Raw genomic sequence first — 72,089 nt, 5'->3', positions numbered from 1 at the left:
CACACCCATTATAAAATCTGAAACTGTCTAAAAATGACACAAAACATAAACTATGATTTTGTGGAAACCATAATAGTTGTCAAAATACTGATTTGACCCAAAAGAGTCTGAAGTCTTGCGACCCGTTTAATGCTTCAACCATTTTTCTATGTCAAAATATGACGCAGCAGTAGAACTCCAAAGAGGGGTGGGTTTGGTCGTTTTCATGATGTCGCCCCATTCATTCTTATGGGAATTTGTTCGCCTTTTATCGCCATTTGCGTCGCCATGGTTACTTGAATCAATAAGAAAAGTCATAGCACACCATTCCCTACCGAGCCGCTCATATTGATATATATATATATATTGCCATGTAGTTCCTGAATAACTGTGAATCAAATATAGCACATAATGATAAGTTACTTGACATCATACTATCAGTCAGTGTAGTCCTCATTGAACCCAGTGAGATGCCCGGCCCTGCTGTGCTCCATGTACCCCCACACCACCAGCAGTCTGCGGGGGCCCCAATGCCCAGCCTACAGCTCTGCTGCCTGGGGCCCGTAGTGGCAGATGGCCAGGACAGGCTGTGCTGAGCGAGGCACTGCGGGTATGGAGAGAAGCCACAGGATGCTGAGCTGCACACACACTTCGCACATGTGCACTCACACACACCTGTGTTCATGCACGGGTTCAGCCGGTGACACTGATGCAGTTAGAATGAAGTGAGAAAATATCCACTACTGACTGTTTTTACGTTTGACTTTTACCTAAACTCAGAGAGTGTTGGGGAAGAGACCCATACATCCCTCACACATTTCTGCAGCACGTTTTGACCATTATGGGATATATGAAGGTCAATAATCGTATTTTTGGATCTTTAAATTCAACAATTATCACACCACAAATCACCATGATTCACTGATTTTACTCACTATTTATTTATATACGATAAAGTGGATTTTTGCAGGGTCGCCCACTCATGATATACTAGAAGAAACGAGGGTATTTTGTGTGAATGTGTGCATACGTACCTCCACCTTATTCACTTTTACCTTTTACCTAAGTGAATTTGGTGACTTCATTCCAAACTCATTCGTGGTCATGTTTGATTTAAATCAACTCCAATAAAACATATCTGTCTCTATTTGGTGCCGGGCAGGAAACAAACAGTTGGTCATTTTACTTTTTCATAAAAAAAACAAAAAACATGGGATAAACATGAGGCTAAAATGTAGAGCTAAGAGGAGCTGAAAATTTGTCATGGGAGCAATTGTTGAAATATAGAGTTTTGAAGCCTTAATACAAGGTCAGTATCTGCCTGATATAGCATCACAGCAACACATCGGTCTAACCACATCCCCTAAATGTAACCTTAACTTAACCTAAACCTAAACCTAAACCTAAATCTAACCTTAAAACATGTCTTCACCTGAAGATTTAATGATTTACATTATGGGGACTTGCTTTTGTCCCCATAATGTTGAGTGTATGTGAGTAAACAGATTTAGGTCCCCACAACACGAGTAATACATGGACCACACACACAAACACACACACACACACACACAAACACACACACACACACATACACACACACACAAACAATACCACCTGCAGGGGGGAATGGGAGATTATCCTCCTTGTGACAAAGTTGAGGCTAACACATTCGCTCAGACGCACATAGCCACACACAGTCTGAGCTCTGACAAACACAGGGAGGCTGGGGTGTTGATGCACACTGAGTGCCACCTGTGCCCGAGCACAGAGAGATCGAAGGGCAAAGTCCCGCGTCTCTACAGGGAGGACAGACTGGCACTGGTGAGCAGGTAGGCATGAAGGGAGCCGAGCCCACCCTGTCCTACTGTATCAGCTGGCATCTCACAGATTAACACTTGGATGGGCAGATAGGCTTGTTAACACATGCTCTCATCCACCCCCGCCTACCACACGCACACATACACACACACACACACACACACACACACACACACACATCTAAATCCTCCACCGCAGAGAGCAGATTTCAGGCTCATCGTCTCCATTCTGTCAGGGTGGAGACGTGAAGTGATGGCGGGTGTACCAGAGAGATTCCATTCAGGATTAGCAGCACTATCATGGGTGGGAATCGGTGGAGAATGGGGAGTCTGAGCTGTGGTGTGTGTTGCCAGTTTGGGTGGGGGAGGGGGGAGTAAAGGTGGGCTGGGGTGGGTGGGAGAGGTTGTGGAAACGGAGTGAGGCAAAGATTAAAATGTGTTAGCAGATAAAAACACTGATAAAGAGGATAAAGTGACGGCAAGTTATCATGACAGTTCTCTAAGTTACAGACTCACAAGGTACAAACTGAATTGTGTTACTTCATCAACAGTAAGAACATGTGGTCAGTTTGCCACTATATCCCTGCAGATATAGTGTAATACTATATATTTGACAGATTACTGATTCCACAGTAGATTGAGAGAGAACACAGGAGCACATGTGCTACGATATGATGCACAAGTGATTGAAATAATTGGGAGTCATCTGTCACAAATACAAGTAGAATATGAAAAATAAAACATGTTCTGTCAAGATAAAAAAATATTTAGCTGCGTCAGATCCGATCATGAAGGAGAATCATATCACTGTGCTGTATCGTGATTCGTACCATTCATTTCTTTTCAATATGTCAGTAGAGAGAGCCACAGTCGCATTGTTAACACCAGGGACCAGCTGATCGTGCTGAAGCCGGCCGACATGGCGCCAGAGTGACGGACGACCCTTCAGAAACCAGGAGGAGGACTCAAAGAGGATGCAGTGAGAGCTGGGTCCAGACACCAGAGACTGATAGAGAACAGGGGATCGCTGGACAATCAGATTGAGGGGCCCGCGGCGCCGGTGAGGAACCGGAGGGACTTCCTTGAGTGTAGCGTTGTGTTTTACAGAGACATGGCTACAGGAAGTGACTCCAGATCTCGTCTCTTCCATCGACGGCTTTGAGACGGCTCAGGAGGACAGGATGGAAACGTTTTTTGCAGCCCAGCCTTTGAACTGTCGGCTGTGGGACTACGTCGTCCATACTGAACTCCCAGGGAGCTCTCACACGCCATCTTGGTTGTTGTTCACACCTCCACTCTGTTACCGTGAGAACCCAGACACTTCATGATCTCCTGGGACTTCAACTGGACAAGACTCACTTTGACTCAGTTTGTGGCCTGAACTACCAGAGGACACATGGACGCAGGACCTGCTGTTTGCTAATGTTAAAGAACCCCGGTGATTCTACCTTGATTATTACTTTTTGTACATTTGCATTTGTAGATTATTTTTTTCTATCTATTTAATTATTATTATTACTATTTAATAGTAGTTTTAACTTTTTTTTTTACTTATGCCATGTGCTTTTGTAAACAAAGCAGTTTCCCTGCAGGGATCAATAAAGTTTTTCTGATTCTGTGTCTGTGTCTGTGTCAGAGCTTTTAACATAAAAACACAGAGAATTTCTTCGTCTGTCCCGGAGCATCTGCGATGAAAAGATGATAAATGTTCCTCATGTGAGTATGCAGGGTCCTAATCTTTCCACTGACCAACACGCAGCCTTCCCTGCCTCAGCGCAGTATATCATGCTGTCATCAGAGGAGCGCCTTGTCTCTCCATCTCTCTGCCCCTGTATGTTTGTGCTAACGCTTTCCAGTTGTGACAAGGGATAATGATTGGTGAGCCACAGATCTGGGATCCCATCAGTTAAAACTACTCACAGTGACAGCTCTTCTACAACAGCAACACACAGGAAAGAGCTGTTGTTCTCCCCTCTCTCTCTCTCTCTCGCTCTCTCTCTCTCTCTCGCTCTCTCTCTCTCTCTCTCTCCACCACCTCTTCATATAGTCTGATATCTCTTCACTTTTTCTCACCTTTTTTCACTCTATCACCTGTAACCCATCACTCCTGCTCCTCTCCTGCCCCGTTTCTGGAGTTTAACACCAACAAGAGATAATGATGAGTTTATTATTATCAGGTGAACACCAGCTCTCTAATTTACGTGGCTGTGTTTTCCTGGTCTACCATGTCAACCCCCCCCCCCCCAAAGAAATGGTGCTCTTGGCTTATATACGCCACTTTATCCCTGTTATTACATCACAATCACTTCTCATGGCTGAATACTGCAAATAATACCCACAATGCTTGGAGACAGAGAGGGACAGACTCTAAAAATCTCAAATATTCATGAAAGCAACACAACTGTTCCATTAAAAGCTTTATATTGATCCAAATATATCATGATATATAAACATCATGAAATGTATGGCTTGGTCTGGTGCTACACGGTTTGGTCTCATTCCAGCAGCTACAGTCAGTAGCCATTTATAATCAGCCATACCTGTTTTTCTTACGACCTACGCTCCTTAAAGGTAGCAGCAGCAGGAAGTGATGCTGGTCATACAGAGATGTAGCAGATGCTAATAATACACAAACTACTCCACCTCCTCCCCCGAAGGATGCGGCGCCTGAGTTGGGACACAGCTTGTAAGTGGAAAGCTTGAACATGGCTAACTGCATTAAGCTAACAACCAGAGCTATATCACAACAACAGAGCACACTATGAGGGGAACTGGGAGACGGCTAACACTGCAGAAGTCCTTAAACTCCATGTAGTGGAATGGGAGTGGGTCATTTTACAACATTGCTGTGAATATAATACAATATGGAAATATGAATGTTGCTGGTTGGACAGCTGATGACATGTTCAGTCTAGTTATTTTTCACTTTGCATCACTTTGCATGTTCAGTTGTAACTGCCAGTTATACTGTGTTATGATGAGTCCTCTGAGGAGCTTAAATGTGCTCAGACATTTCACAGCAATCTTCTAATTATTTAAGAAAAAACTTTAGGATAAAGGTGGTGCGGAGAATCACCCAGCATCCGTCCTCTCAGGAACTATGAATATCCACAGCGAGCGGCTTTGGACCAGGACGTCCTGTAACATGACCGTCACGTCATTTCACTCAGTTGCTGATTTTTTCCTGGACAAGTGTGAACTGTAACTGTGAAAGTCGCCTCAGTTCTTTAATCGCCAAAAATAAAAAGTAACCAGTTATAAACCTTGACCATAAAATGAGCAAAATCCTGCAAAAAAAAAAAAAAAAAATCAGTAGAGAAATAACAGAGAGAAAATGATTCATACAGACACGCAGGCACTCGGCTGTTTGACTCCAGCTGAAAGAAAACGGTTGTTGAAAAAGATTCAATCAGGTTGCAATGACATGAAAGAACAGATATGGAGGGATTATAACAAAGACGCAGCGTTGGACCATGTCACCCACCTAAACCAAGAGAGAGTGGAGACAGGACGAGTGAAGAGAGGACGAGTGGAGAGAGGACGAGTGGAGAGAGGAGAGCAGGAAAAATGGGGCGAAAACCCAAAAGTGAAGATGTGAACGAGATATAAAACAACTGCACAGCAGCTTCAAATGGAGAAGTATGAAAAGGAGCAGACAGTGAAAGAGAGGGCGAGATGAAAGCAGGTCAACCGAGAAATTTGAAGGACGTTTTCTGAGCTGCTTGACCACGACGAGAAGCTCAAACTGACAATTAGTAGATGAGTTAAATGATTCATTATACTGGTCTTCAGAAGAAAAAAAAAATCACACCAAGAATATGATGGCTCTGGAACTGAAGATGAAAAGGAGTTAATGACTTACACACACCGAAAAAAAAAAGAGAAGAAAAACTACACTTGAAGCAAACGTGAATAGACGAGGATGAGTAAAGAAATAGAAAGAGAAAATAGAGCTGAGAGACGTAACAAGGTTAAAGAAGGACAGCTCATATTCACCAGTAGGTACACTAAGACCGGCCCTCAGGATATAAGAGCGAGTCAGTGATCTTATGGTAAAACAAATGGGATTAGGAGCTGATGTAAAGCTGAGCTGTCATTGGACAGTAAAGAGGAAAGGGAGGTGGTGGGAGGCAGTGAGAGGAGATGCCTAGTGGCTGTACAGATGTCTAGCAGTGTTGATATATGAGGGATCTGGGAAAGCGGTGGTGTGAGCTGCCAGACAGTGGCTAAGTGATTAGGGACGTGTGGCGTAACCCTGCGCCATATTTAGCCGCGGCGGGGCGCCCGGTCCCCCGCCATCTCCCCGAGGCCCAGCGCCAGATGTCGAAAGCTGCTGCGGCACGCCTGGCAGAGCAGGTTGGCAGCAGGGTGGCACAGCAAGCCTGGGTACAGTGAGGATAACACCACCACCCCCTCCACCCCCCTGCCCCCACCATCATCACACCAACTGCTGTTCATTCACGCATAAGCAGAAATACACACTACAGTTTGAATGAGGGCAGGAATAACACTGGCTTTTTATTTACATAGAGAAAAGTCATGGGCAAGTCAGTGTGATCCACCTCTCATGAGCTTCTCTTCATATTTGTCAACTTACATTTTTGTGTTTGTGACAAACACTATGTTGATTATCTGTGGGAATCTTCTACTCAAACTGATTCTGATCAGATATTTACAAATTTATATCTGTTGTGAACATGGCGAGAGTCTCTGTTTTCACACAAACACACACATTCACCACATGTGTGCTGTAAGCTAGCTACAGCTGACATCTGTACAGTCAGAATATTGACAGTGTGTGGTGAATAAACAAACACTGGAAACAACAGTCTGGACTAATGAAGACTAGATTCTCATGATATTTGCTGAGCACATATGATTCCTACAGGATGAAGGAATTCATTTGAACGACACGGAGCTGCACTGATCATTGTTGGTTCCTCCTACTTTCACATTCTGAGTTTCCTTGCATAAAGTCATCACCTCAATTCCCTTAGATGTGTCACCTTAATTATTGGACACAAGTTTAACATATTAATTTGTGTCGTATATTAAGTGGTGCGATATTATTTTAGTTCTTATTTCATATTACTTCATTGCATTTATTATATAATGTCATTATCAGTTGCAGCACTTTATCATTTAAATTATAATTTGTAGGTGCAACATTTAAGTTGGTTATTTACCACCTCTTCAGTGTGGAGCACTTTTGGTTCCCACCTGCCATTGTTTCCAGGGGGACAGGTGTGAATGTGACAGTCTATTGGATGCACATTTCCTGCTAAGAGAGCAGAATAAAATTTGTCAGTGGTGATTATAGACGACAGGTAAAGAAAATTGTAGCCCGCTTGTCGCCCACAGCCCAGAGAGACTGGACAACGCTGCTGACAAGGAGGGTTACATATGTAAATACAATTTTTATTTAGTGTCATAACAAACAGCGTTTGTCAGTTTCCTTCCTTCTGGCTGGCTGCTTACCAGCACTTTGATGTAGAGCAAGACACTGCATACCAAGAATTGGGCATGAATATTCTTGATCCCCAGAGGATGAACTCCAATGTGTGACTGACCTTTATCTTAGCACCACAGCCGGGGCAGAATTTGCACTTACACACCTGTGGTCTTTTACAATATTTTTAACGCTTCATGGATCAGCTTCAAGCCAAAATATAAGATATAAGATTTATCCATACACTGGATAACGACCCCATGACCTTTCCTCACCTGCAACCATCAGGACAAACTTTACATTTTCCTCCCCACTGGTGCTAATGTTTTAACTACAGAAAAATCTTCCCATTAACATTTAAAATCCAGGTTGTTTTGAAGCTCATTAAATGACGATTTTGAGTCTTGATTATCTTGTGTTTGACAAAGTTTCAGTTCTCTTAAAGCTGCTGAAAAAGGATTTTATCAGCAATGAAATGGTAAAAAAAAAAAAAGAAAAAAAAAAAATCTGGCCAAGAAAATTTAAAAATCCTTATCAACAATGTTTAGGCAGAAATACACACACATGCAAAAACACTCAGTAACTCACTGATCTCCGTGCAGATGTTGCGCTAACAAGTGTTCCCCAATTAGTCATTCTCTCTCTCCGCCTGCTCCCCCTTTTTTTGTTCTTTCTTTCTCACTCCAGGACCCTCTGCTGGAGGCTGACCAAGATAAAGTTTTGACTGGCAGGACCATTTGTTTTAATCAGGTGTTTGCAGACGCTTCCTTGACCTCCATTAGTTGAAGTTTTAATTGAAATTAACCCCCAGTACTACCCCAATTAACCCACGTCCCCCCTGACTGGCGCCCGCCCTAGTCCCGAGCATCTGTTTCAGGACGGGGGGAATGGGAGACAGAGCAGGGAACCGGGAGAGGGGGGGGTTAGCACAACCGCCAAGGATGCAGTGTTGTCACCCGAGGACAGGCGGCATCACGTCAAGTGCATGCTGACTGCGCCTGACTCGCCGTGAAGCCCTGGGGGGCCTTCTGTCTCTCTGTCTACGACATCCCAGCAGCGAGGCTACACATGGCTTAGTCTTGGCCAGCGGGAGGTGGAGGAGGTAGGTAGAGGGAGCTCAAACACGGGAGAGGAGGATGAAGATGTCCCACAGGGGGGAGTGACAGAGAGGAAAGATGGGAAAGTTGGGAAGATGAGAGAGTGGAGAAGTAGTAGAGGATGGAGGGGGGAGGGGTGGGGGGGGATGGGGAGAGGGAAGGAGGTGGTAATTACTGTACAGCGTGTTTTCTATCTTAAGCCCTCCTGCCTGAGATAAGAGTGTGTGGTTGGAGTGTGGAGAGCGAGTGTATGTGTGTCGTCTGCAGCACCTGTTTCGTTGCCTGTGGAAGGTCTAGAGCGAGGAAGCTGTCAAAGTGGCCCCTCCAGCACAGAGCTGAGACTATTAAGTGTGTACACATGCTGAAGTATCTTTGTTTAGCCTTTCTTCATGTCTGAAGAGTGTTTGTATAATTGGAGTGGGCAGCAGCGATCTGAAGTAATACTCCATCAAGAAAATCGATATTTTGAGCAGAGGTCTTTAAAACTGATGCCTGTTGTGTAGATTTTAATCTAATAACCATTCACCAAACCTACTGTACCTCAGGTCATCACTTTTATTTATTTATTTTGGCTGATTTCATGTACTGTACAAACTTTTTTTTTTATTTGTAAAACCAGTTTTATCGCATCTTTAAAATCTATAGGAATCAAAATTTTTGATGGCATTTTCTTTGTGTTTACCTTTGTCTCAACAATAAATCAGGGTCATGTAAAAATTAGTAGTAGTAGTATAATGACTCATCTATCTGCTGGAGGAAGCATGAGAGTGCAAAAAAAAAAAAAACAGCTCTTAAAAACTAGATAGCAAAGTGAAACTTCTCGCTCAACATATGCCTGGGTCCAGCCCATATACTCACATATGGGTAGAGTCTGGCTGTTATCCTCCAGTATTGACTGACAGTTGTAAGATTTTCTGTATGAACTGGTGGAAATAGCATCTGACATTTATGTTGTATATGGGCCGGATTCCGGCTGTGGAACTGGGTGTATACTGGGCCAGAAGAAAACAAGCATTTACCCCAAGTATGGGCCAGATTTATTTTGCAATATGGATGAGTGGGCCTATTGGGCTATTGATTCATTTCAGATAACCATATGTACTTTATCATATTTACTGGAACTACACAAGAATAGCCTGACCGAGACAGGCCACATCATTTTCACCAGTGACGGTAGGCTAAATAATACACTTCTCTGTGTAATACTGTAACCTTTGGTCATATTGGTTATAAACCCGAGGATGTTTTCCACGTTTTTGTGTGTATGGCCAAATGATGTTTGAATGTTTGTTAAGTATTTACTTGGTGAATATTGTAATTTACCGATGACAGTGAATGCAACATCAAAAGTTTGTTTGAAAAGTAGTGGTATGGTGTTAAAACCTAACTTGCTAATTTGTTACGTATTACGTCTCATTAGGCAGTCAGGAAGCAACGTCAAAGTTTCCTGGCCACTGATTGGCTGGGGGGCGGGAGCACACAGTAGCGCGTGATCTAAAAGTGTGTGAGAGCAGTTTGTTCGATTTCGTCGTTGGCTTTTGCCGTTTCTCGGTGAGCGGACGGAGATAAGCTCCAGGAATTTTTGTTATAGATGTGTAATTGCTTCAATATGAGTGATAGTAAAGTCACGAGACACGTTGAATTGTTGCAGTCGCCGCTATTTTAAGTTAAATGCGGTGTTTTCAAACTGTCGACGCTCAGTGTGTGTTTACGGCTAAGCTAACAGCCACGCTACCGCCAAGCTAGCGCAAGTCGACATTGGACTTAATTAGCTTTGGCGCTAACTGTCAGCTAGCACCGCAGTGAGCCCCGACGAGGGAGGGACGACAGGAAAACCAGATAGCGCACTGGGCGACCAGGTAAAACTCAGGTGCACCTCTGGCGACGAGGGAGGAGAAACGTACTCCATCATTTGCCGAGGGACCGATGTGTGGAGCCTCCTTTTTCGAGGGAAAGGGACCGTTGTAAACCGGACTCCTGGAAGGAGAGTAAGCTGTTTCATCGACACATTCAGCGGACGTCATCTTATGAGGGCCAACGCACATCAGCCATTTATATCAGGTATTTATGGGCCCACCAGTAGTATAGGAGTTATGAGTATGTGAGTGAGTGTTTAGCGTGCTGTTATTGCACATTTTGAGTGTGAAATTGCTTTTATACAACAATTCTACAAGAATATTAGTTAAATAAGCAAACACATAATTTAATTCAAATGTTATTTCTGGAAATAATTTCATCTTCATTTGTTACAATCTAAGATAGATAACGACCAATAATGTGATGCTTATTAACGGTTAATAGATCACCTGTGAAGCGGAGTGATACGTGTAGTTAAAAACCCCAGTGCTGTTATTCTCTATATCAGCAGTCATGGAATGCCTCACGTCCAATCAAATTACTTCGCTCGGAACTAACTGTTGTATAATTGTAGTTTGAGAGTCCTTCTTTTACAAAGTAGAAACCCACTCAATACAGTCACTATTATTAGAGTTATATGGTACAGTTAGCAATACTTTTGTGTGTAAGTAAACAAAAGTAGGGCACTGTAGAGCAGGACAGTGCAACACAGTTCAACAGCACCTCGAACTATAGCCTCAAAAAATTACTAGGAAGTTAATTAAAATCCCATGCAAAACAGTTCAAATCTGCACAAACTGAACTTTATAATCTTCATCAAGGTAGGATTTATTGCAGCACGGATATATATGGATAACATTAGTTCTAGCTGGGTGTACCTAATAAACTGGCAACTGGCAAGTAGGCTGCACTTGCTCTACTTCAATTTTTTTGTAGTAAATTTACACTATTGCTACGTGAGTGTTGTTTGTCGCTGTCTACAGTTTCATAATCACTTGAACACCTTGTTTCATCACTGGCCCTGAGGTCAAAGTGTGAAGATAAATCTGTTCTCCTACATTTGGCAGCTCCTTGGTTGATCTGATCACTGTTCAGTTTTGGTGGCAGCAGGCTATTGTCTCTGAAAGCTAGCTTGACTACCAGATGTTTGTATCTATACTCTCGTTTTCGTCGTTTTCGTGGGCATGACCGTGTCCCATCAACTAAGGCTGGGGTTTGTCAAGCTGAGGGGGGAGCAGCATTTTTTGGACGTCTGTGCTTTGAGGTTAATCCTGGGATTTTCTACATTTCTGAGATTGCATGCATGGAAAATAATGGTGTGGAAACTAAAGCTGCATATTAGAAAATTACTTTGATAGTTTTTATTCCTAGTTTGAGACAGAATATTGTTACACAAGTAACGCAGCTCCTTTCAGGAATAGCTCAGTATGTAGGTTGTGTATATAGCGGACGTAGTTGGTTGTTTGGTTCTGCATGATGAGCTATGAGTCACCACATGTCATCTGACATTGCCACATTAGAAACAATGCAAGTTTTTAGTTTTTAATTACTATAGTTGGTGTAAAAGCCCAAACTGTCTGGTTTGTAGGCTTTGTTGTTAAATCATTTCAATCAGTGATGGGAAAGTATCATCAAACTGTGTGTTCAGAAAAAGTTAGATAAGCCCTTTTCATATCAGCTCATATCAAATCAACCAAATCACAGGCCTACTGTGAAGCTAATGGCACAAAACATTCCTTACCTTATCTGAATACATATTAACTGTTATCAAGTCTGTTAGCACTCTTATCCATCGTCATGCTTGTTAAAACATACAGGAACAAACAAAGTATGTTTATGGGAAATGTAGTCTTGATTTTCAGAAACTTTTCTCTAGAGATAATGAATTGGAAAAGGTAGTAAAGATGAGTTGTTGACTTCCCTCGGTCAGAATTGCAGTTTCTTGATAATTTTTAGACTTATAAACATATGAATACTGGAATTTTTTCTTTTTGCTGTAATATTTCGTCCTGTTTAATCCACATTCCTTGTTCTGTGTAAAGATATATTTCAGTTTTTGGATTCAACGAGCAAAACCTGTGTGAATGTACACCTGGGCATATTATAATGGTTTATTATTTTTGAAAGATTTGAAAAAATATGAACCTATCCTGTAAGGAGGGTGTTTACTGTTCAGGAAGAAATCCTGAGCAGCAGTTTCATGAGGAAGGATCAACATCATCAACACATTTTATTTGGCAGAACAATAAAAAAAAAATAAAAATTGAATTCTTATAGGGGAAGGTTATATGAATCACAGTCCATCCCTCGCCCATATCCTCGTCCCCCGCCCCACCCTTACACACAAAGACATGATTTATGACATCAACAGTGACAGCATCAGTGACTTGCTGACTGAAACATCCATGCAAACTAAAGAGCCCTGGGGAAGGGAGCTGAGGATGGGAAAAGGTGGCAGTGGAGGTGGTGGTTAGTGGGGGGTTTAAGGAAAGGGGTTGTGTGAGGACGGTGCCCTGTGAAGGACAAAAAGGCGAAGGACCTGCCCTTCCGTAGTGTCACCATCAAGAGCCATCCCTCATGTTGGACCCCCAACGGTGACTTGTCCATCCTCCACTTACACAAAGGAACTGTGCCACTGTGGGTCTCTGGTCTCCAGCCAGACTCTGTGTATTAGATAGTCTAATGTTGTGTGTGTGTGTGTGTGTGTGTGTGTGTGTGTGTGTGTGTGTGTGTGTGTGTGTGTTTTGAGTGGGGGGATGTGGAGTGTCAGGCCCGGAGTGGAGTATACCCTTGAGCAAGGTGGTCTTACACTTGGGCTCTCTCCATGGCTTGGCAGTACCTTACCTTTAATATCATGCATGAATCTAAAAGATGTAACTTTGTTTTTGTATTTCATTTTTGCTGGAAAAAAATTTCAAATGATGATTAGTTTTGTTGGTCTTGTACCAAACAAACATGTTCCTTTACGTCTGGAGAATCTGATTCGTAGGCCGGGGCGTCTCTGTAGCACCACAACACTTATGGTGCTAACAATGTACAACAATGTGTTGTCACACATTTTACCTTTCTTAAAAGAATTGTAGCTCCTGTGATTTGGATATTGCACTTGGCCATATTTTGATCATATTTCGATTAATTGTGCAGCCCTAACTTAAATACTGCATGTGTGTAGACTAACAAACAGGGGGATCACAGTTTTTAACTAAATGTTAACAATATAGGTCATATTATTCCACAAAGATACTCATCAGAAAAAAGTCACTTTTGATTTAGTGGTTTAATCAAAGATTCAAACGCACAGATTCAGATATATAACCAATGAGGAGGGGACATTTTATTGGCGTCACAAGACATTTTCTTTGGTTTTGACTTGTTTGTGACTTTTAACTGATAAATTACCCTAATGTTTTATGATGATGGTGGGATGGTCTCTGTCTTATTTGTAGGATTTATAGATGTTTCAGGCCCCTCTCCAGGGAAAAACATGTAAATAATAAATGTTTCCTCTCAGGAGCAAAAGCAGAATTAGCCTGTCGTCGTTATAGCACTACAAAACCTCTCATGTTGCCTTCAGATCAATCAGCCCTTCGTGAAAAAATTGCAGCCCCTCATGAATTTAAATGCCAAAAATCTCTCTCAACTTTAGCCACAATGCAGTGTTTGACTGGTGATCATTGCTAAGAAAAACAAAGTAAAATCCGTCCTCATATTTCCTTGGATTGTATTTCACTGTCTCACCAATAGCTGAAGCAACATGCCCCCACCAGTGCTGTGACATTGCGATCACATGACTTTAGACCGCTAGGGAAATGGCAAACTAAAACTTGATTTCTTTCAACCATGACTTATGATGTCTTTCTAATCTGGGCTGTTTTGGGAAACACTGAAATCTCATTCAGATCATTCTGGAACGACAAGCCTCCGTGAATCCTGCAAATGAACTTGTAAGACAGCTGTTACACAATGATGAAAGCATCACGAGGAACAGTTGAATACTGTTTAGATTTGGCTGTTAGAGGCAGATCCATGCACAGTTTATGTGAACCTACTGCACACACACACACACACACACACACACACAGACACACACACCCCATCACTATTTAATAGATGAACTTACCTGCAGATGCTTTCCCTGTTCTTGGAATGAATCCCAATCAGGGGTTCCCATCGCTGCGGCTACATCCATCGAGGAACAAATTACAGTTGGGGATTAGGATTGGGGAGGGGGGACAACCCAGTGTTTTATCAGTGGGGCCGTGTTCCGTCTGCCGAGCCGCTTATATTTCAGGTAAACATAATCCAGATTCGGTCTGGCGGGGGTAGATTCAATTAAGATACAGAGACAACTTTGTTAATGCGGCCATATCTTAATACCCTGGCCACAGCTTGTAATGAATCTGGGCTCAGGGGTGGGAGCTGGGAGTCAGGGACGAGGGAAGAGGACTGAGTGTGACAGTATCCTGTGGTGGTGGCTGCTGGAGTTACAGTCATCAGGCCGAGGCTTGTACTGTATTAGAGGGGAAACTTAGAAACGCTGACTTGTTTTCTTCTTCACGTATTGATTTGATTACAAGAGAGCACTTCTGATAACATTTGTGTTTCCTAGGTGGGTTTTTATCAGTGAATCAGGCTTTTTAACACGGTGGACTGATTGATAACTTCATTTTCAAAGTCAGTAGAGTCACAGGCATAACACAGATGGAGACGAATTAAAGGAGAAAACCCCAATAAATGAGTGGTGAAACATAACGAAAGAAAATGCTTCCCCTGACTGATAATCCTACACCAGAGTTTATCAGCTAGGCAATGTTTTCACTTTTAATTCAGCCAGTCCAGACTCTAGCTTTAAGTACAGTTCACACCTGGCATTAGAATACATCTCCTCATCTCACCTCCCTGCTCTATATGCAAATAAATACATAGATTGTTTCTGTTTGCAGAGACCAAATGTGTTGTTGTGTTACGCCAGTCGGACTATGACTGAAAGGGTTTGTCGACAGTGTGTTTGTCAAAGAAGAGGGGCTGAGCGAATCAATGCGCTGCACACAGCTCTGCAATACAAGGAAATAGTAAAAAAAATATTGAAAATCAATATGTGACAGTCAGTGTTCATATTGTGCCGGGCCGCCACAAATAAATCAATGTATGGCAAACACTGGGAGAAGTGTAAAAAGCTGGGGCAATGCAGACTGTGGCTCAGGACGTCAGTTGAGTAGGCCGTCCTTCAGTGTGGCCCAGGACACATTTATGTTCACACTGCTGAAAGAATGTGGCCATATGTGAACGATCAGATCTCAATACGTCCTCAGTTCATCTTGCATGTGTTCACACCTGAACTTAGAGCTCCGATACCCGAGGTCTGAACAGGGTCTTTGTCTCTGAGTCTAAAACCCGACCTTACTGCTTTTGTTTCTGATGGATAAAACTGTTTGTGTTATACTGACGTGTTGGTTGGAATGAGAATCAAGAACTAAAAAGCACTGGAAGAACACCGTACATTAAAATAGAAAATGTTTTTAATTTGAACTGGCCTCAAAATTTGGCGGCTGTATCCTAGAGGTTAGAGAGGTGGATTTAGGACTGAAAGGTCACTGGTTTGAATCCCTGAACTGGCAGGAAGTAATGTTTTTGGGGGGGTGAATAAAAAAAATCTGCCCTCAAAATATACATAGTCATACAACATGGAGTCATGCCAATTGCTGCTTAAAAGTCCTGAAATCTGTTCATCACATGAAAGAGGAAGTGTTCATTAGTGCAGCTTACTCAAGGTTGGATTAAAATATATTCCACTCAACCAAGAAATATGTTGTTGTATTGCCCTTCTTACCTGAAGGATAATTGACCCGTCTCCTAAAATGTATGTTTGTATGAATTTAAATATTTGGCAAGTTGGAAATATGCTGATACTGAATATGTCAGTAAAATGTTCACAGACTTGTTTTCTGCCAAAATGCCTGATCTTACAAAAAAACAGCTTGAAGTGATGACAGAATTATTATACGGTCACAGTATTAGGTTACGGTTAGGTCTGGTTTAATACAGTGACTTCAGACAGAACATGTTGAACCAAAACCACCATCTTTCATGAACCTTAACCACTTGCGACTCCATTGCTATCATTAAATGTAGATGTTGCTACTGAACCTACAGTTATACAGCCAGTAATTATGTTTCCTATAAGGTGTATTTGCTGTTGTAGTTTAGTTGTATTGTAACATCATTTCTGTAGTCTCTGTATCTAGACAAATGCACCAGCTGAGACGTCCAGTTCAAACCTGCTTTGCTCATTTTCATCAGCAGCAGTGACATTAGGATGTGGACAAATGTAGTTATTATAAGTCGACTATCTCTGTTAATGTGAACAACAACTTTGCTCATAGTTAATCAACTCTGGCTGAAACAACAGTTTGATATCCTTTGGTTTAGTGGCCCAATTGATGATTAGATTTTTTTTCTGTTGAAGCCTGGGTCACTAGCTCAACAATCCTTCCTCAGTATCAGCGGAGAGACAGCCACCCTGAGACCCATGTGGTGAACAGACGGCCTAACCAGAGCATATCTCATCCCTCAGGATGTTAATATTTATTGACGGCACAAGGCTGGTGTTAAAACATTAAAAAGGGGATCGGGAAGAAGGGCTCTGCGGACTTAAGCCCTGGGAGGCCACGCCGACTCAAAGTCTTATTCAGATGATGTGCCGTGAGATGCTTGTCCTTGAAGAAAGGGAATTAGTGTCTGTGGAAGTCAAAGAGAAAATGGAGAGAGAGAAAAAGAGTAAGGGGAGGAGGGTGGTTGGGGGGGGGGGGCTGAGAAAGACAGAAAGGGAATGTGTTTGACAGAAAAATGTGTGTATGTGGATTTGCAAATGTGCGTGTGCACATGCTCGTGTGAGATAGGGGCAAAACATAGACAGAAGGGAGAGGACGGCAAAGCAAGGCTTCTTCACGCAGGGAGAGATGATGCAAAGAGCACTGGCTGGTACAAAAGTGTTACCACAGGACCGAGCAGACAATCCCCTCTCCAGGAAACGCAGATCAAAGCGGATTTAAGTAGTCAAGACTTGTTCCGTGCGGTTCCTACCAGCAGTCTCGACCCTGTAGCAGTACTTTTCCTCTCTGTGTTAAGATCAGTTAGGAGGGGTGACGAAGCTCTGGAATTGAGTCGCAGCAAAATTCAGCGGACAGGCCCCGGCGTTCCTGAGGAGCAGCGAGGCGCTCCGACATTGTGAGGCTCATGTAGGCTGCTCGTCATTACTCTGAAGAGGTGGCAAATACATTATAATCATGTTAAAATGTAAAATGTGATCACTTAATAATGTTACAGAATATAGCCTGCTGCCTTTAACCTCACAGGTCTGTCGTGTCTTAAATACCATAGCTGTAGAACTGAGGCGTTAGTTAAATATTCTTAGTAGGTTTGGCTTAGGGGTGACATTACGTCTCACTGCCTATGCATAGACTATAATACACTTTCATCATCATCTAAAATTAAGTTTCCTTCCACTGAAAATCTATTTCATTGAAATTTGCACAACCTTTCAACGTTTAACTTTGTCCACAAAATGAATGGGGGTTATAATCAGACTGAATTGCTGTTTTGTTTCTCTTTATTCACTTAGCCTGACATTGTGCTCATGGTGGCAGATTTCTGTTTGACAGACCAACCAATCAGTAATGAGGGACGTATCTGTCCTGCCAAGGTCATTTTGATTGCAGCAATTAATGTAACATTTTACACAACGATCAAAGAAATACAGTTTGACAGTTTAAGAGATGTTATTCTTGTAGGCAACAACCTCGACATGTGCGTTGACCTCATTTATACTCAGTCGCCATTTTTGTGGTTATTTTTCTGACACCATTTTTCATTAATGTAGCTGAGAAGGAACTGAACTTTGAGGAAAATAATTCTCATTCTTAATCTACAGTAACCTGCAATAATGGATTGGGTCAAGAATAAGCACAACACAACAGCTGAACTAGTGTAATCTAGTTTAGAAATGCTAAAGAGGGTTAGCTGAAATAAGTGAACAAGAGAAAACTCTGACTTTGTGCATCTTGCCGGATTGTAAATCAACTAACAACATTAAACAGGGTGTCAAGGTTTACATGCTACCATCTACAGATCTGCAAGCTGGTTTGAAATTGCAAATTTAAAAAGGAGAAATGGAAATATTCAGAAAAAAAAACTCTCAAATGTTGCAAAAACGTTTGTACACTCGCATTATTTTTTTTATTTCAGACTATTTGACAAAGCAATATTTTGTAAAACTGAAATGGAAACACTTTTTTCGCATCTTAAGTCTTGGCAGACTACTGTAAATGTCACGCTTCATTGGAATGATATTGCGGGAGGAGAAAACTCAGCTTTAGTCACATAACATCACTCAGTGAAAACACAAACCATTCGCCATTGTGTTTTGTCGACTGTTCAAAAAAATCACTTCTATGTTGCGCAAAACTGCGATGGAAACCAGGGTACTGTGTGATTGTTGAGTGTAAGTGCAAGATCAAGTCTGGCCCCAGAAAGACGACGTTCATCTGTGATTGTTTTATCTACAGAACTTCCATGCAGCTATGAAAGAAAATAAAATTTAAAAATCCTACATGTGCTGTGATATCTTTTCTGTTTGTCATCTAATCGACAGAAATAAGAAAACACGACTCACCACAAGTTAAGTGGAGCCAGAAATTTGCTTTTCGAGTAGGTTTTGCCTTTAAAACTTCTCCATTGCATCATTTATATTGTCAGGACTTAGAGTCAGTTGTTTTCCCGTGCTGCTGAAATACTACCAGATACATTTTCTTATGTTTTAAGTACATATTAGAGAGATATTGAAAGTACAAATACAGAAAACGCACACTCATATCTTTCGAACTTTATAAATACTGCAGTTTGTGTATACTGCAGACTGTAGATCTGCAAGTGTAAGAAAGATGTGTAAGAAGCCTGCATTAGTAACGAGGTGGCTGCACCGCTTCACTTCAAACAGAAGACTCTGTACAGTACAAGCTGGCAGAACAGCACAGAGATATAGCAGAGTATGAAGGCTGAGGCTGCAATGGAAACACAGATAGAGAACAAAAGAGACAGGTGAAAAGGCTGATAGAGATGCAGTAATGTTAGCAGAGGGGGAGCCAGCAGAATGCATATCCACAGAGGAGGGAGGGTAGAAGTAAGTGGGTGATTTATTATTTGTCTTGATCTATGGTGAGATCACAGACATTCAATTTATTCCCAAGAGGGTAAGAGCAGTGATGGTGGGGGTGTGTGGGTATGAGTGGCCCTCAGCACCATGAGGAGAAAGATGCCAGTCTCATTTCTCACCTCACCTCTGGAAGAACCTCTCAGAGCAGGCCAGGTGCCATATGCACCATCATCCCCCATGTTTTCTATATGGAAGGAAACCTTTACTAATGTCAACACGACATAAATGAAATGATCAGGGAACAAGTCACCAGTGTGGAGGTGCGATGGTAGTGGCATGGCTTCAGGGATGGTAATGTCGGTCATGTTTGTCCACCCACTTTTCCTCTAGTGCCACCATGCCTGTGATACATCAGTCACATTCACATATTCATGTTCCCCTCAGGATAATTGCGATAACTCTGATGATCTCCTGACTCCTCATCTTGTGCCAGCATCACAATTTACATTTTCATTTTGTCCGATACTTTAGTTTATGACCAAATACCTGCAAAACTAATTGTTCTCGTCAGCCTCAGGTTTGCTTTGTGGTTACTGCTAATTAGCCAGTGTTAGCATGCAAATGCTAAACATCATACCTGCTAAATATTTATGTTAGTATAGCAGTAGCATAGTTAGTAGTATGTTAGCATTGAGCTCAATGCACTGTACAGACTCACAGAGCTGCTAGACTCCACCTAGACCAATAAGGCGTAGTTCCAACAACTCATCATGTGGGAATATCAAATACATATTTTATCATATGAGCGTTATCTGGTATGCCACCTCTATAATTAAGGTTTGGTTAAGTTTAGGCAACTAAAATTACTTGGTTATCGTTAGTGAACAGTTGTAATCATTAACAGAGACCAACGCTGATTGTAGGAGATAAGATGCAAACAGTTGTAGTTTACTGTACCTTACTTTCTCAGGGAAACGTTTGAGCATTAGAACAAATAACTGATGTTGTTTTATCTCAGATTTCAACCAGATTAAAGGATAAAAACCTCATGATCACTTCATGAAAACATGTCTTTAAAATCAGGTGTTTACTGAATTATTCTTCACACTCCCACAAATCTCAGTGGTAAGTTCGTAATTCAACTTTTTTGGAAAGTATTTAAAAGGTGTATTGCTTCTTTTGTCTTATATCAGTATAGTTTTATTAGAATATATTCCTCGCAACAGTCTATATATTAAAATGTGACCACATGTGCCAAATAAAAAAAAAATCTTGTAGACTAGAATATTCTCTGAAGCGATATCCACATAAACAGAAACCAGTGAAACCATCATGAAGTCACATTATGAGTTTTTCTCTCACAATCAATGTCCAGTTTAATATATTAGATACTGAGTGACTAATCCTTTTAGTTAAAACCAGCTGGTCTACTCTAGTCCCACCCCCCAGGATGAGGGCCACACTCCCCAGTGCAGTGGCATCTTCAAACCCTGCATGTGTCGACTTATTCCCAGAGCGCTCCCATCTATAGGAAACCATGCCTGGATCCTCCTTAACCCCCACTGTGAGGTCCTCCATACCCAGGAGAGAGAGGGCAGAGTCTCCCTCGATGTGACAATATGCTCGTTCTCCGTTCGTGTCCCCAGGAGGGTTATCCGCTGAAAGCACACCCCGGGAACATCACTTCACCTCCCCTTTATGAGAGAGAAGAGCCCGTAACATGGAGGCAGACGGAGACAGGGACACATTTCACACCTCGTTCATGCTCGTTGCTCACAGAGATGGTTTAGCGTGACAGTCTGATAAGTTCTGGGTTCATGGGAAAGATCACAACAGAGATCACATGTGACTCTAACCAGAGAGTCTTATGGTACCTTCCTCATCCAGCTACCTCTGCCACCCGCCACCCCACATTAAACCAAGATCGAGTGAATTCATTGCAAATCAACCCCTCATCCCATTTCCTATGCCCCCACCCAAACCCTGCTCAAACTGCTTGCAACCTGTAATCTGACAGATTAATGGCAGAGCATGAAATGTGGCGTTTACGTCGACAAAAGTTAAATGTTGTAGGGAGGGAGGGGCGGGCTGGCTTTGGCGTGTGGATTACGCCCTGCGAAACCCCCTTAATGCCAGTATAATTTGATGGAGCTGCCAATTTGCTGTATGCGCACTCTCTCTGCCCCACTTCTTATTCCTCCTCCTCCCCCCGCAAAACCAAAGCCGACTGCTGCAACACTTCTGAGGAGGATCTGAAGTTTGGAGAGGCGGAGATACATGCTGGGAGGAGGAACGAGCAGACACAGATGCTGCCTGGGATCCCTACCTCCCCCAAGCTTAAGATCACAGTGCTAATGTCATTGCAGAATTTATGTCACGTCTGGATTTGCATAATATACTCTGTGAGTCAAAGGTACTACAGGTGCATATAGAGAAAGTGAAACCCGGTGGAAACTCTTGTTATTATCGGGTCACCTTACAGCTGCTTCTTATACTATTTAACTTTGACACATCCATATCATTTATTATATTATGTATTATCTTGAGAAAATTTAAAACCTAATCAACACAAAGGTTGTGCCGCCTGTCTCAGGTGTCTTGTTAATAAATGTACATAAATCCATTTAGAAGTCAATAAATGTCCGTATAATAATCAATTTAAAAAAGATTAAGAACCTACAGTAATACTAGTGTCTCTGTGAGGGTTTACTCACAGAGTAGAGCTAAATACTGATGTGATGTATGTATCAACATGATGGTTAGCAGAAATTATGTTTACCATGGTCATCAAGAGAATTGGACGAAGAGAACAACTATTAAACTGATCGTAGTGCTGGATGAAAAGTCAGAGGATCCTCAAAGTTAAAACAATTCATCAAGGATGTTCTGTACCAAACGTTGTGCCAATCCATCAACAGCTGTCAAGATATTTCACTTCACCAACTGAGCAGTTAACCAATGGATCTTTGCTTATAATAAACTGAGAATGTTCCTTCAGTATCAAATATATAATATCGGTTAATTGTTTGTACAAAGGAAAAAATGCTAATAATGCAGCAGGACTTTCTAAAGTGCATATTTACTATAGATTATGTTGTGCTATCTGCACAAAGAGATGCAAGATATCATTAAATGTAAATTTTCAGGGTTTTTATTGGTTTTACTTTATTATTTTTTCACATCTAGTTAAATAACATAAGTTTTGTTTAGGCTTATTTACAACCAAGTTTACAACCAACATGCCACTCGTGAAACTCTGTTTGGGTCCAATAGGACTAAAACACAAAGTGGTTGCTCCTCGTACTAAATTAAAATATGGCAACTGAAAAATAGTTGAGGTTTTGTTTCTGATTGGAGCACCAAAGTGTGAGTAGAGGTCAGCACTCGTAAGACAGATTGCTATTGCTCAGTGGCACCAAATAGTTAAATTTTGTTTTTTAATAATTATGCTTTGGAATACCTTTTTTGACCAATGACAGCAGAGAGATGTCAGGAAAATGAACAAAGAGAAAAGGGGAATAATATGGAGAAAAAACAACAAAAAAAAACACATACCTGGCTGGATGTGAACCGGGGATACTGCGGTTCATGGTTGGTGCCTTAAACCCAAGTGTACCGGGGCACTCCACCAAAAAATTTGTGGAGATTTACTTTGCCTGTGGGAGCGAATCCACAAATCGTGTCAGTTCCATTGGAATGACTTGATTTCAGTGTGAAACTGAGCCGTTTTAAATGCTGCTGAGACCAGGTTTAAATTTGATTTTTAAAAAAATAGGTGACTTTTGCTTTCAATCTAATTTTGGTTTCTTTTCTTTCACAAATCATGTCAAGTCATATTAAAAACCAAAACAGGCATCAACGCCAATAATGTCTAAAGGTGTGTGTGTGTGTGTGTGAGAGGTGCTCGGAGGTATGAGGTTCAGAGTTAGGTCAACAACAGCACTTTTACCTCTTGAGCTGTGTCATGATCAGGACATGGTTGTCTAAGCTAATCATACACTCCACACACACACACACACACACACACACACATACTAGCAGTCTATCTAGCTTGTGTGTGTGTGTGTGTGTCTGACACAAGTAGAGGCAGGTCAGATCCAATCAAAGCAGTGTAGTCCTGTTCTCTGGCTCACCACATCCCACCTCCCTGAAATAATACTCATAATTCACGGGGAGGAGGGGGAGGGAAGTGGGAGGGCGGAGGAGTTTGCTCTTTAGCATCATTCAAAGGACATTTCCAAACTATCGCTCAAAATGACAGAGGGAAGCACAGGGGTGTGTGAGGAAGAGGGGAAAAGGGGGGGGGGGGTTGATGGTAGGGTGGGGGTTGCGCTCTGAACAATCACACTCATTCACACCTCCGTCACCAATCCCTTCATCCCACATCCCTCCCATCCCTCCCCCTCTGAGTCCGCCAATTAATCGCAGTGAAAACATGTCTGATTGAATCTTTTCAAGCAAATCCTCAGGCTTGGGCTTTTGTTGGTCCACTCCTTGTCAACATCCATTATAACAGGCCTTTAATGCTCCCGCCCCAGCCATCTTCCCTGCAAAATATGGAGTGAGAGGACAGAGGGATGGAAGAAAGAAAAAAAAAAAACAGAGGGAGAAGGGAAACAGGCAGGGGGAAGGAGGGGTGGAGGACAAAAACCTCCGGCGCAGACTGATCCCACTGTCTTCAACTTTAATCAGCTGTATGCTAGACTGCTCTTCATCCTCCCTCTCTTTTTCAGTCCCTTCTCTCCTCCTCTCTCTCTGTCTTTCTCTCTCTCTTCCTCTGTCTGCCCAATAATGGGCTGTTTGTAATGCAGGAGGCGAACTCCACATCAATCATTCGCCCCAATTTTCACCCCCCCCACCCCCCCCCTCCTCACCACCACCACCATCGCCACCACAACCACCTCGTCCTCCACTGCAATAAATATGCAAATGAGCAGGAGCCAGTCATTGGTAATTTCAAGCTCAACTCACTAGTGTTAAAAAAGGACACAAATGTATTAATTGCCGGCGGCCGGAGGAATCCCATTTTCTGTGGGCATTGATTACAAAATTGGTGTGAGCGCCTTTTTTTTTTCTTTCTTTTTTTTTTTAAGTTACAGCTGCTTGTATGGTGTGTGTGTATGTGTGTGTGTGTGTGTGTGTGTGTGTGTATTGAAGTGGAAGATGGGAAATGACAGAGATAGGGTTTGTGATGTCATATGTGCATAACCCCAGTGTTTATCATCAGCAGAGATACGTCAGGTTGCGGTGTAGGTCAGCTTCTCACTCACTCAGAGTGCAGAAAACATGGGGAATAAGTATTTGTTGGTTTTTATTTTTTGATTATATTCAGAGTATTGGACAGGCACACACATGCACATGCAACGCCCAAACACCACCACCACCACCCCTACCTTCAGTAAACATGGAGTGTGCATGTTTGCTGCACAGCTGGCTGTACTAATGTGAGATTATGTTGCGTGGAGACCCAATTATCCACAATTGATCCCAAACACCTCCGACTACAGCTCCAAGAGCAGCCGTGTGTGTGCGTGTGTGTGCGTGTGTGTGCGTGTGTGTGCGTGTGTGTGTTTTGTTGTTGCATGGGACTTACCTCCACAAGGGAGAACCCACATGGACATTCTTGCAAATGCAGCGGGGAGACACTGGGAGGACATTTCCCTCAAGGTTAAAGGATCATTTGCTTTATTTTCAAGCTAGGACTAATTTCTATGGGCTCATATTAGGGTCAGGAAGATTTTAATTCCAGTTTGTAGTTTTAAATCAACCTTTGTAAACCTGTAAAACACATCTGCATGAGAAATTCAAGTTTGTGTAGAAAGGGTTTGTATTTGACCTTTTAGAGCTGCCATCCATCTTAAAAACCTACCACACCTTCCAGGACCAGCAGCAGAGATGAAGGCAACTGAACCGTCTGTGCTGTGACTGGACAGTTTGCCTCTGCTGTCATTGTCCAATCAGATTCAGGTGTAAAAACAGGGCGAAAATTGGTGCTTTTAACTTGAGCATCAGACAGTGTGGGAACTTTGAGCGCTAAGTTTTAGTTTTTCTGCTTTGTGTCTGCACGCAGATGTTCACTAAAGCACATCCTTTCTCATTTTTTTTTTAATTGGATTTTTATGATGTCCTCATGTAGATTTGTTTTACAGGTTTACAAAGGTTGATTTACAACTTTAAACTTCAGAATTACATATGAACATCACTTTACAAGCTTTAAAAGCTTGTTGATCCTAATTTATATATAAATATAATTACACACCAAAGACTGACAATCCCCCATGTGCAATATGTGCAATGTGTCATCTGCTGCTACTTTTTATATTTTGTATCTTGTATATTTAGTATTTAATTGTACATATTTTATTTTATTCTATTCAGTTATTTATCTTCTTTAAGTATTTGGTTCTTGTCATTTGACAATCTGTTTTTCTTTCTTTGTACTGTCCACGTTGCTGCTGTGACGCAGGAAAATTCCCCAGTGTGGGACTAATAAAGGAATATCTTATATTAGCTTATATTTCCACATTTATTGGTAGTTTTCACCATCATGACGACTGATTGGAGTAAAAATCTCCTCCATGTTTGAAATGCTTCATAAAATCCAGGTTGGTGCTGCTTTCTGATACATAAACACACAGTAATAGTTATACAAGAAGCCCAAAACAGCAGTTTCAGGGGTAATCCAGTCACTTCCGTAAAGTTGAGGGACTCACAAGAGACGGATTAAAAACGACCAGCCCCCCTGTTTAGACGGACTCTGTGATGCTGCTTAAATCCGTCAGCAGTCTGTGTGGAAGGGTCAGCATGTGTCAGGACGTGATGACCCTCCTCTTGACCAGGATTTGGATGCAGGTCAGACGCAGCCTGCCTTTGGTGAATGTGTGTGTCTGTCCGGGTTGACAGCTGCGTCACATGAATAAGTCCAGAGTGCTACTTGAAAATATTGACAATGCCCCTAGAGTTCGTGGTAATTTAGGATAAATTTTAACATATTCATGATAACATTTTCATGATGACAATGATGCACGAACAAATTAAGATTTTTTGAATCTATCAGTGCAATACACAAAATAAATGGAGGAGCTAATCACAGCTGGAAACAATTGTGTTGACAACATAGCTATATTTTTTTGGTAAAACATTTTGCAGTTAGTTTCATTGTAAACGCAGTTTCATTAACATCCAGCTGGTATAATTTCCTGCAGGTTAATTTCTTGTATACTCTCTGCAAAGATAGTGCACCATAAATATTAGTATATAGTAACTTCCTGCTGCTAGTATGCGAATATTTACATGTCGTTACATTTGCAGGTATTTGACTGCAAAGAAAAATATTAGACAAAATAACTTGACTTTGACTTTGATGGTAGAGCTAGATAAAAGGTCACCAGGGTGATTATAGGATTCATTCAGTCCAAGATTTCACTTCAACTCAGTTGTGCTGAGTTATGTTATGCTAGGGAAGATTAAAATCACAGGATTGTGGGTAAAATGTGGGGACGACATCTTTCCTACTAAGAATGTTGGGCAGTTTTCTAGATTTAAAAGAAATCTAACAACTAAATATAAAAGTTATATTAAAAATAAAAGTATTATGTCCCACCCACATACATACAAACAGAAGTGCAGCCTGTCTAGCTCCTGTGTGTGTGTGTGTCTGTGTGTGTGTGTGTGTGTGTGGTTGCTAAAAAGAATTTTGCAGGCAGTCTGCATGCTTATGTGTACGTATATTTATGCATAATGTGCTTTTGAATATATTACTATGGAGTCTATTTTTGTTTATGCCTCCCTGTTAGCCTGTCTGCACTTCATGGTGAATACGTTTGCCCTGCCACAAACCCCAAGTAGTGCAAATGAATCTTTGCTTTACCGCTATCAAGACAGGGGAACCTCATTCACAGACTGTGTACACACACACACACACAAACACACACACACACACACTACAATATAATAAAAATAATAAATTGACACGGGTCCGAGATGGTGTCCAAGGAATCTCATCTCCCCATAAATTATAGCCGTAAACTTTTGCCGCCATGCAGCCTAATTAATTCTCGTGCTGTTACACAAAAGGAAATGCCGAGTGACAAATGGGCGCAGGACTTGAAAGCTGCCAGGTCTGCAAAACATTTTCCACTCCACTTTGTAAGCAATTTTACTGTAAATCATCAAGCAGAACTGGCTACTTTAGGAAACAGGACAACGTGGTAAGTGGAGTGATGAGGGAGAGATACAGGGAGAGAGAGAGAGAGAGAGAGAGAGAGAGAGAGAGAGAGAGAGAGAGAGAGAGAGAGAGGATGGAGCAGAATGGTTGAAAACCTCAAACAAAAGAAATAAGAAATAAATAAAGTGAGATATAAAATCTTCACAATGTCATTGTAAGTCCTATTTGTGTTGTCAGATTAATTAATTAATATAAGTGTTCACTATTAAAAACATTAAAGGTACAAGATAGTTTAAAAAATAATAATATGAATAAATTCAGACACAAAATACAACAAATAATAATCCTGTGAAATAAATCTTATTACATGTTATTTATCCTAAACAGAGTTTATTATACTCCATTTTTTATTAAATCCCAGCAATTTGTATGTATTTGTTGGTCTTTAATAAAATACTTGTCTATATGATAATTCATACACAGATCAATACTGTTATTTCAGGTTCCTTACCAAACTAAACGTTGACATTTTTCTGCCTTGTAATTGTGGCTATTTCGACTACAGGTCATGTCAACTTTGCACTTGCCACTTTGGTTAATGCAACACAACGTACATGGGGGCAAACAGCACAAGCTACATAAGGCTTTCCAAGTAAACTGCTGCTAGTGCCCCCTAGAGGCTTAAATGATCATTAAACCTATTAATACTAAACAAACAGGTCCTAAGACGCACTGATGTTAGAAGCTAGAAAGTGTTCAAAAGTCTTCACACTCACTGATTTGTTAATGCGATCATGACATACAGTGTCACAGGAGAGTGTAGCCTGACATTAGCACTTAAATTTCAGGGTCATTCTTTGAGCATGAGTAGAAAATGTGCCCGTTGGTGGGACTAGAGCAAAAGTCAGGGTTCATCAAGATCGTTAGGGTTCGTACTGATGAGTGTCTGATTGACTGTCACTGCCAAAGTAAAAAGGGTAAATAGAACCTAAAGGAGAATGTCATGTCAGTAGTCAGAACTGTTGCTTCACAGTAAGAAGGTCATGAGTTTGAATCCACTGGCCGGCCGTGGGTATTACTTTCACCCCATGCGCGGTTACTAACGGTTCCCTCTCACAGGGCTCAATGCTCCTGAGGTACTACAAGTAAAGATGAGAGGATGAAATATGATCTGAGAGGCCGTTTCGAGGCTTGTAAGACACCAAAACACTACTGAGCAGTTTGTAATACAATGAGGACGGACTTTACAACTCTAGAAAGTTGTTGTGGTGGAAACGTTCTTTGTGACAATGATCTGAAGGTGAAAGGTAAAATATGCCGCTCATGTTTTTCCACTGATCTACCAGGAATGTGAGCTCGCCATTTCAGTGCAGTGACGGATGACTTTGCATTGTGTCACAGACAACTCTTCTTTCTCTCTGTGTGTCAGGACGCCATAGTACTAATGTCTGTCTGATCACAGTCTAACCCACGTGGGATGTAAACTCCAGTTTTGGAAACTGATTTTTATACAGATGCGGCTAAAGCTGTGTCAACTTCCATGTTGGTGCCACCTTTACACAGCTGTACCACATTGGTGCAGGCAGTCCTATCAACATCTGTTCAGCGGTAAAACATTGCTGGGCTGCACCTAACTGTGATGGAGAGCAGCTCCTAATGCTGGAAGAAAGCTCACTTTGACTCCGCATTGATCAACACTCTGGGCTGATTGGGGCCAATGCAAATAACAGGGAAGTGATGGACAGCGACTGGACTGCCTTGGCCCAGCCTTGAGGAATTAGCCTGCATGCTTCCCACCACACGCAGACCCTTTATCAATGTCTGTGAACCTGGGGCCAATTTGAATGTGACTGAGGCACTCAGTGGACCTGACAGTGACGAAGGAGGTCCATTGGAAGCCATGGTTCAATGACTCATTATGGAGGAGGCTACAAGCTCTGTTTTCTGCATTTGATACAGCACGGGCCTTTAAAAGCACTAATTGGAGTGTAAATGTGTCCTTTCTCTTGCATCTGTTTTGTTTTGTTCTTATCTTGTTACTAAAATGAGCTCGAGTCAGATCAGCCATTAATCTCAGTTTGTGGTTTACAGTGCGTTTTGATAAAGAGGCAAGTTCAGATCAACAAAAGCATTCAATATGTTCAGAAAACAAATGTCCATTGGTGGAGGTGCAAGAATAGGTCCTGTTGTACTAATGGTTGTTCTCATAATGACAACAATAAAAAGTCAAGCTATAAAACAATCCTCTGTATTTTTAACAAGATATATAATTACATAGATTAATGCCCCATACTACTTAAAACCAACACATGGTTTTACATTCTTCTAGACCATGCTAGACTAAACTTTAATTTAAAAAAGTATGTATCCCATCCTGTTTTCAGAACCAAACAATCTGACAATCACTCACACTTTACAGTGCGACACAAAGAGCACATTTTAGAGGAGACTGTCGAAAAGTGTCCGCCATTATCCTGATTTCAATGATTTATCACAGTGAAACACCTCGCGTAGCGATTTACAACAAATATAAACATTTTCACCTTTGAACATGATTCAGAGCAACTACATTGTTTGAAGCAAACTGAAACCTTCAAAGAACTTGTGTTTACCTGAGAAGCTCCTCTGTGGCCAAGAGAATAATGACAAAGGTGTAAGTAGCATGGGAGTCTTATAGCACTTTAAAACTTGTTCATGAACAGATGGGTCAACAAATCGTATGACTGACTTTGGACTGTGGTTTGTTTCCAATCTCCTACCAAGAGTCAGCGTTGGTTTCTTTCAACCATGACCACAATTTTTAACTTTAACCAAGTAATTTTTGTACATAAAATGAATCAAACCACAGAGGTGGCATTATCAGAAAACACATGTAACTCAATGGCCATTTGTAACAGGTTTGAAAGGCACTTATTGCCAGGGTGCGATCAATCGAAATCAAAGGGGGGGTGCTTTTAATCCCTGCCCCATTGGGCTGGTACTAGCAGATAAATCCAGGGCAGATTTTCTCTCCCAGTCCGACCATGTGATTTGTCCTTTCCTCATGCAGATACTTTGGGAATGTGATCATACATCACAAAGGGTTAACTGCTACTTCAATTTAACAGAATTAAATCCCCCTTTCAGTACCATGGATAGTGCCGTGAGAAATAGAGGGAGAGTAGGAACTGAGGCGAGTAAATGTCCTTTTTGTACGCATTATTTTCTACTTTCAGTTTTTCAGAACCATAACCTGAGACATTCAATTCATTAAAAAACTCCAAATCATTTTTAAAACATGGGAACATGTGCTTAGCACTTTAGTATTAATGGTGGACGAGCCGTCTAAATTCACACACCCTGGTCCACCTGATTGACCAGAGAATGAGGAGGAGATGCAGCAGCCGCCTCTGACTCAGACTGTCATCACACTAAGTGCTGCGCTCCATGTGTAATAGATGTAATTGAAATAAACAATGACCAAACACGGTCCTGCAACACAGCTGACTGTCCTTCAATCAAATACAATCTGAACTCAAGTGAGGAGTTTGCATTAGATTATTCATGTTGGTGACCTCGTGCTTCATCTACACAGTTGTGGTATTGACTCTAATGGTTAATTATACAGCTGTGTTAAAATACTAATTCATAGTGGTGGTGAGGCTGTCATGTGTCTGCCAGAATAACATACTCTAACTACAGCAGAGCTGCTTTGGTGTGTTGCAGGCCTGATCTCAAAGGGAACTGAACCACCGACCATATCAACACATGCACCAACAGAACACCAAAACATTTCCAAGCACGACCGAGGGACACTGAAGTGGAACAGTGACCATTTGTCTTTGTGGCTTCCCCTCACTTTTAATTTTAATGAATTATTTTCTGTGAAATTCCAGCAGCCTATCTTCTCCATTATAAACTTTGGCAAGGGTAAAAAAAAAAAAGGGAATTGCCGTCTAATTAATTATTTCCAGCTTTTGTTTCTAATTAAATGCATGGTTAGTCTACTCTGTGAAGGTGGGTGTGTCACGACGATGCTGTTTTACCAGCACAGACACACTCGGCGAGGCCGGTCCTGACTGTCACACCCACGCGTCTACAAGAAACATGATGCAGAGCAGCAGAACAAAGGAAAGTTGAGAAAGGGAAAAGTTTAAAAATATAAAAAGTTCTTCTGCAGAAAAATCAACACAAAGATACACAAGGTAGTTGTTCAATAAAGTGCAGGGACAGGAGCTCAGTGTTTGCCAGCTCGTGTGTGTTTACAAGCCAGAGTTTTATTTATTTATTTATTTTTTCAAAGCAGCATTCTCATACAGCTGAATGATACGAAATTTGTTTTGTGCATGTCACCGTCCCCTGCAGCAGCGCGGACTTGGAGAACACCAGCCTAACTTATATGCGACTTAGCACGAGCGCGGAAAGGGACCCTATACCATATCCTATCTTCTAACCATGATTAATGACTGCCAACTGTCATGCATGCATCAAGAACAGAGCCATACATCATGCAATAACTACAGCTGGCAAATACTGACAAGTACACTGAAGCCATGCCACAGCATAGACCTAACAGCACGTTTCAGTGTTCAACCTATTTGATTTAATATTCAAGTACATGTGTTGTAAAAATATTCAATAGGTACAATTTTGGCAAAATAGAAATCCGAAAAAAAAAAAAAAAAAAAATTACATGTGTGCATCGATGCATACATACACACTCAGAGACACACACCTCTATTCTAGTATAATCCGTCATCTTGCCTATGGTTTTAATTCCTGTTAACTGCATGGCTGCATGCCGCTGCATCGTTCATTCTAATGGAATTGAATAACAGAGCTGCTTGGCTGCACTTGCGCAGGCCTGCTTTAATTGGAATGAATGTTTTTTTTTTTTCAATAAAAAAATATTCAGGCCAGTTTTTCTGAGCTTAAAATGTGTGGCTCAACTATTAGTCAGTTTTAATCCCTCTGCAGCTACTGTATGAAAAATATAGACAGTATGTATAAGGACAAATGTCCCGAGACATTGTATTGAATGGAAATGAAGAATATAGCAGCTTACTGTACATCATAAAAAGATAAATCTATTATGTACCAAATATAAACACCATACAGTTTTGTATATTTTTAAATGAAAAATGCCCACCATTGTACACATTATGTTAAGCTGTATCAGGAATAAATAGTATCAACCTTGATCTCTGGATATTTTTAGATCCTAAACAATAGAATGAATTCTGGCCAACCATCAAATATGGTATGTAATCACCAAGTCGTCCAACCCCTAACCTTAACGGCCGTGCAGGTTATTTGTCCCTACACTTGGATACGAATAATAAACGCATGGTTCAGGTTGTGGAAGGGCCAGGGTTTGGTTGAAATTTAGGCACAAATGCTACTTGGTAAGGTATAGGAAAACAAGTATTTCCTTCAGGTTGAGGACCTCTTATCGTCATGGTTACAGTAATAAATGCACAGTTATGAGTGTAGGAAGGTCACGGGTAAAAGAAACCGCTGACCATTGGTTTCAGGCAGGAAACGAACAATGGCCTCCTCCGTGAAAGTCCTGCGTTTTGACAAACCATCCATCCACCCCCAACCAATGCTGATTTTGTTGCTCTATCCTACGTCACCTAGATTCCTCGTCTTCTGCTCCCGTCATAATTACTACGGCCACTAGAGATCACCTAACGATAAAATGTTAAGATTTCCAGAAAAACACAGAAGTGACTTAGATGGTAAAACTGTATGAGACTCTGCAGTCACATGTACTTGACCTTGGACTGACCTTGCTTTGTTCAGACTTATTGTTATTACTCAGCCACTGTACTCTGAACACACAAGGATCCGGTAATATTGAGTTTCATTAGTTGTGATCAACAAAAACAGGAAATAAAAATTAATTTGGGATTGTTTTGTTTTTGATTGGAAAATTATTATTTTTACCCAGATTCAAAGGAAGAAATTATCTAAAAATTAGCTAGATGCCTTACAAACATTACATTAGTTGTAGTTTGTATCAATATTTATCTGCATGATCCCTGTTAGATTGCAAAATAAATAGCCAGCCATGTATAGCGTAACCCCTAAACACATCTCTGCTGGATCACAAACTGAATGAACACAGGAAACAGCCAACATCATCTGTCGAATACCAGACTAAAAGCACCAGACCGAAACGTCCATTGGAAAGAGGTCAAAGGTCATCGACAAGAGGACATCCACATGTAACAGTGATAGTAACCAACATCATGAAAAACTCTTCCATCCATGTTTACAAGTTTGGACAAACTGACTCAATATTCCATTAAATTCTTCTTTATAAAAAGTCTAATATATATGAATGAATGGGTGGAATGCAGTATAACTTATTGATATTTGGCCTCTTGTGCTTCTCACAGTTAATCAGGGTGTTACTTTCATGGCTGTGATGTAATCCACTGATGCCTGATGACCTGATGCTTAAGCAGGAAACATGATTTGTTTATTCCTTTCCTCTGCATGGGTTGCTCGCCCGTTCTCATCACTGTATATGTACACAGAGCACTCAATACTCATCAGTACACACAGTGACAACTTAGGGGCCAGATTAGTGAATGTGCAATATCCACCCTCCACCAAAGTGAATTAATTGTCTAATGGCTTTAAATTGATTAGGCATGTCTCAGGTTTGAGTTGCAAATCTCCTTCTAATCCAGGTATTTCCCTCTCAGGATAAGCATGGGATTGCTTTAATTAGCAACATGGCCATGTGTGTTGGGTACAGTAACATGGCAGCGAACACCTGGAGCTGAAGTTACAGTGTATTTGGGTGATAAGGGCTTTCTTCGGTGGTGCATTTAGCCACTTGCTCAAACACACTCAGATAATGCCGCAGCAGAAAATGCTAAGCTGGCAGAAAATAACAAAAATCAATTTGCCCAGGAGGCGCAATAAGCAGTGAACAATTATAAAAATGAGAGTGTTAGAGCTTTGGTGTCTTGGCTTTGGGGTTTCCTTGTTCTCATATATATTTGTTGTGTCTTAAAGTAAGAAATGTTGCTTCTTACTGTAGATTTCCAAACACAGAGCTTCATGAAGTTTTGATTTCTAAAATTGTTTTTATTCCATAATATCCAAGCCTGTGACTTCCATTAGAAGTTTCTTTTATTTTTTTTTTACCAAAGTAGAATTTTTTTAAATCAATGTGTGTAAATATTGATGAGTTTCTCAGTTCCCTAACAGCCCTTTTCCACTGCAGGAAACAAAATGAAATAACATAAAAGGTAGCCATTGTTATGGGTTATGCTGTTCATTCCTCGGCCCAGTTTGGAGACCGGTTCCTGGAACAGCAGTAATCACTATTTTAATACTGCATCTGCATTGATTAGTACAATTAATACCTCCAAAGAGAAGACCAAGCAATGCGGGCCAAGCAATGCCCTGGAATAAGGATAAATATGAAATACAATCAGCAATATTAACACTACTGTTATCTGTCAAGAATGACACAGTGGGGCCCAATGCAATATTATACATGTACAACATTCCTCTCATGTTGCCTGTTTCTGTCCTTTTTCTCCCTCAATGGGAATGTCCAGCTCCCCGTGAACAGCACTCCCCGTCCCCGCTGACTCCACTGTAGGTTTACAGAGGGTGTGGACAACTGTGTCTCCCCCAATACATGAGCTGTTGCACCAGCTGCTTCTCCTCACGTGCCAGCGACAGGCTGAGCCCAGTGGGCGTAGTGCTCGGAGGTTCACACCCTCGCCCTTAAATCCCATTCCCCTCTGCTTAAGCACCCGTACTAACCAGTACAGCCACATGATCCCTCACTGGCTTCCCACCCACTGGCAGATGGGATGAAATCAGTTACCTATGTGGTCATGGTTTGTCACATTATGGTTGGTGTCATCAAGAGGGTTTTTGTCTTCTACTGATAACCAGCAAGGCAGTTATGCACCTTCATGATTTGCTCATTTTGAATGTAATGCATCATGTCACCATGCTAGCAACACCTTGCTTAGCTGTAGTGAAACTCAAAATAATGGTGATTTTGTGTTTGGTACTCGGAAAAAAGAACAATATTGTAAGTGTTGAGTTTCTGGTGAAGGATGTTTCGGCTCTAGAACAGAGCAGGTAGGGTTCAAAGGAGTCAGCAACAGGCAGGCAGTCATTTACGACAAGCAAAAACAAGCAGGAACCATCAACCTGCAACAACAGAGGCTGGTGCACTTTACTCATGATCAGGCAAGGGACTAGTGCCAGTAAGCCAGTGTTGATATGTACATACTGGGGAAATGGGGGAAAGCTGATGTATGGACAGGGTAGGGTCAGTTGACTGGGGTGAGGCAGGGACTTGCTGAGGACTGGTGCTGGACAGGCAGGGAAATGTGGTTAGTTGTAGGTAGTTGCTAATGCCAGTTTCCAGTTTGAGCATTTGATGTTGATATCACACTTTTCTCTGAAATCAGATGACAAATTGTTTTGCAGAAGAAACACAAAGACAAACTCAACATTCCCCACTGTTTCAAACAGTGTGACTACTGTACACAATAACGGACGTGCTCATTAAAGAGCTATTTCAGACCAAATGCATTTCCAATCAGAAATGAAACACCCTATTTTATGAAAGAAAATACACCAACTCAACAACCAGCTTGTGTAAATTATAAACAGATTTTGCGCTGAAGTGTGTTTTCCATGTAATATCACGATGGGAAATTGCCAGTGCAATCATACACAAACAACTCATTGAGAAAACCCTTGCCCTGAGCAAAAAACACAGCAGTTGGTCTCCAATATGTGAATGACAAATGAATATCACTCAGTGGGTCAGATGGTGTAGACACACTCCATGCTCTGTGCTAATCAGGCCAACCTACAGACCTCACATACCATCAGGACATCCTCCAGGGGGAAATTAGTACTTTCCACTTTGCTAAACGAGTATACTTTCCTCCCTGGGTGAATGCATTGTTTGTTACGTGGGCAATTTCTTTATGTAAATTGTACTTCGGTGGGTTACATACCAATTATAAGTAAAACATTCAGTTTTATACTGATTATGAATAGCAAATTAGAGGTACATTTATGCACATTTTCTCAGGGGCAAACTACTAAAGGCAGAAACAAACCCAGTATATACCATGATTTATTCATTACTTCAAGTTAAAAACTGAATGAGTCCAAGTTATCTACCTGGAAAATTTGTGATGAAGACGACCTCAGTTATGACCCTGACTTGTTTTTCATTATGTCAGCTGCTAGCCAAATTTAATATCTACACCAGCGTGCTTGTTTAAACTCTGAGGGTAGCTACAGTTTGTTAGCATAACGCTAACTTGTATTTTTGTTGGATAAAGTTCTTCTTATTAGCTTGTCTTTTTCTCTGCATGAGTACGGGGCTTTCATTAGCAGCCCATCATGTAAACAGAAGGGTTTATGGATTAGCATACAGCAATAATGTTGTCATTTTTAGCTGATTGTCAGACAGCGCTGAGATCTATGCAACATTACTTTGATATGTACATTTAAACTAGCATAAAAACAAGGAGTTATGAAGAGGCTGGACTGAAACAGTGGTAGAAATATGAAGTTGTTTTATATTTAAATGGAAGAATGAGGCCAAACATAGAAAAGTGAAGACAAAAACAAATCAAGAGCAACACAATCAACTACTGCGCAAGTGATATGTTGTAAGTAGTGTTGGGCTCATATTCAGTAATATTGAATATACATGAAAAACATTGCATGTGGGGAAATATTGTGATATTCGATAATATTGAATTATATTATTGTATTTTGAGATATTTGATAATAGCAATATTATCGAATATTGTGATATTTCTCACAATTTTTTTCATAATATAGAAAAAATGACAGTATCGCTCATACCTGAAACGTAAAATACAATAATATAACTATGTTAATTAAAAATAACATAAACAACTGAAACATGAATTTACAATAATGTAATTGTATTATAAACCCCCCAACCCCCACCCCACATGATAATATCAAATACTATGATTTTGAGCTGCACTGTATCGAGATATTAAATTGTAGATATCACTCAAACCTTGTTGTAAGTCCTGTAGTTAGGCCTCCTGTCAGTTTGTCTTTGTGTTGTGGTTGTGGTTGAACACTTAATTACTCAGTCCTCCAACATGCGGTGCTCATTTCATTTTGTCTGTTTCTCTCTGTATTTTTAAACCAAGTCTCCGGCAATAGACGTCCACATCTTTCCCTGAAATTAGAGCTGGACTCTCAGCAGCTGAGGAACTGTAATACCATGATACTGCAGAGCCACAGCATTAACACGCTTTTCACTCTGAACTATTGACCCAACACTGAAGAATATGGGTGGGAGATTGTGATTGACACGACATAACTTTAAGAAAGAAAAAAAAAAAAAAAGCACCAGATCAAGATCAGGGTTAAGAGCTGGATGATGCTCCGGTCACGACTCTGGGGTCAAATCAGTTTTATAAGCTCCACCAGTTTATTCCCAGCTGTGTGAAGAAGGAGTTAGCTGAATAATTAAATACGACAAATTTAAACATGAGGAAAAACCTTCTCTGTTGACTCATGACCTGAGTATTTCTAAAATTGCAGCCACAATAAAATACTGATAAAGCAGTTCTGTCCAAACTGTACATACAATCTGCCACAGTAACGCGTCACATGTTACTTCATTTCTTTCATTTTGCTGCGTCAGGTGTTTGGAGACAGAAAGACTGAAAAGCGAAATCACTTTTATCACACACACTGATTTGACTTTCTTTAGGTGCCTCTCTTTGCTCACTTATGTTTCTTCTCGGTTCAACAACAACAAAAAAAAAAAAGATGGGGAAGTGTGTAGAGAAGCGAGGTGGCTAAACAAGCAGCTCGTCAGCAGCGGTCATCTTATCAGGACGCCTCATATCTTTGTATCATCCTCTGGCTGAGTATTGAGCCGGGGAAATGTGGCTCAGCGATCAACCAACCCGCTCCATTGATTAATAGCGTTTTCTCATTCCCGGCCAAGAGATTGGCTTCCCTCAACATGTGTCGTTTGTTTGAGGAGAAACGAGGACCGGTGCCATGTGTTTGTGTGCTTGTGCTACGTTTGCTCTGAGGAGAGGGTACACTTCCAGCTGAGCCACTCTGCATTTAAAACTAGCAGCCAAATGCTTCTCATATGGAGAGGGGCTCTAAAAAAATCCCTTCTCAGTTTGAATGCAAGTATCTCGGTGTTCGCCTGCTGGGCCTGATCTTCCTATTGGCTCAATATTTTGGCCCCTGTTGTACCCTAAAGTAAACCATTTTGTACACCTCCCCCTCCCCACTCCTTCCTCTAAGCATTTATCTCCCCGTCACCTCCTCTCATCAAACACACATGCACATACGGTACACTTTTGGATTTTGGATCCCAGTGGGTGTGTGGACTATTCAAACATCCTGACTCAGAGATTTAAAACGTCATTTAAAACCCATTAAATGCAGTTAAGGCTTGTTTTATTTTTCCAGTGTTAGACTACAAGGTCAGTTTGCACCAACAGCTGATGAGCGATCAATAGGAGATTTGAATTTAAAGAGCTGTGGCCCCGGGGCGGTCAGTTGCCGGTGCATGGTGTTACCACAGGGGGGGCTAAGCCCAAGGGCTCAACAGAGACCTATATCCTTCCACAGACCCTCCACCCCCACCTCCCCAAGCTTGGTTAACACTCAAGACCATGATTAATTCATGGTGGATTACAGTCTGGAGGCAGGGGAGAAAACTGGGATGCCATACAGTCCTAACTGCACGCAGAGGGGTTAGGGAGATAAAGGTTTCTCCAGATTCAAGCCACAATCCCACTGCCTGACTCATTTCCCTACGAGTATGAATAATTTTTTCATCCTTCTCACAGAAGATCACGCCTCAGTGTTTGGCCTCCTTGATTATTATTACGGCTGTGTTCACCGAAATAAGTTAGGAGAAGTCCCTCCCAGCCGCCGGCCCGCACTGCGAGAACAGTAAGCTGCAGGGAATAATAATGTAGGAGCGGGCTAATAAAAGCATAACAAGCAGGATAGCCGTGGTCACGGCAATTTCATCATTGTCCTTCACAGTTGCACAGCTAACTGCTTATGATTAGTTGTCGAGCTCGAGCAAGTGAATGGAGGAATCTGAGGCCCGGGCTGATGTGGTTGGGGAAAGACGTGGCATCAGCATAAGTTGTGAAGTCGCTCCCCCTTGTGTCAGCCACGGCGAGCCAGTCCACTAAACGCCTCCATGGCTGTGGGGAAAGTTAAATCAACAGAAAATGTTTTTGTTGTTGTGTTTGTCTGTGAGATGTTGAAGCCATCAGCATCTAGTGCAAAACGCTGCAGCGGGAAGAAAATCAGATTAGCATCAAAGTCAGACGATAATGTGTTTTTACAACTCTGCTAAAAGCTTCTTCTCCTTTTTCTTTCTTTGTGTCTTTTCATCACTTTCCACCAACTGCTGTTTCAATTTCACTCAGGTTTTTTTTTTTTTTTTTTTTTTTGAATCCCATTAATCAGAATTAACAAATGTTTACCTGTCACTACGTCTGCAAAGGCCAATTATTTCACACTCCAAGTGAATGGAAAAAGCAGACATGGGGACAAAAAGCGTTCATTATGAAACGAGTGACACTGGCCTGATAAGTGGCTCACAGAGACGCCCTGTGATGTACGGCTGCACCGACACCGCGTGATGCATAATACACTGTAACGTCAGGGGGATACTGTCATAACGCTGCTGCCAAAGAAAATCTGTTAAAAAAAATTCATAAGCATATTTTCTAGTTTTATTAGAAACACATTTTTGTCAACATGTTGTATTTATACAGTGAATGGTCTAATATGCACTGGAGGTCACATAAGCTTAGGTTTATTGGAACATTAAAAGACATATCATGAGGGCTTGATATTCAAAGAGATGTAGCAGCTACTAGCTGCATATTTGACCATCAATTTTTAATAGCTTGGATTTTTCTCCTTTGAAGACACAAAAATAAAACCTGTCTAAGTATGTTATATTAACAATTTTATGAATGTATTAGCAGACTAAAAAATTAAGAAGTCAATTACTCCTTTTAACACTTACATTTTGTCTCAACACATTCTGCAGATAATGGTGCAAAGCACTTTAACAGTATTTGTGCTATTTTTTTTTTTTTTTAATTTGGCAAATGTCTACTTTACTTATGTTTTTTATTCTTTTTTTTCAACCTTTTTTTTGTAAACAACATCTTGTACAAACTAGCACAGTGAACCACAACCCCAGCAAATGTGTTTTTATCTCCATACAATATAAATGAAATCAATACAAAAGTTTGGTTGGTTGCTTGGAACATTTTTATATGGATCAAGAGGTTCTAAAACAAGGTTTTCGAGACTTCTGGACTCCTGAATTAAATAGGTTACGTAAACAGTTGACTGTTCTAAGTCCCATATTTAGAACCCCGGTAGAAGATTTTTAGAAGGTAGACTTCATTTCAACATTTCAAGTTCACTTCCATTTTAAATAAAGGGTTTGCAATCCATAGAGGGTTTTACTGTTTGCCTTTTGAAGGCGACCTTCTTCAGATTTGGTGGAAATTATGAAATTAAGAAAAGGAAAAAAAAAAAAAAGAAAGGAGGAAACAAATAGTCCAGACGGAGGAAAAAATTGTCATATCCTCTGGCCTTCGGAAACATAGTGTCAAAAAGGTTAAGTGTCAATATGGCAGAGCCTTGAGAGGCAAAGAGGTCTGAGGAGCTTCTGAATAAATACAAGGGCCATGTCTAGTGCCTCGAACATAGTCTGAATGCTGCTCAGCCTTCCTACAGTGCCAGGTCAGCACACAACCAATCCTCAGCCCCTTTATTCTCTCTGTAAAGCTATTGAAGTCTTTGACAGTAGCTAATGATGTTTTCGTGTTCCGAACATACAATAGGAGATTTCAGAAGGGTTGTTTTCTACCCCAGCTTTAAATGTTAGGGGGTTTGGTCGTTATGCCGGGCCGCTGACAGGACTCAGGAGGGGCGACAGGGAGCCCCGGGGGGCCCAAGGAAAGGGGGCGAATAGGGGCAGTTCAGCAGTCTTGCTCATTTTTTGTCTTTTTTTTTTTTTTTGTTTGTTTTTTGTTGTTTTTTTTTTTGTTGTTTTTCTTTCTTTTTTTTTTTTTTCAAGTCCAGTTTTGGATGCAGGGAGTGGGCAAAAGAAGCGATTGAAACACCCAAACACAATACTAAAGACAATGTTTTTGAGCATAATTTTTATGCCAGATACGCTTTCCCCACAGAGATCAACAAATCATGTGAGAAAATAAATAAATAAATATGAAAACACCAAAAAAAAAAAAAAAAAAAAAAAAAAAAAATGGGAAAAAAAAAAAAAAAAAAAATAAAAACCAAAAAAAAAAAAAAAAAAAAAAAATCATAATGATTCAATGGTGTTGCCCTAACCCTGTTGATATCCATGTCCCTGTTCTGGATTCCAGCCCCCAACACCACCAGACCTCACCACCCTCCTCCGTCACCGAATCTGTCACCAGTAAAGTCTGCTCGGTCAAAAAGCTACCACACGGTGCCCTCGTTCATTTCCGAGGGCGGGTGGGACAGGTGGTTGTTGTATCCGCTGCCGTTCAGCGACAGTGAGGTAAAGGGCGGACTGGGGCCGAACACCTCGGAGGAGATGCTGTGCAGGGGCCCCGGGATTCCGGGCTCTGGGCTGGGAGAGTCCCCAGGGTGGTGGGACATGATATCGGAGAAGCGCTGCACCTCGCTGGAGGGGTGGTGGCCCGGCAGGGGGTGGTCCATACCTCCAAGGGGGGTGCCCGTGGGGCCTGAGGAGGGCACGAAGGGGAGATCGACTGGGGTCTGGGCCTGCGACGACGGAGGCCCCTGAGGGAAGAAGTCGTAGTTCCCTCCCGGGCCGTAGTACTCACTTTGATAATCTGTAGATCCAAGAGAAGAAGAAGAAGAAGAAGAAAAAAATCAGCGTTGACTCTGAGAACAATGGCTGTGCAGAAATAATTCCAGAGATGTTGAGGAGTTCATTGAATATACATAGCTTGATTTGTATTAGTGAGGGAGAAAGACCCTCGCCGTGCTACATTAGTCACAGAGCACGTTACACTTAAATCAAAACTGCAATTGGGTGGGGAGAACAACGTGGCCACAAAATTAATTAAAGTGGGGGCCATTTCATCAGCGATTCTACCTACTGAGACCGATTTTTTTTTTTTTTTTAAGTTCAGCAGAATATTATTAGAGTTTTTGCTTCAGCAGAAAAGACAAAGGCCTGAGCACAAATGAAATTCTCTGAAAATTATCAGATATTTCAAAGCACTTGAAGGAGGGAGTGTGGTATCAAATCAGTCAGATGTGAACTAATTTCACTTAAACTTCACTCAGTGCCACTGATTTCCACAAGGCTGCGGACGAGGTGACCCAGACTGAATAATACATCGCTTTTGACTTTGTTTTAAAAAACTCAAGAGCCTTGTGGTTGGTCACTGCCACCGTATATGCTTATATAGATGTTATTTTAAATTTGTATACTAAATTAACATGTTTTTTAATTGTGGAAAGAGCTCACAAAGCCAACAGAACACAGGCCTAACATGGAGTCTATTTGCCTGAGGCAGTGCCTTTATAAGATAATAACAAAAACCTGAATTAAATTGCCTTATTTCTTATTTAACACGTTGGTGATGGGATATATAGATAAGGTAAAATAGAACAATATAGCAGCATTGTTTCCTTACAGCATATAAGTGCAGAAAAATACAACAAATGACAGGCAAAAAAAAGGAAATGAGGAAAGATGCAAATATGAATTTTAAAATATAATACATTTAAAAAAATGTAATTTTGGTGAGAAAAAAAGATATTTCATAAAAGGAAAATACAATTAAGAAGAAAAAAAAAAGTTTTTCTCCAAAATGAGTTAAATTTCGAGCATACCTCCGTAGTAGGAGAAGGGCCCGTTGGGGATGAGCTCCCCGGGCTCCAGCCGGTCCACCAGCGTCCTCATCCGCCTCGGGCTGCGGAAAAACGCGTGCCTCCGGGCGCCCAGCGCGCTCAGCTGCTTCATGCGCCTCTCTTTGGAACGTCGGTTCTGGAACCAGACCTGGACACAAACACACACACACACACATTAGTATATAGATATATGTGTGTAATATGGGTCACCTCATGTTACTCAGCAAAGATGCAGTATGGGCTGCTGACGCCATTTTGATTGCACGTCAATATTCCTTGAGAGGAGGGGGGGGGCTTCAGATGATGGAGAAATGGGGCTGAGGGCTGAATAAATAAATATCAAAACAAACAAACACAAACAACAAAAAAAATGGCACCTTGTTATTTTTTGTGAATATGCAAATAAACCTCACTGTGTAAACCGCACCCCTCCCCCCCATTCAAAAGAAAGTGTAATTAGGTGTCATATTTACCTTGGCACCTGCACCACATTGGCTCCTTGCTGGAGTAAATAACCGCGCGCTCTCTGTGTGTGTTTTGCGCCGTGCGTGATGAGCCGGTGCCTTAAATCCGCAAGGGCTCTCTGCGGCGGAGACGACTGCGCCCAATTATCTTTACAGGAGCGACAGTCACATCTAACCTCCCTAATGGTCTTTTAACCCTCCATTTACTCCGACTGAAGGCTACAGCAGCGGGGGCTTAAAATCTCCAATTAATACTTAATAGGAGGGTTGTTACCAATATATTACCGGGCTCTTGGAGGTTATCATTTCCTAATCTATAGGCCGGCTTCCTTTAATTACGCTCTTCCTTTTCGCCCCTCACGCTCATACATATTAGATACCCCGACGTCGTCACTCTCACTTTATCGCTATTAATCTGTTATGCTAAACCTTTCTACCTTTGATCTGCCCCCTCCCAACCCCACACCCCAGTTTTACCAACCCTTTAAAAAAATCACATTCATAAAAAATAAAGATGCAGAAAAGCCGGATGCGTAATAGGTAAATATTCCCTCTAAAGAAGCACTTGAACAATATTTGGAAATCACCAAAATAAAATATGAAATTGTTTCTAATGCAAAATCAATAATAATAATAATAATAATAATGATAATAATAATAATAATAAAAAGCTGATACTAATAATAATTTGAATAATGTGTTGCTTGTGCTGCTCCTTGTTCGACTTGCTGCGGCCCTGCAGAGTTGTGAGGAAACAGTCTGAAGACCCCTGAAACAGATTTCTGTCTTTCCACTTGGNTAATAATAATAATAATAATGATAATAATAATAATAATAAAAAGCTGATACTAATAATAATTTGAATAATGTGTTGCTTGTGCTGCTCCTTGTTCGACTTGCTGCGGCCCTGCTGTAATTCAGAGTTGTGAGGAAACAGTCTGAAGACCCCTGAAACAGATTTCTGTCTTTCCACTTGGCTAGAAATGCTCTCAGCATGGCTAAATGTGGTCGCAAAACGTGATGGCAGCGCTGTGCCAGGACTACCCAGCGCTCCCAGCGCTCCCAGCAAGCCCCGGCGCCAGTTGGCGACTTTGCCCCTTCCTGCGCGCCAAGAATCAAAAAAAAAAAAAAATACCCATATAAATTACCCGTTTCCAAATCAGCCCCCGTCGGTCGGGGCCAAAATCTTTGGCTTAATGAATTCAATGTGACTGCGCAGTTTGAAGGGAAGAGGCCTCCTTTAAAGAGGGGTGAAAGATGTGAGAGGGGGTGGGGGGGTAGGTGGAGCCTCCCTGATGATGGGATGAGGCCTGCACGGTCATGGCAGTCTGGCAGCTTTTGGCAGGGACATTTTTTCCATAAAATATAAGCTGTTACATCACACCTTTTAATGGGTGCGTAACACCCTATAAAATAAAAAAAGGTGCGAGCCCACCTCCTCAGCGTGTGGGTGTCCCCTGAATCCTGAATCCATAAGAGTCTCAGACACAATCACGAGACCCCCGTCTACTTCTGATCCACACAGTGATTTCCATTTTCAGAAACAGCCTCATTTCCTAATAAATCTGGGCTGTTTATCTATTTCTTCTCTATAAATGGCTGAATTCATAGAGAAACGAGAGGGGTAATCCGAGTGAACCCTCTGTGGGAGTCCAACCAGAACCCAGCTTTGATGCTAAAAGCAGAAGCTCCTTTACCTGGATGACCCTCATGTTGAGGCCGGTCTCCTGGGCCAGCTGCTCCCTGATGTGTCTGGTGGGTTTGGGGGTCGCAGCGAACGCCGCCTTCAGCGTCTCCAGCTGCTTGGCCTTGATGGTGGTCCGCGGGCCGCGCCGCTTCCCTCCGAGGTTCTGGTCGTCGTTCTCGTTGTTAACCGTCTCCTTGTCGGACAGGGCGGCTATCTCCGTGTCCTTTAGGACCACGTCGTCCTGTAGCTGGTCTTGAGAGTCCGGTGATAAACTCGGGTCGCTGCACGCCGTTACTGCACAGATGAGATATGAAGATTTAGAATCAGACCCATCGCGTTGTTATTTATCAGTGTGGACTCAGCGGGGATGTAGCGGTCAGTTAACCGTGGCTGAACTCTGACCTCAGGTCTGTGATGCAAAACTACCACCAACATGAATAAGAAATAAATTCTATTCTCTGAAAGTTTCATTCTGGTTTTACGCCTTAAAACGACACATGTTTACGTATTCATTTTGACTAATTAACATCTTATTTTATCTGCTTCTTTCCTCCATTAAAGACTTAAATATTTAGATAAAAAAAATGCGAACACACTTAATAACACATAGAATAAAGCACAGCATATTTACATCACAGGCCCAAATAAAAAGCAGCATGTTTTAACTGTGAGAATAAACAGAATGATCAGCAGACAGAGCTCTGGGGTTTTTGTTGGGTTCTACTCTGAGTGCCGTCTGAGTCCTGGTCATGGAAATGATGAAGCCACTGCGGGGCTGAACACATCACATCCATCACAATTTATTCCGCCTTGTGCTCACACAAACAAACACACACACACACACACACACACACACACACACACACACACACACACACACACACACACACACAGAGCTTCTTCCTTACCTGAGAGGAGGTTGGTGTCTTTTACACTGGTGTTGCTGATATAATCGTCTTTGCAAACGAATTTATTCTCGTCTATGATGTAGAGCTCCTCTCCGGTGGAGAGCTGCTTATTGCACATCATGCAGGTGAAGCAGTTGAGGTGAAACACTTTGCTCCGGGCCCTCCGGACCAAGTCGTTTGGAGAGATGCCCTGCGAACAGCCGCCACACTTCGTGCCAAACCGCCTGCAGGAGGAAAAGGGGGCTGGGGTTATTATTTTTTATAAAATATATATTTTACAATACATCATATTACAAACATACAATAATATTTTTTTTAAATAATAATCAAACTCCAGCCAGGTTTGGTGGCAAGGCGGAGACGGGGGAACGGAATTATCCGCCTTGTGTAGACGTTGATTCACATTTTAAATTGTGTTGTCTTGACTCAGTAAAGCTTCAAGTGTAAGAAAAGAATACTTGATACTTTATGATTAAATCTATACACATCATTTATAATCCTTTACATGAGCCTTTGGCAATTTGTGGTCTGAAGTCGGACCATACAATAATGTGTCTTACATATAATATTTAAAATATAACATGGTGAATAGAAGAAGTCTGTATAGATAAAGCCCATGTGTTTTTTTAATCTATAGTTAATCTGAAGTCGGACCATATAATAATGTGTCTTACATATAATATTTAAAATATAACATGGTGAATAGAAGAAGTCTGTATAGATAAAGCCCATGTGTTTTTTTAATCTATAGTTAATATGTCAAACTTTTAAAAACGTATATTAGCAGCGTTTTTTGGACCTTTTGCTAATTCTGAAATCTAGAATTAACCTCCATCCTCAATACTGGCATTTTAATTACAATAATTATACTATTACTACAAACAATAATAATGATAATGATAATAATATTAGTAATATTAATGGCCATCACCAGTGACGACAACAATTTTAAACGTATTATTCAGTGTTTTAGTGTTTATTCATTTTGGGAAAACGTCTATAAAATAAATATTTTAATTTGTAAAAGAAAATGTGATGATGTTGCGCATCAGCTGATTCTGATTATTTAAAATAATGTTTAAGAAAATAAAATATGATTTCTTCCTCCAGAGGCCGTTACACTGCTCTGCACAGACCCGCTGAAGACACTGCTTTTATTTTATTACATTTTTTTTTTTAAATTTTTTTTATCTGTAGTTTCCATTTCCAAGCTTTTAGTTTCCAGATTAGACTCTACATGTTTTAGACGGTGGAGTTCAGTAAATATACGGGTTCTTTTTTTAATTCCCTGACTCGGCAGGTTGGTTTTAGAATAATAAATTCTCGCCCTGCCATTGACTGCAGCGTTAAACAATGTGTATTGAGTGGTGTGTGCACTGCTTGTTGACTGCACGTCTGTGATTGCATTGTCTGCGGACTTGATCTTTTCAACTAGTTTACTATTCAAATCCACTTATCACGTCCTCCTCAGTCGGACTGAGCAAACACACCGGGCAGCGGCTCTTCTGGCCGGGGTTTGATCCTTTGCGCCCCCCACTCACCCCCTCCACCTCCACCTCCACCTCCACCTCCACCTCCATACTGGCTGTAAAAAAAAAAAAAAAAAAACCCAAAAAAAACACCCCAAGTGTGATTTCCTCGATTTCCTAACAAACCGCCCCCCCTCTCTTCTCCCCGCTGAGAGAGAGTGCACACGCGTTTAATGTTGCTGTCTCTCTTTTGTTGTTGTTTTGCATAAGAATTCAAATTAACAAGCTTTTAATTACTCGCTCTTAATCAAAGCTTATCACCTCCAAGTCCTCGTTCCCGCCTACAGGCACGGACCGGTCGCTCTCTTCATTTATTTAGAGCAAAAAAAGAAATACATAAAACGGAGACTCTGAGTTCACTGTAAATACCTGTAATCCTGTGGCTGCTCATGAACACAGCTGCCAAATTCTTCATATTTTTTTAAGATTATTATGTTTATTTTAATTTAATAGATTTTATTTGTCTGAAGAATACAGCCGGTCTGAATTTATGAGCATTACTTTGCGTGTTTCTAGAGATTGATAAAGAATAAAACTAATTTAAAAGTTAGAAATGAGACTGAAGATGAAGCACAAAATCTTCAAAGGTCTAAAATGTTTTTTTTTTTTTTAGTTGAATATAATGTTTGTTTGCATCTATTTTTATGATGCGCCATCAGCACCTTTGCTTCTGTTCTATGCTCCTGTTTAAATGTCTTTATATCATTTCCTAAATGTTTACCTGCTGCTGTTTGCTGCCCTGCTCCAACATTAAACCACACACACAATAAAACAGAAACACTGCTGGTGAGTTCTCCTGCACCTTCCCCGGGCTTACCTAAAGAAATCATTTTTGCAGTACAGTCTTCCCTCTCGTGAAAAACATTTCTCAGTTAAATTGCATTTGCACTCGCAGCACTGCACGCACTTGACGTGCCAGGCTCTGTCCAGCACGTTGAGCAGAAAGCGGTCCAGGATAGGCCTCTCGCAGCCGGCGCAGTGGACCATGGCTTTGGCTGGGCTACAACAAACCCCACAGATGAAGCGCGCACACACACACAAACAAAATCAACAGCACAGGCCGAGCATTGACCGAGTTATCTGCTTTCTCCCTCCCCTTGATTCGCCTGGAGCTCCCGGGTCAATGTGCGCGGAGAAGCCAGTCGATCAGGTGTCACCACAGATTTCTCCCTGCATGCGTAAAAAGGCTCAGCGTCCAAAAAAAAAAAAAAAAAAAAACAGACAGGAATGGATGGCGACAGCGTCCTCGCTCTCTCTCTCTTTCTCAGGTGGAAAAAGCCAAAAGGAAATGAATAAATAAAACAGTCCTTTAGTGCATCCGGAGACAAAACGCGCGAATTCAACCAAAATGTAGATTTCAACACAGGAAGCTGCAGATCGGCTCAGACGAGAGGACCGGAGCCGGCGTGGTTGTCCCGGCGCTCTTGGAAGTGACGCATCGGCCGAGGAGAAGAGCGTCGTGTGCCAGTCACTGCTGGAAGAGGCGTCTAATAAAATGCTTTTAGGGCAGAGCTGTCACACAACAAGACACGCACGCCTATAAATAATTCAGTGCACTTTGACATGGCAGCGTATCCACTGTTCACAGCCCGGCGAGAAACAACATCACACACCCAAAGGATTAAAAAAAGAAAGAGTGTTTTCCCCCCTCGGTCTGTCGGATGATCCTGGATGTTCAGCTTGTGGTGGCGGGAGATGCTGGTATGCGCTGGCGGCTCCGGTAGTAGTCAGTGTGTATATGCTGGGATGCCCTCAGTCTCCAGTACCGTGTGTATGCTGGGATGCGCTGGGTCCTCCAGTAACACTGTCTTGCTCCTAAAGCTCCAGCCCAGCCTTATTCCCAGCCTCCTGACGTCAGGCCGCGTCCCGACCAATCAGCGCAGCGCCATGCCAGCGACCATCAAGCCGGCCCATCATAACCCAGCTAGGGCTCTGCCTGCTATTTATGCTGCACACTCAAGACACCAATTGTCAAGAATTTCCCTGCAAACTGTCATATGTAAGTGAATGTGTTTGGAGGAAGCAGCCTCGGCGGAGGGGCGAGCCGCGCGGAGGGGAGAGACGCCGCTTCTCAGCCGCTCAGCAAATTGTCTTCAGAGCATGAAGGGGGGACATGAAGGAGGAATCTGAGCAGGTAGATACAGTGAGTGGCGTCTTCAGGATGGAGAAGCTGGAGGCGCATATATATTTATATATAAAGCATATTGCATGGCGCGCTCCCTGTGTATTCATGTCAACTTACTTATTTGCACCAGAAAAAAAAAAATTACGCACGAGTTGGGCATGTTTTGTTTTATTATCTGAGGATATCCGGAGGCTTAATAAACCAGCTGCACGTTCAAGTATGAAATCTTCGCTGCTCTGCCGTGACCTCTCTCAGCTGATGGCTTGTGCAGATATGATGTTACCGCTGTTGTACTTTTGTTTCCCTGCGCGTCAGCGGTGGAGCTCTTCTTCTCTTTGGCGCGGAAGTGAAAGACAGACAGGCTCTAAAGTTGACAGCTCAGCCCGTGAGGAGCTCGCGGCCCAGACACCTCGGACAATTCATTTAGAGGGGTGGGGGGCTGGGATTGGGGGGTAGGGGGAGGGGGGGGGGTCCAATCCACTTAAAGTCCACCTTAAGTAAATAACACCGTCAGGCTAATAACAGCCTGTTGGATTGTCATTAGTTATTTCCTATCACAGGGATCAGTCAGGTCTTTTGTGTGGATGATTTTCAGGCCTGCAATCTTTCACAATTCACACATTTGTTTTTCTTTTTTCTTTTCTTTTCTTTTCTTTTTTTTGCTCAATGAAAATAGATTGTCTCGTTTGGGGGGGGGGGGGGGGGGGGGGGGGGGGCGGCGGGGGGGGGGGGGAGGGGGGGGGGGGGGGGGGGGGGGGGGGGGGGGGGGGGGGGGGGGGGGGGGGGGGGGGGGGGGGGGGGGGGGGGGGGGGGGGGGGGGGGGGGTGGGGGGGGAGGGGGGGCGGGGGGGGGGGGGGGGGGGGGGGGGGGGGGGGGGGGGGGCGGGGGGGGGGGGGGGGGTGCGGGGGGGGGGGGGGGTGAAGCATGCTTGCTGAACAAATTCGTTTCGTTCCACTATCTAACCAAGATTTGCATTTGCCAGGAAACTAGTTTGGAGTAATTAATCTTTGAAACGTTTGTTTACACAAACTGTTGTGTTGTGGCCTCTGCAGACAACAGCTTAATAAACGCACGTACAATAAGAAAATGTTGTATTTGTCTTTGTTCGTCTTTTAAAATGGACTCAGCTCAGCTCAGCTCAGCTCGGCGGCTGAGCTCTTTTACGCACTTTAAAAGCAAGAGTGGCGAACCGGGCGGGGTGGTGGTGGTGGTGGTGGGGGGGACACCCATTTATTCTCACCCAATAGCCCGCCAGCATCCTCCTGCATATGGGCTGCTTCTCATGCAAAACGCCAGCCCGTCCCCGTCCAGCTGCCTCTCGGCGTCTGGGGAGCTCCCCTTCAACAGGACATGTGTTACTGGCTGCAAGAAAAAGAGATAAGGCTTCAAAACACACAGACTCCATCTCTTCTTTTTTGTTTTTGTTTTCGCGTCACCACCTCTTCAGTCCTGTTGTTCTCCTCCACTCTTCCTCTCTTTCCTCCCCCTTCTTTTGCTCCCATGTTTTCTCCGTTTGTGGAGCGCGCTCTGCTGCTGAGCATCTGGTTATGTTTCCATCACACAGACACTGAGGGTCATTGAGCAGCGTGACAACTTGGCGGGCCATAGTTCTGCATAGGAGGGCAATCAGCAGAGGAAATACTTCTTTTTTGGACTACAAAACTCACGTTTCTTTTTCTTTTTCTTTTTCTTCGGCAATAACCCCAGAAACGTGGCAGTCTGCAGGCCTGACTCTCCACCACCACCACCACCTCCACTACTACACAAACTTGTAAATGCAGCATGTAAAACGACAAAAGTTGTTGTTATTTCCATGTGTAGAAGATGCCTTGATAGTCTGTCAGTAGGGATAATCTCTGCCTGATTTAGAATAAGCCAGAGAGGGGAAAAAGCCAGGCTCCACAGAGGCAGATTAATCCACGAATAGAAGGAAATCAAAATATAGGCTATAGGCTTAAAAATATCTCAACTCCCCTCCAGGCAGAGACACTATTAAATGCAAAAATGGTTTTAACCTTACCACTGTAATCCGTCAGCAGCGATAGATTTTTTATTCTCACTCATATTTTCATTCTGATGCAGGCAAGAAGTTGTAAATTGGAATTTGCAGGCGCAGCTTCTGTGTTAGGGAAAACAAAACTTCCTTTTTTTCTCGCTTTAATCTCAGTGAGTGGAGGTGGATGTGATGGCGGGAGGCCTTTCAGCAGGCCTGCTCAGAAAACGAAAATCGCAGCAATAACAGCAGCTGAAAATTAAAATCTAAACACAGGAATTAAACTGGAATTTATGTTTTTTTTTTTATTATTAACGTTGCTATTATTTTATTCACATTTTCTATTGAATGCGTTTGTTTTACTTCCTCCAGAGTGTAATTTTGTCCACTACAGGCCACGCTACCAGCAGTTAAGAGAAGGGGATATTCTTGTATCAGGGCCACAGTGCTGTAAAGCAGCCCAGGAGATTTGGGGTTTATGAAGTGCAGACAAGTGAACTGGTACACTGCGAGATAATTAATCTGAGATAATGAATGAGGCTGTGAAGATGCATGCAATCATTAATTCTAATCATGACACGTTTATTTGTCTCCCCTCTCTCCTCCAGGCTCAGTTTAGTGACACAATGTCACCGCAGCAGTGTGAGAGGAGCTCGGCTTTAGAGGAAGGAGAGGACTGTGGAGTAAAGACTAAATATACTGAGGCGAGCAGGTGATTAGATGGGTGGTGGTGGTGGTGGGGGCGGGGGGGGTGGGGGGGGGGGGGGGGTTAAAAAAAAAGGTGTTTAAAACATGAGAATGAGATGCGTGGTATGGACCCGGGACCCGGGCTTAGAAAAACTAGGCGTGACCTTATAGCGGGGCCAGGGAGCCCGGGGGGGCCAAACCGTGACTCCCGTGATACAGAGAGAAATATCACTCCCGACTGGAGCTTTGATCGACTGAGTGAACCGGGGTGGAGGTGTGGGAGGTGGCGGTGGGTGGAGGTACCGGTCCGCTGCTCTGTTCTGCTGCTGCACCCTTTTATTTTTTTTTATTTACAAAAGAATATTTCAAATAACTCATAACAAGAACTGATCATCGTGTTTTATTAACGCGTTTATTCCAGGAATAAAAAAACTCCTTCCCGTGAAAGTCGCTCAGTTTATATCATGTGTACATTTTCATCTTTATTCCTGCTCGGAAACTCCACCTTGTGGAATAGAAGAAATTATTTCAATCTTGATTTAATTAAGTTGAAATTACAAAGAGGAATTTTTGAAACGAAAAAAAAAAAATACAAAAATGTATTTTTCTTAAAAAAAAAAAAAAAAAAAGAAGAAAGAAAATAATCTGCAATTCAAAAGCTATAAGATAATGTTTAAATGGAGTATTTTTACCCAACACGTGCACATATAGAAAGTTTTTTCTGTGCTTATAGGTGCTTTCTGTAAACATTTATCACGTGTCAACTTTTGTCTTGGCTGCGCAAACTGCGTGAAAAGCGCGCACATTTTGACGCAAAGTTTACCGTCATATTCATGAACTGAGTGAGGAGGGGGAGGAAGGTGGGCTGCCTTCCCCCAGCCTGTCAATCATTCTGCACCGCATTATCACGCACTCCCAGGACTGAAATCCATCCATCCATCCATCCATCCATCCAGCGCGCCACGCTCACGCAGCAGAGAAGGAGAAGGCCCCGGTAGCTGACACACATCTGGGGAAATTCTGTTCTGACCCTCGGGAGTGTGGAGGCTGCAGCAGCTAACGCAGAGCACGCAGAGTCCCACAGTCGACTGACTAAGCTGTGTCCATCCACCCTCCTCCTCCTCTTCCTCCTCCTCCTCCTCCTGCTCCTGTAGATCAGCGGCCAAACATATGCCGATGTGAACTCGACGTGGATTATTGAGCCAACAGCAACTCTACGCAAACATTTTCCAGACTTTTCAACTCCGGTCCCAGCCTGTGCTGAGAGAAATCCAATGGGATTTATAGATCATCTCCCTACAGCTGTCCCTTCTCAGTCAGTCAACTCCCCCCCACTCCATCCACACACACACACACACACACACACACACACACACAGACACACACACACTAGCCGATATTCAGAAGCTTGTCCTGATCTGAGCTCCTCAACTATCCACAGCTACAACTTCCACTGTCTTCACTGTCTGTGCGTTTTCTCAAGGAGATCATGTGACTCGGTGAATTTGGGGAAGGGAGGGGTGGGGGGTGGGGGGTGGGGGGGCTTTGGTTCCAGAACAGTGACCCAGTGTGAGTCTCCGAGGTCACCCAGAAACAAGGCCACCATCACCACCACCACCACCAGGGTCCTGCTCACTCCTCTAGGGGGCGAATTCAATCCGGTAACGAGAGGGTTTACAGGCCATGATACTATTATTGTTACTGTTGTATTATTACGACCTTAAGTCACGTTCATTTCCGGCGTTATTTCGGAATAAAACGTTAGAAACAGCCAGTTTTATTCCAGTAAAAGTAAAACTGGATTAAGACTTTTATTGTATATATTAATTATATTTGTTTTTATTTTGAGTATCTATCTATCTATCTATCTATCTATCTATCTATCTATCTATCTATCTATCTATCTATGTAGAAACATATTGTTTCAGTGCCTTTGAACGTATTTTCAAACCATTAAAATCAACCTATAAAACAGTATTTACAGATACAGAACAGATCTGCAGATTTCTTAAAGGCACAACAGAACAAATGACAGAACCTGCATCACCTCCACCACACGAGGCTGAGAACAGTGAGCAGAACCTTCACTGCAAATCAAAAGTAAAAAAGCTTCATTTCTTCACATTAAAATGCTCCAGACAGAGTCAGTGAGAGATGAACACCGTGCAGGCGCAGCCTCTGAAGCTTCTTCCTCTAGTTTAGATTAATGGTACTCGGCGCTTATTCTGCAGTCGGGGTGAAAGGGCCAGGATCACTAATGATTATAATATAATGTGTGGCGATAACCACTCCCTTTGAGATATTATCGCCCGCTGGCCAATGCTCAGGGGACGGGCTGCACGGCTGCAGAGCGGCAGATAGCTGCTGCTTCATGCCGCCAATGCGGCTGCCGCTGCTGCAGCCGCCGCAACGGATTTCTGCGCTCTGAAATAAAAAAAAAAAAAAAGCCCGGAAGCGTGAGAGAGGGAGAACTGGCCGCTGCTGATACCTGGGTTCAAATATACAGCAGAGCAGAGGAGAGCGGCCCGAGCACACTGCTCCACACATCTGCTGTTTTTATCGGATATTAATGAAGAGATGAGGAGGAGAATACCTGCGCATCTTTCTCCAGCCCGCCTCTAATTTCACCTTTATAGTTATAAATCACACAAAAGAATAAAAAAATATTTTTCCTGTGATTTTCTGCTACTACCTGAAACATGTGCTGTGTGTTTTTTTTTTTTACAGCACCAAGCAAACAGGGCCTGTGGAAAAGCTCACTGAAGGAAGCCAGCAGAAACCCGTCTTAAAGGTTCCCCTGAATATAAAACCTGAATTCTAATTAAAACCTAAAATAAAATAAATGGAATATAAAAAAACAGACTGATTAAATACAACAAGACGCTCAGAACGATTCTGAAAATGTGATTTAATGCTGCTGAATTTCAAAATAATACTTCCTCCTGAAGCCTCTTTTTGTGAGCTGCTGCAGGACTGAGTGGCCTCAGATGATTTATGCTCTGTGGTGGATGATTTTTATTGAAACTCAAGGAATTAAAGCTAAACTCTGATTTATTTTAAAGGTGGTTTTGTAGCGAATACAGCTGCTTTATTATATCATAGTCACATATATTCTTCAAACCATTAGTAGAAGTGAATATTTCGTGGCCTACGTTATATCCTGTAATCTCCAGATGTGTGCAAGCGCATTGTCTAATTGTATTTATAGGCCCGTACAAAAGGTCTTCCAGTATTATTGTGGAGTCACAGATGGAACCTGGAAATTTTTCTCACGTCCCATGAAAAAGAAAAGAAAAAATCATTGACATAAAACAAGAATCAAGAAGCCTCTCATTATTCTTTAATGTGAACGCGCACAACTTTTCTAAAGCCGATTAGTCTGGAAATCCCTGCATAATTATCGACATTCACTGATCAATAACAAACAGTCCTCAACGACGTCTGAGTAAAAAAGAGAGAGGGAAGGAGAGGAGGAGGAGGAGGAGGAAGAAGAAGAAGAAGTGGAGTGAGCGAGGCTGCTGCTGCTGCTGCTGTGCCGGACGCACCGCGGACCGATCTCCGCGCGATCCATCTTCATTGGCGCTTTTGTGTGCGCAAAAAAAAAAAAAAGAAAAGAAAAAAAAGGCGCGCGCATAAGGTAAAGCCCGCATCAAAGCCGCGGCTTTATTTTTATATCCAATAGATCAGCAGGCAGACAAAGCTTTATTTTCGCCAGGAGAGACATATTTTACCTCTGCCTTACGGTTTTATGTTGGAGAGGTGTCAGCCGCGGGAAATGGATGGCTAATGCATAGGCAAAGCGCTGCTCGCCTCGGCATGCTGCACGTCAGAGGGGGGCTGCAGGGAAGAGCAGCGGGGATTTAGGGCCCCTGGGGGTCCAACACGGGGGACTGAGTACTGGTGGTGGGGTGGGGGGAGGGGGGGGGGGGGGGGGGTGGTGGATGGAGGACAGAAGCATCCACCCTCAACTCAACACACTGAAGCTCATATCACAGTTAAAGACACAACTCAGAGCAAAACATTATTTCACAGTTTTGGCCTTTTGATAAAATTTCAGGGCTGGTCCCAGTCCTGATTGGACCCCCCTCCTCCCTCTCTATTATATAAAATCAGTATAAAGAACAACAGTAAATTATCTTTACAATTATTGAGTAAATTAAATGAATCTGTTTGACTGGTTTCCCGGAGCTTTCAGCCATTGATCATTTGTGGAAAAGCCCCTGAATGAGTCGGTACCTCATGTACACAAGCACACAGTCAAAGACACAGCCTCAGTTGGAGCTGTGAATGAGCTGCTCCCAGCTTTTATCCAGCCCCCCCCCCAAAGTTCCTCTGTATTAGTACAGATCAAATTAGAGCCATGAGGAATATGATGTGCTGAAAGTAAGTAAGGTAAACATCTCCGCCACCTCCCAAAAAAAAAAAACAACCAAAAAAAAAAGAAAATTAAATCCACTAACAGTTTCAAGATGAATTCTGCAAATCTGCAATAAACTATAATTACAGTTATTGAATTAATTAAATTATTTATGATCTTTTCCTGGAGCTTTCAACCAGCGATGACACTGAATCAAACTCATGTTATCATCATGGACTGAGAGCTCATGACACAGTAGAACATATACAGTCAGATACACACACGTCTCAGGTGGAATGATGCACTGGTTTGCTGAAAATCCAGGTCCGGTTCTAGTCATCATGGGGCCGTAGGCAGAGCAGCCCCCAGAGTACCCCCACCCACCTCCACCCAACCTTCATTTATATTATTATAGGTCCTACTAGTGGCATTAGGAAGGCAGTGAGCTTATCAGATGAATTCTGAAGAACAATAAACCCGCAAACAACCAAATTAACTCTAATTTGACAGAAAAACAGTGAGTCATTTTAATGTTAACTTACTAGTATTTCCAGAGCTTTCAACCAGTGACGACAACTGACTGAAACTCGTGTTCCCGTCGTTGCTTTAAAGCTCTGGAAAAAAGTTAGTTAATAGAACCGGAGTCACAATTTTTTCAAACATAGTTCAGGGTGAAGAATGAGATAAATCAACTCAGTAAAATTTGGGATATTTTGAATTTTAATAAATAACAAAATTATAATGAAAAGTACAAACAGGACATTTGCACTTTTGCTAAAATTAACTGAGCAGCCAAGGAGGTTATAAATTCATCCCCGATCACCGCATCAGAAAAATCTCACACAATTCATTTATTGAATTGTTTTGAAATATTTTTTCATTTAAAGATCTAATGTATTCCAACATTATTTTTTATAAATAAGTGCATGTGGGGGGGTTGGCAGTGGTTTATACAGAGCAAACCCTGAACATTATTCAACAGTCGAGGTTTTATTGGGGAGTTGTGACGTCTGAACGCTGTTTCAGAAGCTTCTCTCTTCCAACAATTTACATTCAGTGTATTAATGCATTTCCAGATTTTGAACAGCGTTACAAAATATAAGCATCATCACACAAACAAATCTGCTGGAATCAGCCTTGAAATCTCCACACTAACTCAATCTACTTCAGACCCCCCCCCCCCATAACTCGTCCCCGTACAGGACTATTAGCTAGTTGTTAAAATCGTATGCACTGCTCGCTGCCTGACATGAATGCAGATTTCTCGCTATATGCTGCAAAGAGTTAACGAGATTTACAATGCTGCTCAAAACACAGAGCTTCCCTGTCACATTTCCCCCTCATGCTAAATAGAAATCTTAAGAAGTAATTGGAATTTACTGCATACCTGAATAACTGCATATAAATAAGCACACATTTCATTGGGGGGTTCACTGACACTGTTTGGTCGCATAAAAACTGCTGCATACATTATAATACACAGCAAATAATCTTATTTTGCTGGAGCCTTTGCTATGTGCTTGGGATTCTGTCCAAATTACCGAGGATTCAAACAAGCGTTTTCAATTTATTAAACCTATATGGGCAACATTTCATTTTAATGGGACAATTTATTTCTGGGAAGGGATTATCAGGGGTTGGTTGAAACCATGGCAGTGTGTAAATCTGACTCTCATTTAAGGGCAGGCAGCCTTCCTCTGCTCAGGCCTGCTTCAGTGGACGGAGAGTCTGGATCCGGGTTGCCTCACAAGGCCTGGACCCCCCCCCCGTCCCTCCTTTCCTTCTTGCAGCTGAAAGGCAAAACTAGCTTGTTGACTTTGGCCATGTCTCCCAGACAAATTCCTCAATTCTCAACACCTTTATGAGCCTGCATGCGCTTACTGAATTTGGTGGAGGAGGACACAAATCCTCCGGATGGGATTGGCAGTCATGCCCCCGGTCTCTCGGCCCGACACGCTCGGGATGTAAAGTGGCCGTCGACGGCGCGACCCCCCGGTCGAGAGGGATTTGGAGATAATGACATTGCCGCCTCTATTAAGATTCACATTAACCATTTCACCACACGACCCCATTTCCCTTTGTCCTAGCCCCTGTGTCAAAAGCCTCGCGGTCTTACCGTGCCAGTGGTAATATTCAAAGCTGACCAAACAACCTGCATGCGCACACCCTCTGTTCCTGCAAAGGACAAAAGAGGTTGTCTATATGCAAAGAATACAGTTGAAATATATCCCACTTGTTGAAAGCAAATGCCTTTAACATTCATGGAGGAAATTATTTGGCTGCAAATAGATCCTCTATGCTTGTATCTGACATTTGCCATTCTGGAGCTCACACTCACTCTCAGAAATATGACTTGTCTTTTCTTTTTCACTGACTGAAAGGCACCTACACCGAGGGGCCTCTCTCTCTCTGTCACGCACTCGTACACACACCAAACCCCTAGTCGCCTCCCCTGCTGGCTCCCAGAGCTGTGACTGTGGGAGGGAGGCCAAATTGTTTGTCTCTCCCTGTGTCAAGGCTCTGCAGCAGGGATGAGACCATGAGAACAACTGCTCCCTGTCTGGCTTCTGGCTGATGGCTCCATCAGGTTAGAGCAACAGGGAGTCTGACGCTGGATGAGGTTGAGTGTGTGTGTGTGTGTGTGTGTGTTTTTAGAAGAGGCAGGGTGATCTTTTCCAGGAGTAAAGAGCGATGCTTTGTACAACCAAGTTGAGCAGTTAAAGGAGAGCTTGAAAAGTGATTGTTTGGAAGCAAAAATACCATTTCACTCAGTTGTTAGCGCCTAAGATGAAAACAAAAAAAAAAAAATAGAAAGAAAACACCTCAGAAAAAAATGCTAAAGGCATCAAACTACAAATCAAAGAACTCACAGACTTCCTCCTTAAGAAAACATGAGGAATCCCAACACTGAATCTCATGTGGTCGTCCATCAGTTGGCGTTCTCTTGATGAAGTCCCACTCTGCTTCCTGTCTCCATCAACAGCCAACACTGCTTTTCTCTGAACTAGAAGCACGATCTTCTTCGTAATCTGAACCCGGTTACATGCAGCGCAGAAGATGCTTCCTGCTCAGCAACTCCTCCATCAACCAGCAACCGCATACGTTGTCAACCCTCCGATACGATGATATTACGGGTCATAAATACCTGCTGCACAGACGACCCGTGGACAGTCTCTTCCTGCTGATTGGGGTTCCAGTTCAGAAAATACTCACTAAGTCATTTTGGAAGGCCGAGACCAACGAGGTGTTTTTGTAGATTAGACTGGAGGAGTTTCTGTTTGGAACACAGTGGTTTTGGTTAAATATTAAAGTCAAAGCTTTCTATCTTATCGAATCAATGTTGATGTTTTGCATGTTCAGGGTTTCCCTAACATTAGCCAAGTCCTCAGTGGCCGGAAATATAATCAGAAAAGATTGATAGGAATAGTCCAACATTACTTATATCTAGTCTTTCTAAAACTGAGATGACAAAATTATGATATTATGACATTACGAGCTGGAGTAAGGATGTGGTTAGCCTAGCTTAGCTTTAAGATTAGAGATTTGAAAGGTTATGCTGGCTCTGTCCAAAGTATTTTTGTAGTTTTCACAGGGAGCTATTTCTTGACAAACAACAGTACTTCTGTTGTCAGAAAGGGCCAGTGATCACAGGTTTTGGGTTTGGTTTCTGTGCAGGTACGATGGTAGCAACCCTGGCAATCTCACCATAGCAACAAGGCTTCAGGAAGCTGCTCACGATCACTGCACTGACGTATAACTAAAAACTACAAACTGCCATTTTAAACATGTTCAAACGCAGGTCAAAGCAGAAATGCCAGCAGAGCAAAGGTGAATGTTTCCCTGCTTCCATCCTTTATGCTAAGCTAGGCTAACCAAATGGCAGTTCAATTAACATCCCTAAAATTGAACTGTTCCTTTATCCATACTTTAGTTTTCAGGAGAAATGATGGTGCTGACAGTCAACAGTCTACAGAGACTCAATATGAAAAAATATACTACTAAATATATGATTTGGAGTTGCAGATAGATATTCTCCTGTTGACTGAGCTGTGGGATCTCCGGTGGTTCTATCAGGTCTGTGTGTAGGGAGCTCAGTGATCCTTTAACCGGGACATAAATACTGTACACAGGAGCAAGGTGACTGCGAACAGTCATCTAGTATTTATTGGCATTTCCTCTGCATTGATTTTCCACAGTGCGTTGCGTACAGTGCATGTGTTGGACAGTATTTAGTCGTATTTCCCTCCCTGCTGAGCTCGTATTCACTTCATATGGTTTCCTGATTCCTCTCCTCTGATAAACGTGGATGAGGTAGTTATGCCGCTGCATGGAGAACCCTCCTCCTCTCCCGACTCGCTATGCCTGCAGATGAGTTGAAAGGGTGAGGGGGTCACAACCTTCCTGGGGGATGTTTTACGATGACATGGCCGGCAAGGTCTGATTTGTCTCTACTGGAGCGTGCCGCTGGTGTCTTCACACCCGGCCAGAGAGAAGGAGAGAAATAGAGATAAATAGAGAGAGGGCGGAGAGAAAGAGAGAGTGTGTGCACAGAGGGAAAGTGTTGTTTGGAGGAGGGGTGGGTGGTCGTTGGGGGAGGTTGCTGGAGGTTGGACGTCAGGGTGGAGGAGGAGGTGGAGGAGGAGGAGGAGGGTGGGCTGTAAATTAGCCGGCTCGGCAAACTGATGGTCAGCAGTAGTTTCAGAGAACAGCACCCACCTTGACCCCCGCTTAGGACGTCCAGCTGAGCCCCCCGAGGGAGGAGGAGGAGGAGGCGTGAGAGGACTGCAGCCTATTGGACGTCACGTGTGATTTATTCCCATGTAGTAAACACACAGACTGTGGTCGCTGCCCTCTCATGCAACTTACAGTCGTAGTTCATGTTTCTACAAAGCTTCGGCTTAAAGCCTCAAGATTCTGACGATGACACTGAAATGAACTCACAGGTTTTCTCTCAGGTCGTCTTAAGGTCGTCAGAGTCGTCGCGTTCTGGCTGAAAGTTTCATGTGACGACAATATTCAAACCCATGACACATTTTTTTTATATGGGAATAGAAATATGTAAACGTCTTTGACTTCCTCAAAGTTCTGACATGTTTTGAGTCTTTGAAACTTTGGATTCTCCTCTAGAATTAAAAATAATGTCCGTGTCTCTGATGACTGACCTACTCAGGGATGTTTAAGTGCGTGAGCTGCCAGTGTTTGTTGTTTTCTTCCCATACACACAAAACAACAGTTCAGATCTTAACCAGCAGGTAAACAAGAGTTTCTCACCTTTTCTGACCCGTGGTTATGAGTCCGTATTATGAACATTAATGAAGTTTTAATGCTTAAAATAATCTGTGACTCAGCTCAGTGTTAATGTGCGCGTTTATTTTCCCACTTCTGTTTTGTTTCTCAAACCCACAATATTAGTTGTTTTAACAGCTGGAGTTCATTTAATGAAAAAAATGAATTTTTAAAACATCATTTTTAAATTTAAATTTTCAATTTTTTTTTTTTTTTTGCTACTTAGCTGCCAACATGTACGTCACGTTAGTATCTGGATCTGATCACGTAAGTCTGCAGATCTCAGATTCATCGTTTGCTTTTGTGTTTTCTACAAACCTGTCTTTTCACAAACTCTCACATTACAAAGTAAATTGGCTTTTATTAAACAAGTTAATCTCACTCCTGGCATTTCATCGATTGCCTGTTTCTCTGATGATTATTTGGCATCATGCAGCTCATTAATAGGAGAGATGATCTGCGGTGCTTCGGTTGGGGGGGGGGGCAGAGTTAAAGCAGCTCCAGGGGCACACACCAGAGAGAAGATGGTGGCTTCATTTGCATGGAGTTTGCTGGAATGCGCTCCCCGTCGGGGGCGTAGGTGGGAGAGTTAACACCCTGCAACACACAAATCATGTAATCCCTGATACTGGAAGACAAACATGGGAGCAGATCTAATCAGGACTTGGCAGAATCCTTTTATCTGGGTCCATCTCAGCCTGGTCACACACAGTACACAGTCCCGCACTTCTCTTATGACAAACACTGAAACGGCTGATAGCCACTGATGGATATGAAACCGAGATAGGGGGGGGGGGCAATGCTGATGTTTTAAGGATGATATTCATCTTTAAATCTGACCATTTGCCAAGTAAGTTGCCAATATTCAGTCTGTCTTATTTGGCAGCATTTACACCGTCACCGAAAGATCAATCAGAAATATTAAGGTTCAAATGATAAATCTAGTTATTCCATATTATTCTTACTGTCAAAAAAAAATCCCATGTGCAGACATAAAGCATCACTGACTGTGTCCCACTAACAGGTTCTCCAGCCATAGAGATCCATTGTCTGAAATACTCACGAGCAAACCAAATGTGGTATCAATCCGCTGCTGAAAATAGTCCCCAACAAATGCACTGATCTCCATCGTTTTCCTGCAGTATGCAGTCAGAGCAGCTGCAGTACTCACAGCAGCAGGTCAGGGAAAGATGGTGGACTTGATTTAATAATGAAACAGACAACAGTGACATGTTGACGTCATCAACATGTGACCAAAACTACAGTCTTTCTCAGATGTCAACGAAACTACGGTCAAACCCAGGACGTGGACCCTGGTCTCTCGTGCCGTAGTAACTTGTGAAGCTTGTGAATTAGCGTTTACTCAGTGGAGGTTCACGCGTCACTAAATTAATCCAGTTTGAACCTCGTGAACTAGTTCTTACATAGAGACGATTGTACTACACCCACAACCTCCAGGTGTGACTGTTGTGTTGCCAACTGAACCAGCTAAACAAAGCTAACGTTAGCTAATACACGACGATCAGGGTGAATACAGAATACACGGTCAACAACACGTTTGATATCAATATAAATCTTATTGAATTTAATTAAAAGTTTATGTAACATCTCACAAAAAGCTCTCAACTTGACTAACATTATAAACTTTATGCTTTATTTGATTATAAATGATAAAATAATGTCAGTCAAGTTCACACACACTGTATTTCTCTCTGTGTACAGACATGAGCCAAAACTAACACTTAGATTTTTGGAAGTTATCTCCCCTTGTGATGCTGCAGTGACTTCCTGTTTACTCTGATTTTGATTGGATGACATTTCCAGATGTTTCCTAGCAACCGATTTACACATGACTGAAGTCTTTGCTGGCTAATCCCATTTCTCAAGATGGCCCGATGAAATAAATCACTCATTTGAAACTAGCTAGTAATTACTGAGAACTTATGAACGTACTTACTTCATGAAGCGGCTGTAACCTGATCCCAGTCCCACGTCTCTTCTATAATATGAAGAATATGGTTCAAGCCTCAGTATATTCAGAGGCCGTTGAGACTCTGGACCCATTAAATCTACAGAAGACTGATTCAGTTTGGCTCACTTTTTTTACTATGTGGGCAAACACACACTCAGTAGACTTCAGTGTGGCGTAGATGATCTTCAGGCTGCCTTTAAAATGTGTGTAAACGTAAATAAAATCTGACCTCGGCCTCGGTCGTCGACACTCGCATCACTTTGGGGAATCGGAGGAACTCGTATCACCTGTGTGAGATCAGTTTAAACACTGATGTAGAATGAATTCAGCTGAAACCTGCTGTAAACACTCACTGTGTCAGTTACAGGTAGACGACTGGACCCCCCCCCTCTGCTTTCTGTAACACTGCGGCCCACCGTGAATCAAACACGCTGCCAATTCACCGGGGAGCCATCGCTGGGAATATATAGCAGCTCCTGGGTTACTTTCTATTGTAATAGATGCATTGTGCTGCTAAAGAATATCCCGGTCTGTATTCAAGCAGAATGAACAAAAAAAAAAAAGGGGGGGAAGCAGAAGAAAGAGTCTGGTGCAGATTCAGGAGAAAGTAGCATAATTAGAAAGCGATGGGATCGGGGGAGGTTCAGTTGCTCTAGATGTGAAATCTAATTTCTATATAATGTCATTTAAATCCTGTGATCCAGGAATTGTATTTGAACTCGGATTATCGGAATCATCAGCCCGTGAATGCATAAGATCCCTGCCACTCTTTATGCGTGAGTGCAAGTCTATGTGTGTGTGTGTGTGTGTGTGTGTGTGTGTGTTTGTCCTCTGAGAGGGGAGGGGTGGGGCGCTCCTCAAGTTCACAAGTTGCAAGCTTTTTTTTTTTTTTTTGGGATGATTATCGTGATGCAAAGAGAAGATGAAACTCAGTAGAACTTGAATAAAAAAGACGAAAGCGGGGAGGAAAAAACAAAAAGGAATCTGCAGAGAAAAACCAGCGTGAACTCATTTAAGCAGAGAACTTTTTATCCTTCACTCGTTAGTTTAGAGGCAGCGATGAAATGAGAAATGATTTTTCATTTTTCTAGCCGGCGTGCATACACACTGTGTCAAAAGTTGCATCGCTCTCACCTCTGGAAAACAAGTGTGTTTTAATGGTTAATGATGTAGCATCAATAAAATCCACACTGACCATGTTTTGCTTCGAAGCTGCAGAGTGTGTGCGTGTGTGTGTGTGTGCGTGTGTGCGTGTGTGTGTGTGTGTTCGTTTGCTGAGGATAATAAAGTTTGTTTTAGGCTCCGCGGCTCTTTAGGGAAAAGTAGAAATTCAGAGAGGCAGAATTAGGATGGAAAGGAAGACGCTCCATCATTCATTCAGATGATACAAAGATACACAGCACAACTTTATTAATCCCCTCAGAGCAACTGCAAACTACAGCTGAGAATAATGAATAAATACTGAGCAGGAGGAGCGCGGGGGACGTAGTGGTAGATGTTGCAGCCGGCGTCTCTCCATCTCTCTCCTGTCTTCCTTCCCAGCCTCCTCCAGGTGTCTGTCTCCCAGCAGTGCCGGTGTTGAGAGGGTCCCAGCTCACACCTGAAGAGGGAGTGGCCTCAGGATATAAAAGGGCAGCAGCCAGGACGTTCTCCACGTGGCCTTCACCTTAGGTTAGTTTGCTTTTGTGCCATATCTCATTATGTGTTTGTAACAGTTCAGTCCGTGTGACACGATCGAAGCAGCGCGTGGAGAAACTCACGTCCACACATGACCTGGGACTTCCACATTACACTTCACCTCACCGGCTCCGTCTCATCATACATGAACGAAACAGAAGCCACACGTGACCTAAACGTTAACAGACATCCACCGCTGTCAAGGTGCGGCGCTCGACTACGTCAAGGAAAACAAACCTGCTGTCTGAAGACGCTGCTCCTCTCGTGTCTGTAGGCAACAAAGCACAGGTTCCATTAAGTTCAGCATCCTGTTCACCTTTCATCAGTGTGTGGACTCCAGTTTTAAGTCACGGCTGCTCACAATGTCATTGACACTCACATTGTTGGGATATTGATGCGTTGCGGTTGTTCTAGTGTCTTTTAATATCACACAGGATTAAAAACAACAACAAATTCACATTCTCTGCGTCACAAGTTTCCAGTTTAATTCTCGACTCTCATCTCTCAGATTTCTGAGCCGGCACACGAACGCCTCACAATCAGCCACTTTTCAAACTGCGTCACCATGGAGCATAAAAGAATAAATCCAGATGAATTCCCTCTGATGGATTATTAATCTGAAGGTTCAGATCTGCAGCGTGTTAGTGTCTGACACAACTAAAGATACTGGTCAGCACGGCGGTTAGCAGCCGACTAGTTATAGTTAATATGATTTTAGCCAACATCAGATTTATAGTGTTTCTACAACACTCATTCAGGCCCGCTGTCACGACACTCCTCTGTGCATTCTATCGGTTCATTGATCCCTATTGATCAGTTTGTCAACAGTAATTCTGTCACTCAGATGACATTGTCCCAGCAGAGGCCCGGCTCCGGTTCAGCTCCGTTCTTCATTTTCTGCTGCGAAGATGTTGATTAATAAAGGTACGATTGTTTCTAACGCCTCACTTCCTGCATGTTTTTCAAAATAAGATGTTTAAATGTGAAGTGTTGACAATGCTAGCAAAGTTAGCTAATCGAAAATAAAATATCGGCACCACAGGGGGTTCAGACCGCCATCTTTCTCTGACCATTTCCTGTCACCTGCCTCTTGTCCGTCTGTCTAATAAACGGCTGAAACAAAGCAGCAGAAGAGCGAAACACCCGGTTCATGTTTGTCTTCAGGAAGAAGAAACAGAAATAGGGTCATCTGGGAGAAAACATCAGATATCTGACATATAATGGAAATAAATAAGCTGTTCCCTTCTCCGCCCGTCCTGTGGGGAAATACACAGAGCAGTGTCACTATCGTCACAGCTGCTGAAAGGTGTGTAGCATACCTGCTCTCAACACCAGTAACACAACGTGAGAACCATCAATAAATGAATAAATAAAATCAGATAAAAAAAACAAAACAAAACAAAATTATAAGTAGTAGAAAGCTACAGAAATATTGGGTAAGTGGAACTTGAGGTACAAGATTACCATTCAGCTGAATATTATGTTTGTATTTGGAAACAAGCCTCCACCACAGCAGTAGCATGTCTATTTTGCACGAGTGCATCCAGCACATGAGCAGCACGTGTCTCACAGAGAGAGTCTGCAGTCTTTTCTGTGCGCTGTAAGAGAGTATCCAGAGGGGCGAGCGGCGGCTCTCGCCTCAGTCCCAGCACGCTGAGCTGACAATAAAACAGAGGAAGCTCTCGGTGGAGCCTACAGGTGTGCTGCATTGTCTTTCCTCTGTGACAGCCCTGAAAGGAGAACACGCTACTCACTGTGGCGAGCCTGATTGTAGTGGCGTTATCGACCGGCTCCCTGGTGTAATTCCCAGATACAGAGTGGCAGAGACAAACGCAGGTGAAAAAAACTCAGAATCTTTTATCTCCACCGAGCAGCCGACGGCAGGGTGAGAGTTCTCCTTTCCCTCAAGCCAAAACACTGAACGCTGGCAGGGACGCAGCTGTTATGTACTTCTCCCCGCTAGTCCAAATACACGCTTTAAACTCAGCCGGCTGTTGTGGATGTGGATCTGTGGAGAAGAACATCAAGTCAATTTTAAGACCAGCTTCAAAGGAGATCCGAGTCAAGACAGAGACCAGAACAAATCGAGATCACAACAGACACAAGCACTGCAGATTAAAGGCTTTTGTATGCACAGAGATGTTCAGTGCGTCTCACTCTGTCTACTTTTTAAACATCACTTTGATAATGAAAAAAAAAAAGAAAAAAAAGTGGAAATTCTCTCCAGACGACTCCGACATGCAAGGTTTGAAAATGAGCTGCTGAAAAGTGGATGAGTGACAATGTGCATGGAAAGAAAAGATGAAGCAGCAAACACCACAACATCTGTTGCCTCTGGGGGGGGGAGGGGTCCCGTGTCACTGCCTCCAGGACGGGACACGCCAGAGCAGCAAGCAGAGGGGCCAGGACAAGTCGTGTTGTCACGAGATGACACTCGGGCCCCAGTTCAGAACCCGCCTTCATGTTTCAAAAGACAAAGAACCCGGAAACTTTGCTGCTCCGGAACCAACGAACCACTTCTGTCAGAGGCTCGGGGATTATCATGACCAACACCGACTAAAACGTGGTGACTGCTGTCTTAAATTAGGAAATGTTCAAAATCAACATCAAAATGTTTGGACACTAAGGTCAATTTATCTGTGTGGCACGTCATCACACACACAGGTCATTCACTGTGCTTTTAAAAACCGATTATAAAACAGATAATATCTAATTAGAGGGCAATATTAAATGGTTAAGTGGCAGTGGAGTTTGGGCAGATTTGATATCCATGGGTGTCAAAAACCCAAGAGCCACACGTGTAAAGAGAAGATGTAGTCCACCATTGTTGTTACTGGGCTTGGCGCTGGTGTTGCTGGGAAACTGGAGACGAAGATGTTGCGTTTGGTGGAGAGGGTCGTCCGTGATCTTGATTGCTGCGTGGATCTGTGGTTTTCCACGCTGAAAGCTGAGGGGGTTTCATCAGCCTCTGTTCCTGATGATGTGGACTCAGCGTCCACATACCCTCAGCCACAGACCGAACCCGTGAGCTGCGGGACTGAGGTCCTCGGTGGAGCGACGCCACGCGGGTCTGGAGGGGAGCGAAAGTGCATGAAAGAGCTACTACATTCAACTTTTCCTCTGTGCTCGGATACCTCTGCCCTCTCCTCATCTCCTCCTCCGTCAGGCCTTTTCCTTTCCTCAGTCACTGTCCTACCCCCCCCCCCAACCCCCCCTCACTTTCTTGTCTGCTTTATCCCTTTTCTTTCTTTTCCTGCCTTTCATTTTGTCTGTCTCATTCCATCTCTCCACTCGCACCACCTCCATCTCATCATTGTGCCTGGCACTGCAGCCCTCCAAAAGAAAAAAAAAGAAAGAAAAGAAAATAGGAAAACGGCAAATCCTGCAGCCTCTTATGGCATTCATGTTTACCAACCCATAATGCCGCTCTCAGATTTGTTCAGCTCCCAAGATCGCTCCTTGTGTGCATGTATCCCTCCACCACCCCCCACCCTCCACCTTTCCCTTATCGCCCAACAAAGGAGGCGGATGCTGTATTTTCAGCTGCAGTGTTACCCCCACAGCCTCCATCCCCGATTGTTAGAGTGGTAAGTACGCTGAAGCATCTCGCCGCTTCCTGCCGCTAAACCTGGAGACTAATAGGGGAGTCTGCCAAATGCCACATACAGACAGACAGACAGACAGAGAGAGAGAGAGAGAGAGAGAGAGAGAGAGAGACCTGTCAATGCTGCATCCACACAACCACTAACTCAAGATTAGGCACCGCTCTGAGCTGGGAGGGATTTCAACAAGACACCTTCTTTTACCTCGATGGGTGGTGGCGGGGGTTTAGGTGAGGGCGATGGCGGAGAAGAGACGACACAAAAAGAAATATAATCTGCATCTATTCATCATTAAAGAACAGTGTGGAAAGTTGCGGATGTCACCGCCGGGTTCTTCATTGATACCTTGCCAATGCCGTATGGATAATTGAAGTCTGGGGTTTTTCAAAAGGGGACGCGCACAGGAAGAACTTCTAATACCCAGGTGGAATGAAAGGATGTGTGTTATGTCTGCCAAAACACTCTAGCCAGTGCTTTAGGTCTCTTTAGGAGCCGATCACGCAGAGCAACAGAATGCTGTTTTGCATTTCTTTGTGAATTTCACTCTCTCAGACAGACCAGCGATCCAGATACAAGAGCGGAGAGAAAGGAGGAAAGAAAGCGTGTAAACTCGGGCCCCGCAGAGCAGCGCGTGTGCACGTCGCTCACCTGGCCCATGAGCTCAACTACATGCTTCTAATTGTGACTTTTAAGACTGAAAATATCCTGCTGGTTGGTTATTCTGTCTGCAGCATACCAGTTCTTTCTGTAACTAAATACGCTGTACTGTCTCTGCTCTCTGTCTGTGCACACTGGACTCCTGATCCAGATCCAGGCTCTGCATCACCTCCCAGGAGCTGAGCGTTTCAGTCACTGGTCACTACTACCACGTAACACGCTGCTGAAAACACAAACTCACCAGAAGGTAGGACATTTATTTTCTTAATGAAGATTTTACAAGAAGAAAATAAGAAATCAGAGATGGTGCAGGATGTGTTCCCCACTGGAGAACAGTTCAGTGGTAACGGTGGTTAGGGTCAGGCAGCAACAACCTCCATCCTCACCTCCACGACCGTATTGGTCAGATACGACCAATAGGAGCGTACCAGACTTTCACTGTCACGGTAACAACGATAAGACCTGTAGGAGAGCGGACTGTACCAAGAGTCGCCATGGTTACCATGGTAACGGTCATGGCCTGGTTAGGGTTAGGAAAAGATGGTGATTTGGGTTAAAATAAGTGCTTCCTCAACATTAGAAGATCGTTGTCGTCATGGTTACAATAATAACAACGAACGGTCGTGGATAATAGAAACAACATAAACTGCTGCTTTCACATGTGTCTTTACAATACGTCACGTGACTTCCTCGTTGGCTCCTGTCGTCCTGTCAGAGGTCGCCTAGCAACAAACCTAACTGTGGGTTGCATTGCTGTGTTTCACTTCCATACGACACATTCACTCTGAACAGGGTTTGAGGTCGTGGTGTATTCACACTAGAAAAGTGACTTAATGAAGTTGATGAGTAAAAGTAAAAGTGAACATGTGGTTCTACTCACAACTGGACCAAAAAATGAAAACTGATTTTGAAAATGGCGAAACTGCTCAAAAAACACAAACTGGAAAAAAAAAAACTTCAGTATTTTGGAGTAATTTCTGTCTCTTTAATGATTAAATTGATATGTCATTATGAAGCTAGTTGTTATATCATTTCCTGTCAGTATTGTGCAGTTAAGTCTGCTTATTTCATATATACTAATAGTATATATATAATATAGTATATAGTATGTGTTGTATATAGTTAGTATGGAGTGTGGAGCAAATAATTTATATCTTCCATCCACCAGGAGAGATGCACCTCTGCTGCAGCTTTGAGTTTCCACGGCTGCATAAAGACAAATCATTTGATTTTTAAAATGAATTTTAATTCACTCTGTCATTGGCTGACGGCGACACTGAGCAACAACAAGTAGCTGCAGCACAAAAGGAGCCACAGACTGTGAAGCTCACGTCTCCTTGATCCCCACAAACAGGGACACGTCCTTTTGTCCCACCTTGTCTTGCCGAGTGACCAAACAAACCCCGGGGAGAGAGTGAACCAGCCGCTCGTTAGCTAGTTAGCTAGTTAGCTAGTCAGCGTATTGAGCAACTTAAAACTAAAACAGGCAGTATACTTTTAATAGAGTATGGTGAGATGCCATAGATGCTTGAATGACTTCTGTTTATTTTCTACCTTCTCCCTTGTTTACATCTTCTCATTTCCTGGCAATTTTCCCTGTGTGAGATTACTCTCCACACTCAGCACGGCTGGTGGTTTCTTAGACCAAAACAAGATGTGCCGTCGACTGAATTTCAATTAATACACCTCCGGGATTTTCTTCAC

The 72,089-nt window shown here is 42.6% G+C and overlaps 1 protein-coding gene across 1 annotated transcript; it reads right to left on the bottom strand.

The window, feature by feature from the left end:
• Window positions 1-42,031: 42,031 nt before the first annotated feature.
• Window positions 42,032-49,016, bottom strand: LOC111226293 (LIM/homeobox protein Lhx1). The gene is made up of 5 exons (XM_022751361.1): window positions 48,847-49,016; window positions 46,501-46,724; window positions 45,603-45,886; window positions 43,424-43,589; window positions 42,032-42,411 (listed from the first exon to the last, which is right to left on the bottom strand). Exons 1-5 carry the CDS (start codon window positions 49,014-49,016, stop codon window positions 42,032-42,034), a joined length of 1,224 nt encoding a protein of 407 aa, XP_022607082.1.
• Between the last annotated feature and the right edge of the window lie 23,073 nt (window positions 49,017-72,089).

Source organism: Seriola dumerili, unplaced genomic scaffold (assembly GCF_002260705.1).
Source record: "Seriola dumerili isolate Sdu_G_001 unplaced genomic scaffold, Sdu_1.0 BDQW01000153.1, whole genome shotgun sequence".
Classification (NCBI taxonomy): Eukaryota; Metazoa; Chordata; class Actinopteri; order Carangiformes; family Carangidae; genus Seriola; species Seriola dumerili.
Note: the sequence above shows the minus strand (reverse complement) of the source record. Positions and strands in the feature narration are given on the sequence as shown.

What these genes read in the sequence shown, in the direction of transcription:
- LOC111226293 (XM_022751361.1), bottom strand. Translation starts at nt 49,016, where the DNA reads ATGGTCCACTGCGCCGGCTGCGAGAGGCCTATCCTGGACCGCTTTCTG. An exon ending in TCAACATGAGGGTCATCCAG is followed by an intron (nt 43,590 to 45,602) that starts GTAAAGGAGCTT and finishes GTTTGTGTCCAG; the next exon opens with GTCTGGTTCCAGAACCGACG. An exon ending in GCCCTTCTCCTACTACGGAG is followed by an intron (nt 42,412 to 43,423) that starts GTATGCTCGAAA and finishes TTGGATCTACAG; the next exon opens with ATTATCAAAGTGAGTACTAC.